We start from the raw sequence: 59,573 nt of genomic DNA, 5'->3' as shown, positions 1-59,573 counted from the left end.
ATTCTATTCGGATTTAAAGATGTTCAAAGATAGTCAGATATTATTTTCGTGCCTCATAATTTTTATCCAAATTTTATATGGTTGGATAGATCTTGAAATTATCTTTCCAATGATATATTATAATAATAAATCCGAGCTATAACGAAATAGATATGAAAGATATACGAAACTCTATCCAAAACTGACACCCTTTCACTATTTCGTCCATATCTTTTTATATACAAAATATTTTAATCTGATTTCAATTGCATTAAAAATTAGAGTTCAAGAGCTTTCCAACGACATATTATATGACTTATTTGGACTTCTAGATCAAAAGATATGATAAAAACAAAATCCGTAAAAACTGTCTCTGTCGCCAAACGACAGGCTTGTCGCCTCGCGACAGACTCTGTCGCCTGGCGACAGGATAAATTTCTGGCGACAAGTTCGGTTTGTTAGCGACAGAGTGGAGTTTTATTCCTTATCAAATTCTATGATTTTCCGGACTGTTTCATTATAAATAGGGTCTCGAACCTCTGTTTTTCATCATCAATTCTCTCGATCAATTCTCATTAACTCTTCCTCAATTCTCTCTTTTCTCTCTTGAGCAATATAGCTTATTCTTCCTCTCTATTTCTAAACTAGCTTTTTACATACAATATTCCGCATTCACAAGATCTTGAATCACTTAGCCAAGTTCGAAGTTGCCTTCGCCCTAGACGTGAAAGGTTGATAATTTCTGAGGGTTTGGTCCAAAACTAGTCAAAACTTTATTTAATTTGATTTCAATTTAATTCTTTAATTCTTTATTACTTTCATTGAAGTTACTAACTTGTGTATTTTGTTATTAGAAAGAGGTACGAGGCTTCAAAGTATGTAATCTTATTACTCTCTTTCAATGTAGAAAGCATGTTTAGATTTGCTTATTATTGTTTTATATTCCTAGTATCATGTTAGGATGTTATTTTATGCTTCCTAGTATCATGTTTAGGGTGCCTTTATCCTTTCTAATATCATGTTAGTACCATGTTAGGTTTAAAGCTTTGATCTTTATTGTTTAGTGACATGCTAGGGTTTGTTATTAATCTTGTTAGTATCATGCCTAGGATCTTGCTATTTTATTTAAGCTTTATTATGCCTTATCATGCTATTATCATTATTGTTATTGATTTATTATTATGTTGCTTGATATTTTTTATTGTTATTGCTTGATCACACCTTTTATGATTGTTAAAGGGAATTGGTACTTGAAATCACGCTTAATAAGATAATTATTAATTTGGTTTAGGCTAATGTGATTTTAACTCAAGTGATCGCCAATAATAGTATTATTTGTGCATTAATATTCAACCAACATAGATAAACAGGGTAGGTTCAATATAATGTTTGTATGTTATTCGAAAAGCGCACATGAATACGAGCAGAACAAAGTAGAGGCCTATTTTATAGGGCGGGTCCTTTCTTTTGTAGATTGGATTCGTACCCTCATCCCCGGACCCTATTTGGTTCAAGACCTTATGGAGTAGTTGATGGTCCTTTTGGATTGTCTTTTGGGTTTACAAGTTCCTAAAACTTGTTGGCGACTCTTTTTGCTCTTTTTCTTTCCCTTTGGAACGCCACCGTACTTTAGTGTATGATCACAGTGGGGTTCAAGTTTGGGGTTATCGTAATGCTTGAAATATTCCCTACACTACCTCTCCCAGTTAATGTTAAGGGAGTTAGGAGTTTCTTGGGTCATGCGGGGTTTTATCGCCGTTTTATGAAAGACTTTTCTAAAATTGCTAAACCACTAACTCAACTTTTGCTCAAGGATGCCCCTTTTGTTTTTACTGACGAGTGTCTTGAGGCTTTCAACAGGATTAAGCAGGCTTTGATATCGGCACCCATCATATGTGCACCCGATTGGAATCTTCCTTTCGAAATCATGTGTGATGCAAGTGACTTTGCTTTAGGAGCCATGCTTGGACAAAGGAAGAACAAAGTTTTACATGCTATTTACTATGCGAGTAAAACTCTGGATGAGGCTCAAGTCAATTATGCCACCACCGAGAAGGAGTTTCTTGCTGTTATTTATGCTTTAGAAAAATTTAGATCATATCTCGTTGGTTCTAAAGTTATTGTTTTTACTGACCATGCAGCTTTGAAGTACTTAATAGCCAAGGCGGAATCAAAGCCTAGGATACTCCGATGAGGGTGCAGAGAACGTAGTGGTAGATCACTTGTCACGAATCAGGTATGATGAGGGTAAGGATTCTCTCCCTATAGATGATTCATTCCCCGATGACAACCTGTATGCAGTTGTAGAGCAACACCCCTGGTATGCTGACTTTGCTAATTATTTAGTGGGTGGTACTCTACCTCCTGACTTGTCCTACCAACAAAAAAAGAAATTCCTTTCTGATGTTAAACATTATTTTTGGGATGATCCTTTTTTGTTTCGTGAGTGTGCAGATGGATTATTTCGCAGGTGTGTTCCCGAATGGGAGATTCATGGTGTACTTACTAGCTGTCACACTTCACCATATGGAGGACATCATGGTCCATCCAAAACGGTGGCCAAGATAAATGAGTCAGGATTTTACTGGCCCACCATGTTTAAGGATGCTAACATTTTTGTACAGGCTTGTGACTCTTGCCAGAGGACTGGCAACATCTCGCGGCGGCATGAGATGCCTCAAACTGGATTTTGGAAGTTGAAATTTTCGACGTTTGGGGTGTTGATTACATGGGACCTTTCCCTTCTTCACGGGGGAATCGTTATATACTTGTCGTCGTTGACTATGTATCCAAATGGGTTGAGACCATTGCCACTCCTACCAATGATGCCAAGGTGGTCCATAGGCTTTTCAAGAAGACCATTTTTCCGAGATTTGGAGTACCTAGAGCCATAATTAGTGATGGAGGATCCCACTTTCATGAGCGGAAGTTAGATACCCTTCTCAAAAAGTATGGTGTCTACCATAGGACAGGTTTAGCCTACCATCCCCAAACTAGTGGCCAAGTTGAAGTTTCTAATCGTGAGATCAAGGCCATCCTACAGAAGGTGGTAGCAAAATCGAGGAAAGATTGGAGTAATAAGTTAGATGACACCCTTTGGGCATATAGAACCGCATTTAAGACCCCAATAGACACTACCCCATATAGACTTGTGTACGGTAAAGCATGTCATCTTCCGGTGGAATTAGAGTACAAGGCATATTGGGCTATTAAGGAGCTCAATTTGGATGCTAAGCTAGCGGGAGAAAAGCGGCTATTACAACTTAACCAACTTGATGAGTTTAGGTTGATGGCCTATGATAGTGCGCGTGTCTACAAGGAGAAGACTAAGAGATGGCACGACAAGATAATCCTTCCGAGAGAATTCAAAGAGGGTGACAAGGTGTTGTTGTTCAACTCTAGACTTAAACTTTTCCCAGGAAAGCTAAAGTCAAGGTGGTCGGGTCCTTTCACTGTTAAAAGGGCTAACAAGTTCGGTTCTGTAGAGTTGCTTGATGAGCATGGTAGTGAGTTTAAGGTTAATGGTCAAAGACTCAAGCTATACCATGAGGGGGCTACGATTGGTGCAGTTGAATTACTACACCTAATCAGTTCCAGTTCGCCTTGAAACGCATTATGGCAAGAGGGTCGAGCGGGACCTAGATAAACCGGCGCTTTGCGGGAGGCAACCCGTATTTCTTGCTTTCTAGACTAATTTTTTATTTTTACTTTTTCTTAGAGAGGTGAGGAGAGTGAATTTTACCTTTCATGAGTGTTTTTGTACAGGTTTTAGATCACAAAGTACGGAGGTTTCAAAGAGACGCTTCAGGCCTTGGTACGGGCCCGATCGGGCGAGCTCCGCCCGATCGGGCGCGCACCTAAGGTTAGAAATGCAAAAAACTTCGCCCGATCGGGTAAAGGCGCCCGATCGGGCAAAAGCGCCCGATCGGGCCCGAAATATCGATTTTATCGAAGCTTAATTTCGCCCGATCGGGCGCGCAAGTCAGGGAAGAAATTGAGGAAAATTTCGCCCGATCGGGCAGAATTTTGGAGAAATCGAGTGCCACAAAAAGAAAATTCGGGCGATAAAAGGGCGATTTCCAGGTTCGAGTTCGCGCCCGATCGGGCGGAGGTCGCCCGATCGGGCGCGCCTGTTTAATTCGGGGTTTTAAACCCCTTTCTCCCTTTCTCTTTTCTTTTTCTTCCTTACTTCTTCTTTCTCCTTCACATTTTCTCTCTCTAAAACCTCCATTTTCAAACCTTCAACTACACCTTCAACCCAATATCTCCTCAAACTCACCCATCCAAACCTCAAATTTCTTACATATTCTTAATCCTCACACCTTCCTCTACACTTTCCACCTATTTTCTCCCACTTTCTCTCATACTTCCCTCAAACCCTTAGAGAGAGAAAGCTCCAAATACCCAATTTTCCACATAAAATGGCTTCAAAGCGTTCAAGGACACAAAGGGGTGAAAGTTCAAGGGCACCACAACCATCGGTCAACCCGGACCTTCAAATACCGGGAAGGGAGGAGGTTGTCATCACCTCGGAGGAGCAACGGGCTAGGATGCTAAACCTCATTGATCGACAGGTAATCTCAACCCGTTTTGTTCATCATCCCGCACTAGCTAAATTAGGTCTATATAAATATGTGGAAAAATTGTTCAAAGGTATAGGCATGAGTGGTTTCTTTCAAATGTGCCATGATACGTATGACTATTTAACATTAGAATTTATTTCAAGTTTTAATGTTATTAAAATGAACGCATTAATCACTCATGTACAATTCCGATTATTAAACAACGATGTGAGACTAACTCTTAAAGAATTTGGAAAGTTGTTTGATTTAAAATTGGATAAACCAATTGAACCCTCTCAAGACCACACTGCTGTGGTCTACAAGAGGCTAACCGGGGAGGATTTGGTTAACCTCCAACATGCCAAAGGAACGTGGATTCAACATCCCGTCCCAAAATTTTGGCAAAGATTTGTCGGCCTCACTATTTTTGGGAGGCATGAACCGGCAAATGTGAGGAGAGATGAATTGGAACTATTGGCATCCTATGTAATTCCTAACGCTGAAAAATTGAACATACCCCATAGGATAGCCAATCACTTCCAAAGGGCGGCTAATGCGGCCGAAGCAAGTAGGTCTAAGGCGCCTATTTAGTTTGGGGGGTTAGTGACCCACATTGCAAAAAAAACACCTAGGGTGGAACCCGGATGGGCATAGGAAAGTTGTAGGCTCAAACCTCATGGACCTAGCCTATTTAGGGAGTCTAAACTGGGTGCAACCCGTGGGGGGTGACACTTGGTGGATAGTCCACCGACAATCGGGTAGGAGGGATCAAGCCTTCACCTTCCCCAACCCCGCCTTGACCAAATTTGAGAAGGGGAAGCCTTTTTTATACTTTTGAGTTTAACGGTCAAGGTGAGGTTCAACCACCTCACCCTTCACCACAACCCCACCAATCCCCCCATCACCATTCACCACCTCCACCCTTCACCTATGGCGTACCCACTTCCTCGGTCGACTATAACGTCGACCCCAATGCCCCTTATGACTTTTCGGCTTTTAGGAGCCAATTGGACCGTATTGGGGCACGGGAGAGTTGAGGGTATGATGCAAAACCTAGATTCTAGGTTAAGCACCTTGGATAGTCGGGTAGGACACATAGAGAAGAACCTCGGGAGGGGTCTATATCCCATGTACGATGATTATGCACGCCGAGGGGCTATTCCCCCCGAGGCATTAGTTCCCGATTGGTTCCAATACCCCCAAGGAGGGTATTCTCACCCCGGTGCGTATGGTACTTATGTGGACTACTCTTCAGTCCATGGATATGGGGGTGACGCTCCTTTTGGGGGTATGGGGGGGAATGTGAACCCTAACTACTTTGCAGGTGGTTCGGGTTATGGTGGTGCTGGACTGAGCCAGGGTGGTGCCGGCTCAAGCTATGGAGGAGGATATGAGAGGATGGATGACGATGTGGAGTAGCGTCTCCTAGCTACCCTCCCAAGTCAATGAGGGCATTGCTTGATTTGGCTTGGGGGGAGATTTCTTGTATATATGGTAACTTTCTTTCTCTCTTCTCTATTTATTGCTTTCCTAGTGTAGTTTTTATTGCTTTCCCTTATGAAAAAAAAAATAAAAAATAAAAAAAAATCCAAAAATACGTTCCAATGAATTGTAATTCATGCTTCCCTATGTCCCATACTTAGAAAATATTGTTTTGGTTCTTGGTATATGATAATGAGCTTTGTGAATTTGTTGATCATAATTTGAAGTTTAATTGTTTGGATTCCTAAACATGCGTCAATTTTGCCAACTATTTGTGAATATAGTGCTTGACTAGTTGATTTGGTTAGGAATGTGTGATAGTTCCATAGTTCCTGGTATGTCAATGAATTTGAGTATTGGTTTGCAACTATTAGTAATGTCTATATAGCTCAATATTATGCACATTGAGGAAGACGAAGGCATTTGTTCTCTTAGGAAGCCTTCAGACGATATTAGATACATTTGTTCCCTTCTTGTTACCTATGTTGTTGCTTGTGCCCTTTTATTGTTTATTTAGCCACATTACAAGCCTATATGAGCCCCATTGGTTACTAGTCCCAAGCTTGGCTTGGGGGAGCTATTAGTTGGAGAGGTGAGAGAGTTGTGATGTGCACATTATTTGCACAATGTGGGAATAAAAGAAGAGTGATTGTTCTTTGATTTTATGATTGGAAAATATTAATATGTTGTGTTACAAAGTTGAAATTTCCAATATGAGTTAAAAAGAAAAAAAAAAGAGCGCAAAAGGAAAATTTTTAATGTTCAGATGTTCTATTTGAAGGTTGTTCAAGAAGAAAAAAAAAGGAAAAAAAAAATTCAAGTTTGAAAAGAAAGAAAAAAAAAAAAAAAGAATGAGTCCAAAGTTTGTATTTCACTTAAGTTCTACATTATCATATTTTTATGAGTGAAATTGTAAGTGTTGGGATTGTTTATATTGTTGGAGTTGTATTTAGTGGATTCTTGTTGGAGTTAGTTATGTTGTTGGAGATGTATGATCATCATTTATTTTGATCATGGGTTTATTAGGATTTGGCTCCCTTAATGCATAGCTTTTCTCTCACATATTCCCAAATTTGTCCTACCCTTTACCCTAGCCTTACATACAAGCTTTAAAGACCTTCCGACCTTTGTGCATAGAGTTGTGTGAATGTGAAGGTGTTGTTTATCAATGCAAGTTATGATTTGACATATTTCGAGTCGACTAGTAGGTTGAGTGTTCATTGCTTTAAACACACGAGAGTGTGAGATGGGTGGGCATTGTTCACATTAAAGGGGTTGGGATGGAGAGCGATCGAGTACATCTTTTACTCGCCACATAAATGAGAGTTGAGTGTGTGAGCGCTAGTCTTGAATTCTATATGCTCTTGTGGTTTTCTCTATTTGACAATTGTTGGGGATGAATGATAATTAGATGTATGAGATTGATTGACATTGAGCATATTCATTAGATTTATCTTGAATCGTTTGTGCTTGATTTTGTTTATTGGGATGAGGCATGTTTTATATGTTCATTGATGAGCTCTTTGCTTAGGGACAAGCAAAGGTTTGGCTTGGGGGAGTTTTTATATATCCAATTTATATAGTGTTTTACCCCCGTCCCACGGTCATAATTAGTGGTGTTTTTGGCTCTTTAGAGCCACTTTTATTACTAATTTGTGTTTTCTAGTGTTTGCGTAGTTTTAATTGTATTTTACAGGAAATTGCACTTTTGGAGCATTTTCCCGGATTTTTATGGATCAACTATGGAGGCTAGAAGGACACGGCCACTCTTGAAGCCCAGGATCGGTAGGAGCCGATGATTAAGGGCTCGGTATGAGACACCGGGGCTATTGGATCGATTAATCAAGACCCGATGAGGAAACTTAGATTGGGCCGAGGAATTTAGCCCAATCGAAATCCAAGCCTCGAAGAAGAAAGTCGGGCCCGATCGGGCAAGCATACGCCTGATCGGGCGGCTGCGCGCATAAAGACCCTCAAGGGAGAGACGCGCCCGATCGGGTGAGCGTAAGCTTGATCGGGCGCAGCATACCAGCAGCGGGCAAGGCAAAAAAGGCGGGCCCGATCGGGCGGCCCTTCACCCGATCGGGCGCGTGTTTTTCTCAGAGCTGATTAGATTAGTTTTAATTTTTGTTTTGAGGGATGTTTTAAGTACGAATTATGTACGTAATTTTGGGGACTTTTCTTCTTGAGATTTTCTCCCTCTACTTAGGATATTTCTCTCTCTTAAATTCTCTCTCAACTTTTGTTCTCAATTACTTTCATTAATCCGGATTTCTTTTGGTAACAATTTCTTCTCTTTTAATTTCAGCTATTTTATTTACTTCTTTGATTATGCTTTGCTTTATTCATTTGATTAGTTTGGCTATTATGTGTGAGTAGTTCTATTTCTAGGGTTCGTGGGGATCCATAAATAATATGAAGGGGTAAATTATTGTTGTTAATTATCAATGCTAGATTAATTTCCTATTGATTGATTTAATGCTCTGTGACTAGATTAGGCCTGATCTTTTATGCATGAGTTTGACAATATTGATTCGAGATTCGACAGATGAGAATTAATGTTTAGGTCTAGTTTCAATAGGCAGGTTAATTTATAAATGGTTAAGTCGAGATTCGAAAGATGAGATTTAATACCGGTAAATTAATTGTGTGATTATAATACGTAGCGAAAGCCCTTTATGATCTGCTTAATTATGCATTGATGAATGATTATTATATTCAACCCTGGAATATTATTTATTGGTGAACCTATGCCCTAGGTCTTTTATTATTTGATTTCCTCCTACTTTTATTCCTTCCCACTTTCACTCTTAGTAGTTTAGTTCCCTTTTATAATAACAAATTGGTTACTTGATAATTTAGATTATAATAATTAATTAGGAATAGAAAGACTCGTTTCCCTGTGGATTCGACCCTTCTTCCCTATCGACATAGTTAGTGGATTTAGGTATTATTTTTGATTAGGTGATTACGACTTTAACCTGTCACGTCACACCAAATTACTCCGCGTTGCACCAAATTATACCGTGTCACGGCATATTTTGCCGTGTCGCGGCAACATGCTGACGTGTTGCGGCAACCTTTTTTAGGGTTTTTATCTTTTTAGGGTTCTGTGTGTTCCCTAAGCTCATTTTCTCAATAAATACCCCTCTCCTTTCTACAATTCGGGGCATCAAATCATTCTCTCTTCCTCTCTTCTACACCAAAAATCATTCTCTTCTCTCTCTCATATTCTAAACCTTAAACCTGTATTTCTAATTATATTATTCCTTTCCTTAAGCACTCCAAGGAGTCTATACTTAACCCGAGATTTCGTCCTTAAACCAAAGCGTGAAAGGTAGAATTGACTGAGGGTTTGGACCAAATCAACTCTACTTTTAATTTAATTTAATTTCAATTTGATTTATATTCTTATTGAAGTTACTAACAATTTATTCATGATGTAGCAATTTTAAAGGAACGCGCGTAATGTGAGTAATTAATTATTTTAATTACCTATTTTATTTTTATATTGCTAGTATCATGATTAGGTTAATTTATATTTGATTTGACTAACGTTATTATGGTTAAATTGCTTCCAATATTAATGTTTATTCTATTATTATATTTATTGATCACCATATTGCATGTTTAAAGGGAATATGTAATTGAAAATCACGCCTAATAAGATAATTTGGACGACCGGTTTAGGTTCCTTTTTAATCTTGTTATTAATTCAAGTGATCACTAAATATTTTAGAATTATATGTGGCATTAATATTCAACCAATTTAGCTTAATAATAGTTTGGAGCAAATTGAGTCTTTGTTTGCATGCCTTTGAGATTGCAGGAATCACTTTTCATTATAAGAATCGAGTAGAGGCCAATACGGGCTAATGTGACTCCATGACTCACTTCGTACCATCATCCCCAATCCTCCTTTCGTGGTTCCGAACCATATGGAGTTAGTAATCTCATGGATTATGAATGGGGTGTAACCTTCACGGGTCACTCGTTGTTGCCTATCGTTGTCCCTTTATCGTGGTTGCCTTTTATGATCCGTAAACGGTTTACAAGTTCCTTAAAAACTTGTTGGCGGCTCCCTACTTTATTTGTCCCTAATCGTATACGTCAATTCCCACTTCCTATGAGTGCCCAACATATTCACAACATGCTTTAATGTAGGTGCACTTCAAACGACGCTTACAATTAAGTATCTTTGTAACCCCTATATGTCATTAGTTCACATTGTAACCCCTTTCATGAATGGACTCTTCATTGTCCATATAGATTATATTGTTCACATCATGTATATATATAGATGGCCCATGAAATGGATGAATATATACAATATAATTACCTATCTACATCTCTATCTATAATATTTACTCTTTCCCCTTATTTTATAACACTTTATCAGCACCACGCTCTACCCAATTGCATTAGAAGTCTTGATGTTCGATTAAGTGATACTACATACCTTTGAATCATAATACTACATTATCGTCAATCGACACTATGTAAGTATCTTAAATAATTATGAGTTGAATAATCATGTTAATATTCTGGATGAATAGTTATGTTTGACTTGTGTGCACTAATAATCTGATTATTTGTATACATTGTGAATAAGGCATTTTATTCATGAATTTAGCAATAAAAGGTTCTGATTATTAATGCATCATATGCAGTCGTAATATATTCATGAATCATATAGTATTAATTACAATGAATTTGGAATTTTGGAGGATATGCGTAAACAAGTTTTATTATATACAATAGTATTTTATTTCTTATTTCATGTTTTTATACTTATTTTAAGTATTATCCTTATTTTATTTGTATACACTTTTATTATCAACCATTATGTTTTGATATATATATGTTTGATATTTTATGAGATCTAATTTTGAATATTATTTTATATAGTGAAAAATGTCGAACCTTGCCAAGCTTGAATTTGTGGCCCTTGATATTACCGAAAAGAATTATCTATCATGGTGTTAGATGCTGAAATACACCTAGATGCTAAAGGGCTTGGTGAAACCATTAAGGAGGGTAACAAAGCAACACTACAAGATAAGGCAAAGGCATGATATTCCTTCGCCATCACCTCCATGAAGGATTCAAAAATAAAAATATTTAACTGTGAAAGACCCACAAATCCTTTGGAGTAATCTAAAGGAAAGGTATGACCACCAAAAAGCAGTGATACTACCTAGAGCTCATCATGATTGGTTGAATTTGTGATTGCAAGATTTTAAATTTGTTAGTGAATATAACTCAGCTATGTTTAAAATAACTTCTCAATTGAAATTATGTGGAGAAAATATAACTGATGCAGAAATGCTTAAAAAGACATACTCCACTTTCCATGCTAATAATATTGCCCTGCAGACACAATATAGAGAAAAAAGATTTCAAAAATATTCTGAATTAATATCTTGTCTTCTTGTGCCTGAGCAAAATAACGAGCTATTAATGAAAAATCATGAATCACGTCCTACTATTTCTACTCCATTCCCTGAAGCGAATGTGACAACCATAACGGGAAAGAAACTAAAAACAGAGACCATTCCAACAGTAGTGGTCGAGGTAGAGGTCGCGGTCGTGGCCAACGGCGTGGCCGGGGTTGTGGACGTGGATATGGTAGAGGCCGTGGTGGTCATTTCACAAACTCACATTCCCACCAGAAGTGGGAACATAGGGATGATAAAGAGAAAGTTGAGACCAATATATGTTACCGTTGTGGAGGAAAAGGCCATTGATCTCGGGTTTGTAGAACTCCAAAGCATCTTGTTGAACTTTACCAAGAATCATTGAAGAAAGGAAAGAAAGTTGAGGCAAACCTTGTTCTTGAAGATGGTGAAGGTGATTTTGATTTTGGCAATGCAAATCATTTAGAAGTTGGTAATTTTCTTATTTCCTCGGAAGGGAATAATTTTGATTTAGCAATACAACTCATTTAGAAGTTGCTGATTTCTTCATTGCCCCGGAAAGGAATAATTAAATTTATATTATTTTATGTCAGCTTTAAGTATTAGACTTTATCTAGTTATTTACTTATGTTAATTTCTATGGTTGTAATAAGGACTTTTGCTTTATGAATTTATGAACTATTTGGGTGTTTTTATTGATTTATCTAATTTAACATCATTATTTTTATGCTTAATATTTTGACATGTATTTTATTTCGTGAAGAATATGGATTCTACTCAAGTACAATTTGCTATGAATGGTGAAAAATTATATCTTGCTGATAGTGCAACTAATCATACCATACTTAAAAATAAAAAATATTTCTCTCATTTGATGATGAAAAGGATTAATGTGAGTACCATATCGGGTAGTACAAATATCATTGAAGGCTCCGAAAGAGCCAACATAAAATTGCCTTGGGGAACTAAAATTAAAATAATTGATGCTTTATACTCTCCATTGTCTCAAAGAAATTTATTAAGTTTTAAGGATATTCACAACAATGGTTATCATATTGAGACAATCAATGAAGAAAATAACGAATTCCTTCAAATCACGAATATAACTCAAGGCACAAAACATGTTTTGGAGAAACTCCCTACATTCTCCAGTGGTTTGTACTACACAAAAATCAATACTATTGAAACTCATGCTATACTAAACCAGAAGTTTACTTATAATTTTGTTGGTTGGCATGATCGGTTAGGCCATCCCGCTTCAATAATGATGCGAAAAATAATTACGAATTCATGTGGACATTCTTTGAAGAGCCAGCTGATTCTTCATAATAATTTTTCATGTGCTGCTTGTTCATAAGGCAAGTTGATAATTTGCCCATCACCAGCTAAAATTAATTTTGAATCAATTAGTTTTCTAGAACGCATACAAGGAGATATTTGTGGGTCCATACATCCTCCATGTGGACCATTTAGATATTTTATGGTTTTAATTGATGCATCAACTAGATGGTCACATGTGTCCTTGTTATCAACTCGTAACCTGGCGTTTGCGAGATTACTTACCCAATTGATTAAGTTACGGGCACATTTTCCAGATACTTCTATTAAGACTATTCGGCTTGATAATGTTGGTGAATTTACATCTCAAGCTTTCAATGATTATTGCATGTCCATTGGGATAAATGTTGAACATCCTGTAGCACATGTTCATACACAAAACGGTTTGGCAGAGTCATTAATTAAACGTCTTCAGTTAATTGGTAGATGGTAGACCATTGCTTATGAAATCCAATCTCCCAATTTCTGCTTGGGGACATGCTATATTACATGCAGCAGCACTAATTCGCATTAGGCCAACAAGTTGTCACAAGTTCTCCTCATTACAATTGTTTTATGGTCAGAAACCAAATATTTCCCATCTAAGAATTTTTGGATGTGCGGTTTATGTTCCAATAGCTCCACCACAACGCTCTAAGATGGGTCCTCAAAGGAGGTTGGGAATATATGTTGGGTTTGAATACCCGTCAATAACTAAATATCTTGAGCCTATAACAGGGGATTTATTTACAGCTCATTTTGCAGATTGTCATTTTAATGAGTCACTTTTCCCAACATTAGGGGGAGAAAAGAGAGAGTTGGAAAAGGAAATTAAATGGAATGAATTATCATTATCCTATCTTGATCCTCGAACTAAACAATGTGAACTAGAATTTCAAAAGATAATTCATTTACAAAGTTTAGCAAATCAATTGCCAGACTCGTTTGTTGACCCAAAAAGAGTGACCAAGTCACACATTCCAGCTGTAAATGCTCCATTTAAAATAGATTTCCTGGAAGGACAAAATAAATTTTCTAATGAGTTTAAACCACGTCAGAAACGTGGAAGACCAATAGGTTCCAGAGATAAGAATCCTCGGAAAAGAAAAGGAGCAATGATTGATGATAGTCAAGTTGAGGAAACAATTTCCGATGGAACTCCAGAAGAGACTTTAGACATGATACAAGAAGAAATTTAGGCACCTGATAATGAAGAAATTTCAACAAATTATATCATGTTTGGAATTACATGGAACCGAAATCAAATCGACGTCGATGATGTTTTTGCATGCAATGTAGCATTAGATGTTATGGATAATAACGAGGATCATGAACCAAAATCCATTGAAGAATGTAGACAAAGAAGTGATTGGCTAAAATGGAAAGAATCAATTGAAGCTGAATTAAAATCTCCTGGAAAAAGAGAGTATTCAGACTTGTAGTCCGTACACCTGAAGGTGTAAAGCCAGTGGGATATAAATAGGTCTTTGAGCGAAAGAGAAATGAAAAGGGTGAAGTTGTAAGATATAAGGCACGATTAGTTGCACAAGGATTCTCACAAAGACCCGTTATTGATTATGAGGAGACATATTCTCCTGTGGTGGATGCAACTACTTTTACATTTTTGATTAGTCTGGCAATAAGAGAAGGACTTGACTTACGTTTGATGGATGTAGTCACAACTTACTTATATGGCCCACTGGATAATGACATTTACATGAAGCTCCCAGAAGGATTTAAGCTGCCATAAGTAGTAAAATCTAGTTCTCGAGAACATTTCTGTGTTAAATTGAAAAAATCTCTTTATGGATTGAAACAATCTGGGCGTATGTAATATAACCGTCTAAGTGAATATTTGTTAAAAGAAGGTTATAAGAATGATCCTATCAGCCCATGTGTTTTTATTAAGAAATTTGGATCAGGATTTGTAATAATTGCGGTGTATGTTGATGATTTGAATATCATTGGAACTCCCGAACATATTTCAGTGACTGTCAATTATTTAAAGAAAGAGTTTGAAATGAAAGATCTTGGAAAGACAAAATTTTGCTTGGGGTTACAAATAGAGCACCTAGAGAATGGAATCCTTGTGCATCAATCAACATACATAGGAAAAGTTCTTAAAAGATTTTCTATGGATATAGCACATCCATTGAGCAGCCCTATGGTTGTAAGATCCCTTGATGTAGAGAAGGATCCCTTCCGACCTCGGAAAAAATGATGAAGAAATTCTTGGTCCTAAAGTACCATACCTTAGTGCAATTGGAGCACTAATGTACCTTGCAAGTCATACACGACCCGACATATCATTTTCAGTTAATTTATTAGCAAGGTTTAGTTCATGTCCAACCCGAAGGCATTGGAATGGGATTAAACATTTACTTCGTTATCTTCAAGGTACGAAGGATATGGGTTTATTTTTCCCAAAGTTGTCCAAAGAAAATTTGATTGGTTTTGCAGATGCAGGTTATTTATATGATCCTCTTAACGGTCGGTCACAAATTGGATATGTGTTCACATATGGTGGTACTGCAATTTGTTGGCGTTCCATGAAACAAACCATTGCAGCTACTTCTTCCAATCATTATGAGATTTTAGCAATTCATGAGGCTAGTCGTGAATGTGTATGGTTAAGGTCGGTAATACAACATATAAAAGAAGTTTGTGGTTTATCATCTGGGAAAGAGGCAACGACAACTCTAAATGAGGATAATGCAACTTGTATTGCTCAACTTAAGGAAGGATACATCAAAGGTGACAGAACAAATCACATCTTACCCAAATTTTTCTTCACTCATGATCTTCAAAAGAATGGAGATATAAATATATTGCAAATTCGTTCAAGTGAGAATTTAGCAGACCTATTCACTAAGGCCTTCCAACCACAACATTTAAAAAGTTAGTTTATCATATTGGATTGCGTCGTCTCAAAGACCTTTAGTGATATAATAATGAGGAGGAGTAATTGCGCGCTGCACTCTTTTTCCCTTATCCATGGTTTTTTTTCCACAGGGTTTTTCCCGAAAAGGTTTTTAATGAGGCAGCATAAATGCGCATTAAATCTATTTTAGATAATGCCCATCCAAGGGGGAGTGTTATAAAGTATTATTGTGGATGGTCATTATAGCTTGTAATGACTATCTTAAGTATCTTTGTAACCCCTATATGTCATTAGTTCACATTGTAACCCCTTTTATAAATGGACTCTTCATTGTCCATATAGGTTACATTGTTCACATCATGTATATATATAGATGGCCCATGAAATGGATGAATATAGACAATACAATTACCTATCTACATCTCTCTTTATAATATTCTCTCTTTTCCCCTTATTTTATAACATATCTTATTTTATTATTTGAATATTATGATTTGATTTTACATGTTAACTATATTTTATTTTTGCCGTATTTTTGTACGAAATATATGACAAAATATTATGTTTGACTAATTTATGTAAATCATTATTTATATAGATGCTTGTATCATGTTACCATAATATTTCTAGACTTTACAAATAAGATATGAAATTGCATTTTACTAATTAAGGTATTAGTAATTAAGGAAGTGTATATATACACGACAGCACGAGTCCTATGTTACCATAATATTACTAACAGAATTAAGGAAGTAAACTTTTAACAGAATTAAGAAATATGTTTACTATAATAAGTGGCATAGTAGTTTACTAATTAAGGAAGTATATTTATGCATGGGTGCTATGCTACCATAATATTACTAACAAAATTATGCTCTAACCATTTACCATTATCACTAAGCTAGAATTTACTAATTAAATATGATATTACATTTTTTTTTCCATAATATTTAATGTGGTCATTTAGAATAAGATACTTAGAATATTCTTGTTTTTATATGGAAGCATAAACGTTAAAAAAATAATAAAAAAAATAATAATATAAAATAGCGAATCATATAGGCAATTGTGAGGCTCACATTGAAGCGCTTCTTTTTTAGTATAGTAATATAGATAGAAAAAAAAAAAAAAAAAAAAAAAAAAAAAAAAAAAAAAAAAACTTTGATGTTGTTTGGGGAAGATGGGTAGAATTTTCTTTTCTTTTGTGGCTTAAAATCTGATTTTGGGTTGACATTTGGATGGGCTTGCAAAGATAACAAGGTGGGCTTGAGTGAGATATATTGACCCAACAATTATGACCATGGTTTGGAAAATGATTAGGCTTGTTAAATTAATACTCCGTATCATTTTAAAAATATAAATAATAGTTTGGGTTCGTTTGTTACTATTTTTCTTTTCCAAAATCCTTTGCTATATGTTATTAATGAATAAAAAATTGGTCTTACAATAATGATAATTTTGAAAATGGATGGAGTAATGTATAATTCATAAACATCGATCAAAATAGATCTAATGATTGGTACCAAATTTCCAATGGGGCACTTAAAAAAATAGAGAAAATAGTTTATAATTTGAATATTAACTTTTCACTCTTTTTTATTTGTCCTTATCTTATATACTCCCTACGCCCACGATTATCTGCAACATTTACTATAAATGGGTGATTTCTATTATCTACAACAAAAATTTTTCTTTCCATTTTTAGTAAAGAGTAAAATGACCATCTTACCCTTACTTTATTTTTTTTTTAGCTTTGTTTAACATCTTATAATTACATTTACTTACCAACTACTTACCACCTTACCCAGCCACTTCGCCGCCCCTACCACAAACTCAGACCACCGAAACCCACCGCGACTAGACCCCAGATCGCCGCGCCATTCTCCGACCAGACCCACCATGGATCGCCGCGTCATTTTTCGTCACCACTAATCAACCACAACCACTTATCTGAGTTCGTGGATGTCAGTGGTTTGAGTTTGTGGGTTTCTTGGTGGGTTTCGATTCCAGGTTTGGGACTGTTGGGTTTCGTGATGGGTTTCGGTGGTCTGAGTTTGTGGGTTATGGTGGTCTGAGTTTGTGGATCTGAGTGGGTTTCGTGGGTGTTGGTGGTCTGAGTTCGTGGATGTAAGTGGGTTTCATGGTGGGTTGCGTGGGTGTTGGTGGTCTGAGTTCGTGGATGTGAGTGGGGGTTTCGTGTTTGTCTAAGTTCTGCGTCCGTGAGTGGGGTTTCGTGGTGGTATGAGTTCCTGCGCCCGTGAGTGGTGGATTGCGTGGTTATTGGTGGTTCGTGGGATGGCTTGGTGGTTAAGCGCTGTCGTGAGTGGTGGTGGTTCTCCTCTGCTTAATTGTGTTTTTTTTTTTAATAATTTGAGCGCTGTCGTGAGTGGTAGTGGTTCTCCTCTGCTTAATTGTTTTTTTTATTTTTTTTTTTTTTTATTTTTATAATTTGGACTAATTATCCCTACTCTCTTCCCTTAATTTTCAATAATCTTATTTCAGAAATTTTACCTAGGAGTCTGCAAAAAGGACGTTTGGTGCAGATAATCGTGGACGGTGAGATTAATAGAGATAAAATATTCGTATATTAGAATAAATAAAAAAAACTAATTAATAATGCCATACCACTTGAACTTTGGTGATAATAAAACAAATAAAAGCTGAGATCTTTAGTACATTGAACTTATTCTACTCACGTATTTACGTGTTCAATTTTTAATAATTAGTCATTTAATTTTTATATAATAATACTCTCTTCGTTATTTTAATTTACGTGTTACACTAATTAAATACGATTTTTTCAGTGTTAGTCTTATTTTTGAAAAGAGAGAGTACATTTTAATATTACATCGCTCTCTTCTCATAGTTCAATTCCCACTCAAATCGACTACAGTTTTACCAAGTATTATAGTTTTTTGTAATTATTTAACTCCCTCTCATATACTTTACTTTTCAATAAAATAATGTCTCTGTTATTTCATTATTAAAATTTCCTCCACTTCTTTATATTTGACTAACCTTTCTAAAATAGAATAATAAGGCCATGTTTGGAAGAAAGCTTATTGGGGGTATATTAGCTTATTTGACTAACTTTAGCTGATTGACTAGTCAAACAAGCTAATACAAGTGTTTGGTAGTAAGCTAATTGAAAGAGCTTATTCCACTAAATAAACTCTTTTTGAAAAAGCTCATTTTAGGAGCTTTTTCAATTAGCTTATTCATTAATTATTGTGAAATGACACTTATAACCTCATTTAATTTAAAATCCTATCTAAACTACCTACCCTACAATTAGCTTATTGGTCATTTCATATACTCTAACACCTTTAAGCTATCAGCTATTTACCAAACACTTTTATATAATCAGTTAATACAATAAGTTAGTCAAATCAGTTAATAAAATCAGCTAGTCAAAATCAGCTAACTCAATCAGCTTCAGCTTTCAGCTTTCTCCCAAACAGGGCCTAAGTCTTGTATACAACGGGTGTACATTAATTTTATTGTAAAAAGGTGAGCATAACTTTAACTATTTTTATTGTAACTTTAACCATTTGAAGGGTAACTTTTAATATGTCGTTGGTTTGAATTTTTATTTTAATGTATAGTTTTTTATAGATACATGATTACATACTATAAAGACTAATATGATTAATCAAATACATTATAAGTTTTTTGTAAAATAAAATCTATTAATAGAAGAATAACAATTTTTGCAACATAAAAGGTAACTTTAAGTACTTTTGATATAAGTTTAACCAGTTTTACAATAAATTAACGTACACCCGTCTTTTTAGTGAATTTGTGAAAATAGAATTGTCATATTACTTTTTTCTTTTTCTTTCTTTTTTTTTTTTTCAAGAAATTGTCATTTTACTTGAACAACTATATTTGGTAATAGTTTGCTGGACAAATTCTATAAATTACCCTCATAAAGTGAGGGTGGAGACAACTTTTAGGAGTAATAAAATAAAACTGACCGCCAAGGGTCACCAACACCAATTATACTTTTATTGATATGGAAGATATAATATAAAATATTGTGCCAAACGCTATAAGTCAAGTAAATTGAACACATAAGGTATAATTTTCTAATACTCCAAAAAGTCCAAATACCCCACACTTATCTTATGTTAAGTTAATTAAATTGTCTAAAATAAGTAGGTATATAGTTGTGGCCATATTTGCTTAAAAGAGTATCTTTATTGATAATACTTTCATTGTTTTTTAATACATTTGTTCAACTAACACGTAATTTGAATAAATAAGATTTGAATACAATCTATAATCATGTACATTATATAGGTCGAGTCATGATACATTATGAGGAAGCCCCAATTAATCTCCGTAATTTGTTTATCACATGACATATTGGTAAATAAATCAACAACTTTATCCACTTATCATCACTGTAAGGGCCGCTTTTATTGAAAAAGTTATTTATTTATTTAAAAAATACCATATGATAGACAAATTTTGTGTATATCAAAAATTAACTTATATTTACCTCTACATTATTGTCTCCATAAAAGGGAAATCAAAAATCAAGTTTTCGGGTTAGTTTTGACAATTACACAAAACACGACAAACATGGATATAGTAACGTTAAGTTTCACCATATAAAATAGTATTTGGCGGCTAGGAAGGAAGGAAGGACCCCTCCCAATCCCCCCTTTTAGCCGCTAGTTTTGGCTGGCAGAAGATCACTCTGACCATCTAACATAACCAAACATTCATAAAAAATGACCCTTACTCATGTCCAAGAGTCCCTTTAACTTGTGCTTATTTACTAGTACTAGTTGCCACACTCCTCTCTTTCTTTGTCCTTCTCTCTCTTCAATCCCCAATTCCATCATCTTCCATAAATTACACAATCAATAATCAATTATTATCACATTCATCTTTTGTTAGTTATTGTAGTACAAGAGAGAAAGAAAAATGGCATTACTTCCTGTTAACAAGATCATACCACCAACATTAGTTTCATCTAGGAGAAATACTAGCCTATCATCGTCGACAACGTTATCGTCGAGTGTGATAAGATGCCACCAGATTAGACCCCAGAAAGCTGGTGCTGTTTCTCCTGCGGCCGAGACGGCACCGGCTTCGTCTGTTGATGCAGCGAGGCTGGAGCCGAGAGTAGAGGAGAGAGATGGGTTTTGGGTTTTGAAGGAGAAGTTTAGAGATGGGATTAATCCTGCTGAGAAAGTTAAGATTGAAAAAGACCCAATGAAATTGTTTGTTGAAGATGGGATTAATGATCTTGCTACTTTATCAATGGAAGAGATTGATAAAGCTAAGCATAATAAGGATGATATTGATGTTAGACTTAAGTGGCTTGGTCTTTTCCATCGTCGTAAACATCATTGTAAGTTTTTTTTATCAACTTTTTGTTTAATTTTTCATTTGAAATTAGATCCATTTTTATAAATTATTTAGTTTCCGTTTTCAGTGGTTGATTACTTATTTTGGCAATTGTTTCTGATTTGATTGTTAAGTCAACGAATATTTGTCGCAATTTGGTATGATTAGATCTTACACTCGAGAACATGAGCAGAACGTAATAAGTTCAAATTATATGCAAACTAGAACTAATTCATAGTGAAAGAACATAAAAAATATTCGGATTCCCGGAATCAGATTGACTAATGAATATCAATGTGTTGGGTTAGTATATGTTGTAGATTGATACACAGTAAAACCATAACCTGTTGACTTTGGTGATAAAAGATTGTATATATGATAATGGAGTTGATAGGTGTAAAAGTCTGAGGAATGATGTAGAATATGGTAATGTTATTAGATGGGAGATTCATGATGAGATTGAAGCTGCCGAATGGGGTAACAACGAGTGAGCAGACGCGGTACCTAGCAAGCGTGATCAAGAAGTATGGGGAAGATGGTTGCGCGGATGTGACAACAAGGCAAAACTGGCAGATTAGAGGGGTTGTTCTGTCTGATGTGCCGGAAATCATCAAGGGTCTGGAAGCTGTTGGTCTTACCAGCCTACAGAGTGGAATGGACAATGTAAGGAATCCTGTTGGAAACCCTCTTGCAGGGATTGACCCTCATGAGATTGTTGACACTCGCCCTTTTACCAACCTGATTTCGCAATTTGTCACTGCCAATTCGCGTGGAAACCTTTCTATTACCAATCTGTAAGTCTGTTTGAGACCCCTTGAAGTAAAATAGTCGAGTTGATTAGCTATTCCTTGGTTCTTATTTTTGGTTGTTTGTTTTGAACATTGGTACAGGCCAAGGAAGTGGAATCCATGTGTTATTGGTTCCCATGATCTTTATGAGCATCCTCACATCAATGACCTTGCTTACATGCCTGCAACAAAGAATGGAAAATTCGGATTTAATTTGTTGGTTGGAGGATTCTTCAGCATTAAAAGATGTGAAGAGGCGATCCCTCTAGATGCTTGGGTTTCAGCAGAAGATGTGGTTCCTGTCTGCAAAGCTATGCTTGAAGCTTTCAGGGATCTCGGCTTTAGAGGAAACAGGCAGAAGTGCAGAATGATGTGGCTAATTGACGAGCTAGTGAGTACTCATAATCGATCCTACTACTGTTTATTACACCTATTACTATGTACTTACGAAGAAATTCGTTCTGCTTTTTTCTTGATTATCTGTTTGGGCCATTTGATCAAATACTAAGCTGAATATGACCTCACTAACCTTTTTAACATATCTAACCATCTAACTGATATACCAATTGACCTTGGGATACAGCTTTGTAGACAGTGATATGTGTCCACTAAGTCCCAATATAATGCAAAGATATTCTAACTCTACTGCTCTTTTTTTCTACCTAATGATAGGGTATGGAAGGATTCAGGGCTGAGGTGGAAAAGAGAATGCCTAACCAAGTCCTCGAAAGAGCATCCTCTGAAGAACTGGTTCAAAAACAATGGGAGAGGAGAGAATACTTAGGAGTTCACCCTCAGAAACAAGAAGGCTTTAGCTTTGTGGGCCTTCACATTCCTGTTGGACGTCTCCAGGCCGATGAGATGGATGATTTAGCTCGTATAGCTGATGAATATGGTTCCGGTGAGCTCCGTCTGACAGTGGAGCAAAACATTATCATCCCAAATGTTGAAAACTCCAAAGTAGATGCACTACTAAACGAGCCTCTCTTAAAAGAGCGGTTCTCCCCTGAGCCACCCATCTTGATGAAGGGGCTTGTGGCCTGCACTGGGAGCCAATTCTGTGGCCAAGCTATCATCGAGACCAAAGCAAGGGCACTCAAGGTGACAGAGGAGGTTCAACGACTAGTGTCTGTGACTCGACCTGTTAGGATGCATTGGACAGGATGTCCTAACAGTTGTGGGCAAGTACAGGTTGCTGATATTGGATTTATGGGCTGTATGGCTAGAGACGAGAACGGTAAACCTTGTGAAGGAGCTGATGTGTTTGTAGGAGGACGTATTGGCAGTGACTCGCATCTAGGTGAAATATACAAAAAGCAAGTTCCATGTAAAGATTTGGTGCCTATTGTTGCTGAGCTTTTGATCAACCAATTTGGCGCCATTCCCAGGGAAAGGGAAGAAGCAGAGCAATAAACTGCTTTAGGTGCCTGTTCTTGACAACTGGTTACGCGTACCCACATGTACTATCTGCTTTGTTTTTTAAGCTTATAAACTGCATAAGATCCCATGTATGTCTGCATAACAAGATGCTCGAGTTATGCTGTTGGGAGCTGAAATTAGATTAATTTGTTTCTTTTACAGGCATTTTTAAATGTCAATAGCAGACCTGCTTTTGTTTATAGGCTTTGTGAAAGGCGAAAGTTCATTATTATTCATTCTATCAATTTCCACTAATATCTTGCCTTTTCTTTTCTATTGCAAGAGCTGTCAAACTTTAGGTCCTTTTCTCCCCATAAAAATCTTACATGTATTCGATCACACTCGAACTTAATGTTTTAAAAGGCATATAATGACTACTCATGCTACAAAAGGTACATGAGATATCTAAAAGTTGGATGTAAGTGTACCACCCTAGCAATAACATACTTGCTTATATTCCCAACCTTCAAGATTGTTTAAAGTTGTTCATCCAACTTGTTCAAGTGTACTACTAGTATTCACATGCCACTCATTGGAGCATGATGTTTATTTGTAATGGTTTAAAATGTGCTATACGGATTTTTATTTTTATAATATATTAGGTTTTGTTTGGTTCGCATCAATATATCAACTGAGTTAGGAGGAAAAATTCAAATCATATTTTAGGGATGAAAAATCTTAAAATATACCGTATATAATAATATAATCATTATCAATTAGGGAAATAAAAGTCACATCAAGCTAATTTCGGGAAATTTTTAATAGTATCCTTACACTTTTGGTTTTTGTTATTGCTACTCTAATGCAAGTTTACTTTAAATTAAGTTCCAAGTCTGTAAAATCTGAGCTTGGCAAGCCTGAGCTCATAATGTAGTTAGCATGAACCTAGCGAAGCTATTCTTAGTTCAAAAGTCAATCTAATGGACTTGTTCATCTTATCATCTGGAATATCTAAATATTGGCATGTCGCAGCTAAGATACATCAGCATTCAAATGTTATGTATAAAATGCCGTATTAGTCCAACAGACCTTTTGATTTAACTTGAAAACTCCTGTATTTATGCGTTATTATGAGCAAAAGATGCAAGTACATAAAAAGAATTATTTCTAAAATGCCAGAGTTTTTATATAGATCAAAAGATACACTCAATAACTGAACTCAGATTTTGAATCACAGAAAACCCTACTCCTTATCATCTATACATGGCATTCCATCTCCTTTGAATCTTTACTATAACAAGCTCCAAAAACAGGCTTCTTTAGTGCCTTGAAAACCCCTCAGTCGTTCGATAAACATGTACATAAGAATGAATGTAAAGCTCAAATATACCAAGCAAAAAGAGAAGTATAAAGTGTAGATACATAAGATAACCATGTACAGCATATAAACTGTTGATGCCGCTTCAGAAGAGGACTTTACGGAAAGAGGGAAGAAGAATACAGCAGCTGCCAATGACAAAGCACTGATCCAGGAGCTTATGATGTCTTCTGATTGTGAGAAGATTTTCTCTTAGTAAAGAACATAAGGATCCTTGGAAACAAAAACCTACGCTTTTTCTTCAACGTGTTACTCAGCCCAAACATACCCTTTGGACTTTTTAAGTTTTCCTTAGGACTTCCTGGGATGGGGGAAGTGCTACTGGTAGCTTTAGACTGGGCTAGCTGCTCTACATTCTTCAGACCAAGTCCTTGCCCATACTGGAAAGGAGGTGATGACGAATCAACTACCTTCTCTATTTTGATTCCCTTCAATTCTGGTCCATCCTCGACACTCTTCCTAGGGCTATTAGCTGCACCGTGGCCTAATTCACCAGCTTTACGCCTTTGTTCACTCTCAGACCTCCATTTCCTTAACTCCTGTTCTACACCCAATTTCCCTTCCTTGGCCTTTTCAGCTCTCTCCAAAGCAATTCTCAGAGCTTCCTTTCTTTCTTCTACCTCTTGATTTGCTTCTTCCAATTGGGCCAAGGATTTCAACTCAGATTCTTTGGCTACCTCAATTTGAGACATTGCAGCAGCTACCTTCAAGTTGGCTTGCTCCTCTGCCTCATGAGCCCGTTTGCTCAAGTCATAGTACTCTTCTACAGAAAGTGTTACCCCATTAGGTGAGTCATTGTCTTCAGCATTAGTTTTGGTTGATTCACTCTCTTGGAGAGCCTTGATTGCTGCAAGGGCTAACTCCTCTGAAGCTTTGGAAGCCTCCATCTCCTTCCGAGCAGCAAGCAATCGGCTCTCCATGGTATTAGCTCCAGCTTTAGCTTGGTCAGCATCCTCCTTTGCTCTCTTCAATTCTTCACGAGCCAAACTAAGTGCGGATTTAGCCACATCTGCCTCTTCAGAAGCATGCTGCAATTGCTTGGGCAACTCTGCCATTTTCTCTCTAGCTTCCTTCTCTCTCATCTGAACCACAGCTATTTCTGACTTGATTTTCTCCAACTCAGCCTCAAGAGATGCAACTGCAATTGAAGCCATACCTTCTCTCTGTCTTAGATTGGCTAGTTCCAACTTTTCTTTCTCAAGCTCTGACTTTAATGAAGTGGCTGCCACCTTAAGGCAGTTTACTTCATCATTTGCTTTTTCAATATTGAGCTTTACATCTTCAAGTTCCTTAGTTGCTGCAGCAACTGCTACTTGCATATCGGCATGAGTTTTGTTCACTTGAGCTGGTGTATTGTCACCATCACTAATTTCTTGACTTACTTTTGACTCCATGTACGCTGCTAGTTCAGCTTTTAAATCAGCAAGAAGTTTGGATGCTGAGTTCAGGTTAGTTTTCAGTTCCTTAGCCGACTCAATTTGCTGGTTTAGTTTCTCCAGATCTTCTTCTGCCTGTTTCAATTCTTTGTCCCAAGTGAGACTATCTTGGTCCTTGGCCATAGCTGCTCCAATCCTTTGTTCCTCCGCCTCCAGATGAGCAGCATGTGCAGACTCTAGGGTTTCCTTCGTAGTAATCAGCTCTATGGTATACTCCTCCACAGTCTTCTCAATCTCTTTAGATGCAGAGACAGCCTCTTCAGCTTTCTTCACAGCTTCTTCTTTCTCAGTCAATAAAGAAGCATGCTCTTTTTGCAGCGATTGCAGCTCTTCCTTTACGGATTTAAGGTCAGCAATTGCAGCAGCATGTCGAGCTTTAGCCACCTCAAGCTGTTGCCTGGCGGCCACACTAGCTTCGTGGGCAATACCTTGTTCCATCTCTACAACTCTGAGCTGGGCAAGTTCAGAATCTTGCTTCGCCTGACACTCTTCTGTCTGTGCCCTTTCCAGATTCAACTTAAGTTCCTCAACAAGTCTCTTAATGTTTTCCAAGTCCTTCAGTATCTGGATCTTTGACTTTTCAGCCATCTCAGACTGCTCCTTGTACAGGGGGATCTCTTGCTGTACCTTTGTAAGTTCTTGTTCTATGATTTTGCGCCTCTGCACATCCACAAGCAGAACTTCTAAATAGCTAGAAACCAATTTTTTTAAAACAAAATCTCATGCTCAGGACTTAAGGCAAAATAATGGCCTTCAAAGTACTAAACCAAACTAAAAGCAGAAAATCAGCTATATTAACCTCCACAGTCTGAACTTTATGAGCTTTCCAGTCAACAATGCCTCCAAACTTGGAAACTGCTTCTTTCACAGATTCAAATGGTGCTGCTGTGTCAATAAGAATTCTGTTTAAGTCATACTCAGCAGTAACGTTGGAGGGACTGACAGGAGTTCCACCTCCAACTGCAGCCCCAGCAACCTTGCCATTTGTGGCAACATCTCCAACAGAAGGAGCCTGAATGTCTTGTGCAGAATCATTGACAGAAGCAAGTTCTGGAGAATCTGAAAAGACACAAGTAAATGGTGTTGAAAACAGAATGAAATGAAACAGATGATAACAAAGCAATCTGTTCTGATATGTGGTTTCCAAAAAAAAAGCAAATCTAAAAATCACATTTTATTATGAGATCTAAAGTATATGATATTCACAATCCTAGGTACTTTGACTAGTTTGACATATCAGCTCAAATTGACCTCAACAGTTCCTACTTCAAAGCTTAATATGCTCTATAGTTTGATTGAAACCAATATTTTTATACCAAGAATAGTACAAAGTATGAGAATTAATTGTCACCAGCTTTCACAGTGCTTTTTTGTTTTGCTGTTAAGTACCCGATTTTTATTTTTTTTATCCCCCTTAAAATCACCCAAAAATGTATCCTATGTTATTACAGGAAATTAGCAAGACCTAGATCAATTACTTTCACTATTTACATCACATACAACAAACAATGATGCATTATGAAACCAATGCACTATGGAAACAGTGCTACAGAAAATAAAAGAAAAAATATCAGAAAAATGGATCCTCTCGGCCCTCCCTATTTTAATTCTCTATTAATATGTAGCAGAAACTCCCCCATTCCCAGAGAGAGAAAAACATAGAAGCAAAAGAGAAAAAAAAAGGAAGATGGCAATATATTCTTTCTAAAGCTATATATTTAACTTCTGCACATTTAGAATGCACAGATGGGGAAAACTGAAATCCATCTTCCAACTAGGGAGAAAGCATACCCGAAAATAAAAGTCATCTAGATTCCTTACTTCACATGTCATTTTCTATAAATTAACCAATTTGAAGTAGTGGTAAAATGAAACTAACACTAAATTTCTAACAAACAAAGAGGGCAAGTAATCTAAAGCTTGTTCCACAAGAAAATCCTTTGTTCTGATTAAAAGGGATAAGCAGCAGACCAATCATGTAGAGACAAATAATCTTATGCTCATGGACAAGCACTAACATCGCAGAAATATTCCCCTTTTTCATCAAATTAATAAATCACTGCAACATTATCAACTGATCTCCCACAAACTATTACTCCAACTCAAGAAAACATAAGATTCTGCTTATTTTGGGCTACTGTTCTGACTTCTGAGCACAACTTTATTGTTCCAAGAAACCACCTACGCTTTTGTATTCCAGTATAAAAATCTAACTGAAAGTAGTACAACAAAGAAGTGCAAGTGCAAGTGCGCAACAGATCTCATGTGCAATTGAGAATTGACGTATAATAATCAAGTTCAAAGCACTAACTGCACCTGAACCCAAGTATCCTTTTGTCCATTCAATTGACCCCTTGACCCATTAATAACACAGGAGGATTATACATATCCCCACAACTAGTACATATTAGCCACTTAGCTACAGGCATGAGGTGGCAAACCGATCATATACAGCAGTACAGACATGAGTTATATTCTTGTCAAGGATGATTACTAACAATCACACACCATCCAAGCTTCAGGCCATCAACTTTTCACATCAACCACGAAATCGATCATCAGTCTCGCACATGACACATGACATATGACATATAGTCACTGTTGGCCCTTCCTCAAACTACTAGACCATCAATATAATGATACATAATTTATTTTCTAGCTCACCCTACATGCCTCCTTACCTACAATTCTTCAAAGAAACTACATATGTCCCCATATAACCCAGAATACCCACCATTCTCCCTATATACAACTACTAACTAGTACTAAAAATATGTGGAACACACAAATTTAATAATCAAATTCAAAGCACAAATTATACCTGAATCCAAATTATTCTCTAGTTGTCCATTCAATGGACCATCTGACCCATCAATACCGCCCGAATTATTATCCACAGCCCCATCAACCGGTACCGATGACCCGGTACTTTCATCCAATTTTTGCGGAGAAGGATCTTCCCCAGATTTTGCATTGTCTTGTATGCCATTAGACAATTCCATATTTTCACTAATTCATAAATAATCACAATATCAATAATTAAGCATATACTACATGAAACCAATACTAAAATAGGAAAGAAATTAATAAAAAGGAAGTTGAATTAATACAAGATGGATCATAAATTACCTTGAAGATTTTGTGCTGACCTGTTCTTCCTCAGACTGAGCCAATGAAATCTGTGGATTTTCTTCAATTTTTGTATCCATTTTCCTATTAAAAAAAAAAAAACTTGTTTTCACATAACAAAATTTAACCTTAATCAAACTTCCAGCAGCAAAAACTCTCTAAAATTTAAGCTGGGTACTCAGAAAAAATTATAAAAGTGATTAAAAAAAAGCTTGAACAGAAATTACCCAGATAAAATTCAACCCAAATTTCAATAATCCAGCTCAGAAAATTTCAATATTAAAACCCCACCAAAAAAATTGGAACTTTTTTATTTTTGGGAAATTATTTGGAATCCAAGAAATTGGGTTTTGATTAATCAATGAAAAGAAGGGTAAAGCTGAAAATTAAGGAGGAAACTAAGCAGAAAAAGAGAAGAGAAAGTTTGAAAGGATATGATCAATTAATAGAAACTTTTCCTTCTACTTTACCTAATTTTTATCTTTAAGATTTTATTATGATAAAATTATGATGTTGATTGGAGGGAGAAATTTTTGGGGAGAGCTAGGAAAAAAAAAAAAAAAAAAAAGACCAGAGATTTTGATGGTAGAAATTTTTAGTTCTAATCAAACCGGAAAACAAGGTCAACCTTTCTTTTTTGTGATGTTGATTTGTAGCTCACACTAATTTAGATTGAGTTTTATTACCCAAAAAAAAAAAAAAAAAAAAATTACTGTAGAATGCAAATCTTACGAGTAGTAATTTCTCTCTCCTCCATTGTCCTTGACTCCGTGCATGCAACGGGATTTCTTGATTGGTTTTTTTCTTTTTTCTTTTTTTTTTTTTAATTTTTTTTTTTTTAATTTTGCTATTATTAGTTGGACTATTTGGATTTTGGAGTACCTCACTGGGCTCACTGTTACATTTATGTTGGATTATGACAAATTGACAACTATGTTAGAACAAAAGTAACAACTATTTATTCATCCAAAAAAATAAAATACAAATACTATTATACTTTCTCCGTTTTTTTTTAATGAACCAAAAATTGTGTACGTTTGATTTATTGGATAGTTAATTTATTTTTTTAGATAGTGGGTTAAAATATTTTATGTAAAAGGTAAAGGATAATAAAATGAAGGAGATGTACAATATAATTAAACAGTGTTGTAGATTTCCGTTAAAGGATGTGTTTCATTTTTAAAAAATGGTTGCATTAGTAAAGTGTTACATTAAAAAAATAAATAAATAAGCTGGCGAATTTTATAAGGTTCAGAAGTTGTGTGATTTGTAAGAAATTAAATAATTAAAATATATGATTAGAGAAATAACAAAGCCTTAGAGGTAGCTGATAAATTGCGTAGACGGTAAACATCAGCATGTTGCAATAGATCAGATTCAGCAGTAGTAGTTTGGAAAATGCCTATAAAAATTCTTAATATGGTTTCTTTGAAACAAAGGGGAGATTTTTCCATGGTGACACTGTTTTTCAGCTTGTACATTAGCATTTTCGCCGATTCAGCTACCTTGACGCTAGTCGTCTCTTCCTGTTTAACTCAGTTCCCTTGTCCCATATACAGCAATCATGTGGACTAAGAATGTCTAAATTTGAACTAAAGAGTAACAAATCTATACTATTATTTTAAAACAAGAAGTTGGAAGGACACGTGTCATCTTCTTGTTTTTCCTGATTAAAAAAATTATTTAACAAAAAAAAAACAAAAAAATCTCATGCCTTTACAAATACCTTATTTATCAAACTAACTTCATACATGAAAATTGATAATGCCTTTTCCAAAAAAAAAAAAAAAAAAAAAAAAAAAAAAAAAAAACCTTTATCATGCCTTTACAAAACAAAACTAACTTTTTTCAAACTAATTGTAAATTTAAGTTTAACCGTTATTTATATAAAAAAGTAAACAAAAAAAGTCTTCACAAACTTACAAAGATGTCGTTTGTTTTAAAAATATAAATATAGGGATGCTAACTAGGGATGTTAGTGGGGCGGGGATGGGTCTCGGTTTGGCGGGTGGTAGGGCGGGGATGAGGATAAAAATCATACCCGTCATGGGTGATGGAGCGGGGGTGGATTTTAAGTTTTACCCGCCCCATCCCCACCTCATACCCACATCTATATATCTTTAAAAACAAAATTATATACGTTTATACTATTTTATAAAATAATTACGTGAAAATCAAATATTAATTATAAATACTTTGTACTATAATTATATTATAAACAAAAATGTGTGAAATATTAAGAATTTTTTTTATTATTATTAACGTATTAATTATGTAGGACTGTGTATTTGAGAGACAGAGATTAGACGGGTCTTGGGTGGGGATTAGGTAGGTCTTTGGTAGGGATGGATATCCAAGTGAAGGTGGGCGGGATGGTTTTGGAGTTGCACCCGCCGGGACGGGGATGGGGATGAATATTGGACCCGCCGCAGGGATGGGGATGGGAAGGCCAACATCCGCCCCTCTCCGCCCCATTGACATCCCTAATGCTAACCCCAAAATTATTATTATTATTTTTTTGTTTTTTTTTATAAGAAAGATAATGTTTTTTATACGAGAAAGTCATTTGCTCATAGACCCATCCTATTGAAACTAGTAAGTTCCTTTCTATTTTTCATTCCATTATATATGTATTCATATTTTAAGTTTCATTTATGTTATTATGTATGATCACTTTGTTTTCCAAATTTAACAAAATTGTTATTTTAAATTTGCATGAAGGTGATTGTGGGTCAACGGTGAAAGTGAAGATTAAAGCGGGCTTCAAATTATGTTTAGGTGAACCCGTTTCTTTAATTTGGTGTATAATACAATTTTAATAACTTGGAAAATTTTAACCCTCTTATTATGTATATTGTACAAGTGAATATATGATTTTTTTTTTTTACCATGGCTGATACTGTATATCTATGGCAAAAGAATGGTATAGTCTCAAAACTTATTTACCCTTACAATATTGCATATGGCAGGAGAAAAAGAAAGTTAAAGAAACCTTACATGTGTGCAATGCTTATTATAGAATATTAATAATAAGAGAAAGTTAAAGAATATTAATTTTGAAAAATGAAATTTGCAAGTTCGACTAAACAGTTAGAAGATGCAGTTTTCATAATATGACGTACGTTTAAAATTTTTAATTTTTGTAAAATTTTGATCGACTTTCTATTTTGTTTTACTTTTAAAATACTTTTTTAGTAATACATTTAAATATAGAGTACTATTCTTATATGAAATTAAAATAATAATTATAAGAAGAAAAAAAACAATACAAAAACAATTATTATAATACATTAAACAACCGTGCATCGCACGGGTTTAAGACTAGTTCATTTTAGAAGAGGACCAAAAATTGTACAATTTTTAGTTTGGGAGCCTATCAAATGATTAAGGGGAAAGTAAATGCTAATTGCTCCCTAAAACTTACAGCTTTATAAAGTTAAAAACCATCTTCCATCTGAATGGCACTTTGTATGGAGGTGCATGCATCTTGCAAAACTAATTTCAACTTCCATCACTGTTTTGAAGAAGAAAAACTCCAAGCCCTGAACAACACTTCGGAAATATAAAGGAATCAAGAATATGAATAACGAATAAATATTGACAACCATAGGAAAAAATGTATCACTTTACATTTCATTGTGTAACAACTCACTTCCTATCAAAAAAACATGACAACTGCCTCTACCAGGCTACCCTCTTACCAATCCTATGTAAGTATGTATAAAAATGAAACTAGATATTACAACATAAAATCAGCACATGCCATATATATGGCATATTCCCATATTCCTGTGAATGATTTCTGCCCATTAATACTGGATACTACAGAAAATCTGTTAAAATAATCGGCTGCAGTAGGTGTCCAGAGAGGAACAGATGAATAAGAGCCTGTGGTATCTTAGTGGCAGAATCATTAGCATCAAACATATCCATCCAACCTCCTTGGCTTCTCAGGATGAATTGTGCTTCCATGGAAATAGGATTCTCTCGGGATGAATTATGCTTCCATAGGAATAGAATTCTCAACATCATAAAAATTTGGATCGTTTCTTTTCTCTCTTCCTCTCTTTCCTGGATCCATTTTCTTCGTAACCATTCTTACCAGTGCTTCCATTCTCTTTGACCTTCCCAAATGATTTTGATTTCGAAGGCTTCCTCTTCTTACCAGAGGAAGAGGGACTACTACATTCGGCATTGCCACCACGGGGCAGTGGTTCTTCCTCATAATCATTGTCAAATTGCCAATTACATAAGATATCCTGCTTCTCATCATACTGTGAATCCAATGCTTCACCAGCGCCTGGAAGTAAATTGTTGAAAGTCAACTCGCCTTTAGTTCCTCCCTTTCGTTCCAGCAAAACTGGGTCTGGTCTAATAATTGTTCCAAGTATACTTTTATTAGGACCCAAATTCATAATGGTCTTGGTATTTGTAAGTGTCGCATAAGCCATCATGAATGCTGATCTTATCTGAAGAGGGAAACACAACAGTTGAGAATTTAGCAGCAGAGTAAGCAATGACTAAACACTTTGCCAGTACAAAAGATACCAACTATGTTTGAGAGCTCAGCTCCCGATGAAACAGCAAGAGCACTAGAATCAGGGAGTAAAAACGTTCAAGCAATCAAAGTTCCAAATAAACAGTAGACATGCATCTAGATTCAGCTCACGATGAAACAGCAAGAGCACTAGAATCAGAGAGTAAAGACGTTCAAGCAATCAAAGTTCTAAATAAACACTAGACATACATCTAGATTCAGCTCACTATGAAACAGCAAGAGCACTAGAATCAGAGAGTAAAGACGTTCAAGCAATCAAAGTTCCAAATCAAAACTAGATATGAATCTAGTTTCTAGAGCACCTGTAAGAGCAAAGTTAAGAACAAAACAGAACTACATAATAAATTTTACGATCCTAAAAAAAGAGTGCAATTATACATGAAACAGATGATTCACCAAAATTAATCTAGTTAATTACAAGTTTACAACCACCATAGCAATAATAGAAGTATACCATGTAACAGAATCTCTCAATAGTGCTTAATCTGGCTTCTTTGGTTACAATTTCATATTTTACCTGTGCCCACTTTCGGTCTATATGGCCATTGTTCAACTCTAAAACTTCTAAAAACATTTAAACCAAATTAACAATTAAAATTTCTTCGGTTTGCATTCTTATCATTCAACACAAGCTAAGACACTTTAAATGGTTACAAATTTGTTATAAGCTTGGAGAAAATCACTAGAAGGGTCAAGCTCTTACTTTCTATGTGAAGGCATCACAGGAGAAAAAGCCCCCGAATAGCATCTAATGGGTTCTTTGTCTCACTCTTGAGTCTTAGGTATTGTTTGGTTGAAAAAAAAATTAGGGAATTAGAAAATCATGTGAATTTGAAAATGAGAGGTTTGTTTGGTTAGCTAAAAAAAAGGGGAAATGTAGGAATTGCAAATTCATGGGAATTTTCCATTCCCGCAAAACATGAGAATTTAATTACCAAGCCCAACGCGCCACCCCCCCCCCCCCCCCTGTTAACTCAAAATTCCCATGATTTGCAAATGGCTTAGTTACAACCAAACATGTTTAGTTAATTCCTAGGAAAATTGATATAGGAATTTAATTCCAATGAAATGTGAATGTCCATGAAATTTATTTCCCACATCAACCAAACATTACCTTAAAATATGTAGGAGAAGATATTACTTAGAGAGATAATGCAAGGGGATATATCATACTTGTCTGGTTCATATTATGTGCAACATTTGCTAAAAATGGATGTTACACACTGTGCAACAAATGTTTTCTTTCCTTTTAAGTTATCATTTCTCTCCATCTCTCTCCTCATCACATACATTTCTACCTTACTCACTCCATTTAACACTCACAAACGTATTTTGCCTAAGAGTCTATGACAAGGCCTTTGTTGCACATAATATGAAGTAGAGGTTGTACAAGGATCTCAAAAACTGCCAAAAAGTAGCATCCGTCTTAGCCACCAAATAATTTCCCTTAAGCTGGAAATCATAACATTAAAACAGAACAGAAAATATGGAAGGAGCATAATTCAATACCCATGAAATATGAGCCAAAAGTTAGAATGATCGAAATTCCTTTGCTAGGAATTTCGGAAATCAAGAGCTACATGACATGATAACACTCTCACCACCTATAAAGCTTGGACTAAAACAAGTATCCAACTTGGGTATGGATCTGAGAGTTGGGCATGAAAAATTCTAAAATAGAATATATCAGGACACCTAAGAAGTCTCCAAATTCAGATATGATAACTGTAATGCCAATTTTTGTTCTTACAATTGATATTCATGTGGTCAAAGTAAATAAATTTGACTATAATTTATGATTTGCATACAAGAAAAAAAAAATTATATCATGTATGATTTCATTAGATTCATTTAATGTGTATCTTTAAAATATAATTTTTTTCATAATGTCACTGGTGTGCAATTAAAGATATTGATGTCCAAAGATGTGCATTGGAGACCGCATACAATGCAAGCGAGTAAAGCAAAATGACAAGTATTAAATAAAAATTGGCACTAAAGTAAAATCTTCTAAGAAAAGGAATAAAGGGTTGAAGGGAGGAAAAAGTTGAAAAAAGGCTGCATAGGAAACTCAAGGGTTATCATCCTGGATAGATTAAAGAGCTGGATGTGCTTATGCCATGCAATACAAGACAGGCTGTCATCGACATTATTTTTACTCCAATGCCTTAAAAATTTGTATCATTATAATACAAAAGCCAAAAAAACCAGTGAGCTCTCCACTCAAAATGAGCAGGAAGATACAGAGAAGAAGGTGGCTTAAGGGGAGATATGAAGACAAAACAAACCCAAAATAAAGTCACTAAGTCAGGATAATTTTCCTTTCTCTACAAAGCACTTTAACGTAATGGTGCCTACAGGATCCTACCTCAATATTTAAAGCATCTGTTTATTAGTTATAATTACCCAAATCCTCTCAAGGCATGTATAATAATGCAAGATTAGAAAAGGAATTCGCATGCAGACAATGAACCCTTATTTGAGTATAAAACTTTCACTGCAGAGAATTCAATGATCACAAACTACCAGCAAATTAAACAAATCTGACTAATTCAAAAAAGTGAACGGAGAGAAGAACAGAGTTGTTCAGGAAAAAAATATACCTGAAAGTAGTTAAAAGAGTTCTTCCCTATGTCATTTCCAGGTGTCTGCACACAAACAAAAGAAGTGTCTACTGAGTAAAAGGAAAATTCAACTTTCTAAGGAAACTAAGAGAGCTAGCAAACCATTTTTAACCTAAGAGTATAATGCTAAAAAGCAAATTTCTCAAGTGTCGCCAGAACCAAAAAATTAAATATGAAGAACAGCAGAAGTAAATTTGAGAGAAAAAGGCGTAAGTTTGACCTGCGGATCTTCTATTGATATAAGAAATGGGCGTCCCTTAGTTTGGAACCTGGAATGCAAACAGAGAATGACAGGTTGTGTAAAGTATGGAAAACCATCATCACGAAAGTTTAAACCATCAATCTGTCAAATGGCCAAAACTACATAGCAAAACATGATTCTTCAAAAAGACAAGAGTTTCAAGCAAAGAAAGAAACATACCCCTTGCGACTCTTTAAATAAAAGGTTCCTGTTCCATTGCAGGACACACCAACATCCCAAGTGTTTAATCTATGAGCATAGAACTCAAAAAATTTAACCTGTTTGCAAAAGAAAAAACTGCTTATAGCATATGTAGTCATGTAGAGAGGCATGCAAATTAACAGTAATAGCTATGACTCACATGCTTCACAATGTCCTTTAAAATTGATTAGGGGAAAAAAAAAATAACAAAAAAGAGAGCAAATTCAATCCCAATTCACAATGCTATCCCAAAGTTAAGATATTGTACAAAAAATACATCTAATCAGTATTCCCCAATAAACAAACCATGCATATTTTCCAATAGATATAAGATACGATGAGTGTAGTATTACCTTTTCACACTTAACCGATTTGCAAAAAATAAATTAATTACTTCCTCTGTTTTTTTTATAAATGCAACATACCTTAGCACACTTTTGAGGAGTTAATAAGTGTAGGAAAACGTGCGGCTTTATCAAAATAATTTGAATACCAAGATTAGACAAGGGTTAGGTATTACATGTATAAATTATTCTGATTAATTTGTCCATTTACAATGCTTAATCCTACTTCAAAGTGCGTGCCAAGGTGTGTTAAATCTAAAAGAAAACGGAAAAGTATTAAATAAAAACCTATATCCAGCAGCAGCATCCATCTCTCCTCTCCCCTCTACTCTAAATAAGCCTTTGAAAAACATAAAAATTAATAATTTCAATTCTATATGAGTCCCTTTACTTCTCCCTTCTTTAATAACATATCTGACTAAAAACAGTATAAGTCTATAATTTCAAAAAGCTATGCTTCAAATAGAAATTTTTATGGAACATCAGTGGAACGCGCTAAAAACAACACATCAAAAGGCTTTCAATCCTCAACTTGAACTCCAAAGTTAAAAATTTACAATTTTTAACAAGTCCAAAATCCTCTATCTTACACTACCTACATCTTTAAACAATAAGCCAACATTTCCCTAAATTACCGTCTACTTCAAGACTCACCAGAGCATATAGCTTTGAGCTCGAAATGCACATTTAAAGACTAAAATAAATGCAATTTTTCTTGTCAAAGTCATCAGCCAACTCCAAGCAATTCCTTGATTTTCTTGTGAGAACAATTTGAATCAGTAACTGTTAGTCTTGGATTGAAACTTCAAAGCAATAATTGAGTATTTATGTACAATCAAATATCTCATATAACTGAGATCAACCCCCCACTTTCTTCCTCCTTTTTAATTGAGTACAGAGATAATTCTGCTTACATGGAAAGTAAGAAAAATGAGACAAATAGAGGGTTAAAAAAATTGAAAAATTGTATTTTTATTTTACAGCTGCCCTTTATCATCTCTCCTCTCCTTAAAAACTGTGCAACAGCAACCACCCCCCCCCCCCCCAAGTGGCGGGGTTGTGTTTAATAATAAGTATAAAACTGGAGACAAAATGCTACTTAGGCCCTAATCTCTTCACCTTAAAAAAAATAATAGTCGGTAAAAATAATTTAAGTTTAGTAAAATTTATTTCAATTCAATAAAATAATTCAGTTCATTTAAAATAAATAATTTATAATCTAAGAAAATTAATAACTTTAAAGGACTGATAGAGAATCAATAAAAGTAATCTGCAAAAATAATTTCAATACACTAAAATTAGTTTCAGTTCAATAAAAATAATTTTAAGTTAGGCAAAAATAATTTCATTTCCGCAAATATGAGGTGATGAAAACAAGGCCAAATTTAATTTTATCTAGGGTGGCATTAATGTAATTTCCTTAATTTTCATCAGAAGAAAAGGATGAAAAATTTCATCATTAGCTCCTTTTGAATAACCATCATGATTCAATCTTTGATGGTCAAATAAAATGCCAATACAACCTCACTACAGAAGAAAATCGCTTTGACAAACTTCAAAATGATAAAAGAAAAGAGCTTGCACGAAGCGGCCTCAAAAAATTACCATCAATACCATGTGTCTCAACGTTCAGAGAAAAACACATGATCCTCATCATTTCAGACTTGTAGCAATTCCTAGTAAATTTTACACCCTCCGTTCCCTTTTGTTTTTGATGTTTGGAATTATGCGTGGTTATTAAGAAATTGCGTAAAATTGAGGTATACGACATAAACTCAATCATTAAAAGTACAATTTTAGTTAAAAAAAAAAAAAAAAAAAAAAAAAAAAAAAGGAATATTGTACATGTGGGGTAGAGTAGGAAGAAAATAGAAGATAGATGAGAGAAAGTAATAATGAGTATTCAAAACACATAAAAATATTATTAATGGTACCATTGCAAATGAAAAGTGGAGAGTAATTGAGTATTTAAATTTTAAAGCAAGGGTAATTTGGTCAAAAATTAATGACTTGAAAAGGAAAGATCCTAAATGTAAAAAATTAAAAGGAACATCCTAAATGGAAACATAAAAAACAATAGGGAACGGAGGGAGTAGTTTATTAAATATAGAAAATATTGTAAGAAAAACAAACTGTAATAAGGTAAATGATAGATATGGAAATCCTGTGACTCCCATTCCCTGTAAACAACGAAGTGAGAGAGAAAATTGAGATTTCTTATCGTCGTAACATACCAATAATATTCCCAAGTTCTGCTCTGGAGACCTTTGGCAGTCATTCACACTCTGTATACAATTAAAAGAGGTTACAAAGTCAATACAAACCATTACAGAAAATTGCAGGTTCAGTAACACAAAAGGCGCTAACTTATAATAGGCTAATAAGTACAAAGAGAAGAAAGATAGTCTTACAGAAATTACTACCTATGTTTCATATTATTTGCAACTATTTGACATAAAGTGTGAGTAGAAAGTGTCTAATCAACAAATGATATGAAACGGAGGTGGTGAATAAACAAGCTAAATTTCTTCTTTGGAGTCATGAGCCATAAAAGAGCAATAATAATGAAACTTTCACGGCATTCCCACATACTGTGCTAACAGGTTTCAAGAGACAAAACAGATTCCCAAGCATAAGATGGCAATCTCTCTATTTACACTTAAATAATCATATCACATACATGAGAAATAATTCATTTTTATGATCCAGTGGAGCAGAAATTAAGAACGAATTTGGTGAGCTATTCCTGAAGATGCCTCATTTCGAAATAAATAATGAAAAGTAATTATTAAAAACCAATATAATAGATATCTTGTTGGTAACACTAATACCAAATTAACAAATATGTAGAGTACATTAGGTTTTAAATATCAATTTTCAATCCCTCCCCTGCATCTCAAAGGATAAATCTGATGAGTTATTCGACAGATCAATAGTATACACTAAGAATGAGGAGGAAACTACAAGCAAACAGAAGGAACAAAGCGCCTTCTCTTTCCGTCTTTCATTCTTGTGATTTTTTCTTACAATACCCGCGGGGGGTGGGCACAAGAAAATATGAAATATATACTTATTTAAAGGAGTTCTTCATTTCTTCAGAGATAATATGTCAAAAGGAGAATGAGGGAAAAAGCTACATCAAGGAATCAAATTGGTTCGTTGCTCCACATATTTACAATGGAATCGCTATGGTCTCTCGCACAAAAACAATACAATAAATCCTCCTATTCACCAACTCTAAAGATTAAAGTTTAACTTACTCGCAACATAGCAATCAGCATGGCAAGCAGTGCATAAGACCCAACTCCTCCAGAGTAAACCTATAATTGAGCAGAGACCATGAAGTCAAATGGAACTTCAACTCCCAAGCATATGAAAAGAAGTAGACATCACATGGATGCATAGGTTAAAGTGCAATAATGTACCTCGTTCAACTCTCTCTGCTGCAGGAAAACCTTAAGAATCAAACAGAGAGGCCGCAAGGGAGGCAACCTTGATATTGCATCCTGGGAAATATATTACAAATATATTATTGAGCTATTCCATATTACACATTAAAAATAATAAATATAGCCAAATCAGTAAAGCAAGAAAAAAAATTAAAATCTATGGTAGTAAACGTTGAAAAACCCATCATTTCAAGAGCGGAATAGTGTTCAAGATCTATATCCAATACAAGGTATGAGGAAAACTTCAAGTTATTAATACTTATTATGGTGTGAAATAATAGCCATGCATCAATTAAATCTTGATCCAAATCCCAATCCCTGAAAGTAAAGAGATACATGGATTCTACAAGGCGGGGAACCAAATGGAATGAGAAACAGAGAAATATTGGGTTTATCTATACATTTGTTCCATCCAGGTTGGAAGCTCCCATATTGAACAACTGTCTTTGGTGCCTAAGGCTGCCTCCAAACACATCTACTTGCTTCACCCACAAGGATAAAGGAAGGACATAATCCATATATCTTCTACATTATCCATATATCACCACAAGTCTGGACAGCTGAAGCAACTTATGTAAAAAATAAATCAAATTCTAGCCAAACAGAAACCCAATAATGTCACATCAGCCAATTATCATATAAAAAACTCTTTGGTAACAGCCAGCCATTGAAAGGCTCCAAACATTAAGATCACCATTGCAGTCTGTAGCTTCAAATTGTGCAATTTATCAAACAGGGAATGTACGTCCCAAACTACCTATTTCACAGAACAGTGATACAATCTGAGCAGACAGATTAAATATTTAAATATTTTAATCATAAAAATGGAGGCAGCTACTTACATCCAAAAGGTTCAGAGCTCATCAGATTGAATCATCTACTTTTAAGACATGCTATTCACTTCTCCAAAAATAAAAAAGGTAATTCAGAACAAACTACCTATTAGTTATCGAGGTTTGAAACAACTGCCTAATAAGTGTTTTTATTTAAACAACTACCATTTATCAAGTCTTGACTTGAGCAAAACTACCAAAAGACAAATTTCGTTAGCAGCTTCCATCAATAAACCCTGCTTAAGAAAATTTCCTTCCCATTTCAAAATCTTCTTCTCTTCACAATTCCGACAAACTACATCGAAATTCTAAAGCTTTTACTCAAGATCCACCATCTTTCAAAATTTAAGCAGCAAATTGAAAAAAACTTGGCAATTTTCATTTTCCAACATAATAAAATTAAAAATCTATGAGTTTCAAATCGGGGTTTATAATTGTTGAGAATCTTGAGATAGTTATTCAATTCTTTAGATTAAGATTGTCAATTGATAGTAATAGTTCTATTCTTTGGATTAATCATTGGGAGAAACTGTTCAATTAACCCATTACAATTTACAATTACTGCAAAAATTGTAAACTTTTGTTCATTACTTCTGGAATTCAATGGAAAGAGGATTGAAGAAAAAAGAAAAGAGAGTAATTACGTAGGAGATTTGAATAGTGAATATAAGTTTTAACCAATAACAAGGACTGATAGGTAGTTGTAACGGATGATTGCCTTAATATAATAGTTAAAAACTGCAAACATTATGACTTTTTAGAAGAATAGCTACATAATAGAATAGCTCTATGGGAAATAGGATTCACCAACCTGGATATACTCAGCAGCTTTGGGACCATTGTCAACATCAAAACTACAACAGCAAAAATCCATTAGATTCCAAAGCAAATGAAGAAATGATCAAGTAAACAATTATAATTTAAATTTTAATAATCAATTCATTTTCACATCCAGAATATTAGGATCACATTGTACTTCATTGAAGTGGCCGGCACATTTTAGTATTTTACTTTATTGCATACACCTTGACCATCTTTTCTTCTCGTGTTTTTTTACTATTTCCCAATCAAGCTATTCACCAACTCTATTTTACTGCATAATCGAATAACTTTTTTTAAGAGAAGTAGACTGATGACCTGATATTTCAGATGGTTACAGGGGAATGGCTCGAGTGGTGAAGGTTTAATTTCCAAACACCACCCCTAATTTTACTTCCTATTAAACTATTGGAAGTCATTTGGGTAGCCTCAAACGGAATGTTTTGATCATTCCAGCCCACATTTTTATTTTAATTGGTAAAACAGAATAGTACCTAAAGCTACCAAGAAGGTATTAACTTTAAACAAAAGGAGGGTTAAAATAAAAAATAAAAAAATAAAATAAAAAAACATCATGCCAGTAACTCAATGCATCACTTAGAAGTCTCCTAAAAGGAAATATGAGTAGACGAAAACTCAATTCCAGTATCCCACAATCCATACACAGGACCATCACCACAAAGTCAAGATATAATTGATCCACAAGTCCAAACCAAAACCAGGATAATAAGAGGAGCTCATACACTTCCTTATGATGATCCACTGATTCCTTTACATAAATGCCATGTTACTCGGACGCACCAAAAAGTGTCAAACTCACAAGATGTTCTTTCACTCTGATACATCTAGTTTTCCAAAAAAATTCTGCTATTCTTCAAAGTATCACACCCATGTCCAACACGAATGCAGCAAGTTTGATGAAATATCCGTGTAAAATAGCATCCACAAGTAAAATAATTATCTTCACCAACATAATCAGCAAGAAGCAGATTGTTTCCAATATTTATTAACACCACAAGCAACCTCAAAATTTCTAATACATCAAAATCAACATTACCAAAAAATTCCCTAAACAGCTACCATGCCTACCACGCATAGGTGATTGGATGTAAGATTTCTTTCGAACCATATTCAGAAAAGCAATATCATTTATGACTCCATAACAAACATAAAATACAGACAACATCAAGAGCCTTTGTGATAATATCCAAAGTCAAAGGCTAGTCATTTTGTAAAGTTTGTATCCAAGCAGAGGAAACTGAGGAATCAAATTAAGAAAGCAAAAAGAAGGCTTTCAAACAGAACAATGCATCCCTCTGCAGAAATAACCTTGTCAAAAAAAAAAATTTGAAAAAAAAAAAAAAAAAGGCACATGATATAGAGTAGAAACCAGAACAAAATAACTGAAGAATATTCTCTTAATTCATAGGTGCATGATACTCCCAAAACCCAATTGAAGACCAAGGCTAGTACTATAGAGCACATCATCTGATACCCACCAAAAAGACGACAGAATATCCATATTCTACAGGGCAAAACCACAACCAACCAACCACAAACCAGGAATCTCGAAAAAACAGCAGTCAGCCAGAAGCTCTAGAGTTTTATATTTATTCCCTCTATAGTACCCTACACAAAAATGGAAACAATGCTGCAAAAGCCTTAGATAGCTTCCAGGAAAAAGAAAGTTATAAAATTAATAAGAGATGAATATTTCTTTCCCTTTTTCATTAACTCAACTCCTGAAGCAAAATCAGCCAAGGCATAATGTGCTGTGCTATTTGGAATCCTCGAAGGTGCCAAAATTGTTAAAAATATTTGGCAGATCAGAGTTCTTTTGTATGTTTTTCGATTATAATCCAAGAATCATATCCAAGCACACACAGGTAGCAAATAAAGGCCATTCAGTTACAGTCCTTACAGAAGAAGATGAGATAATTTTATCACAGTAGAGGAAATATTCTTCTCTTCCGAAATTCCCAACAACAACATGTCATTCCATAACAAGTGACTGCCATTAAAAGCTGTTAAGATAAAAGCAGCCACAAAATCTTTTGATAAACTAATTACGTGAATAAAAACTATTGAACTTCCATCATAAATAAAACTGTCTTATTTTAGTCACTAAATTTCAAAAGCCTTATATTGCATTACAAACAAGTAAAGAAACCAGGCAAAGTTTTGTGTAACAGATGATCAGGGGTGGTAGGCAAATGAATTTAGAAAAAGATATTCAAGTCTTAGAATTAAAAGGTCCAGGCGCCAACAATACAGAAATGGCTTGATTCACATATACAATAATGCCAAAGTCAAACTCTTGGTTGGTAGTAGTGATTTGTATCATAAGAATCTGTGTTGGGAATATTGAGCAAGTATCAACCATATAAGGCAAGCCAGAGCCAAACACAACATAAAAAAACACTATGTTCTGCCAAACAGCACCCCTGCCCCCTGTCAGAAATACATCTAGTAATTGGTTCATACTCCTTTTCACATCAAACTGCATAGACACACACACACAAACACTTTGACATACCTGATCCAAAACTCCCAACAGTAGAATACAACCAAGCATTACACAAACCAGTTCACACACTCCCAACATTAGAGGCCAACTAAGCAATAGGACAGCACAAAGAGCAGAAAATACTGCTTCAAAACTAGCTTTCACATTCTAGTCTGCCTACAACCAATTGCTTCTCACGAAAAAGCAACACATGAGCAAGAAATAGAAGACCACTCAAGAGAAGATAAGTAATTAACCAAAAGGGTAAAGAAAAAAAAAAAACAGAAATTGGGAAGAAACCAGTAAAAACAAGTAAGGTACACAGGAAAAGATTTACCCACAAAACTTACAGTATTACTGCCAAAGCAGTATCATACTTTCCATTCATTTAATTGAGAGGTAAGTCTAAATGCAAGATTAGGTTCAAGACATAGAATGTCTGCAACAAAAAGTAACTTAAAACTTATAAATAAAGACAAGAGAGGTGTTATAAAGAGATATTGACCCCACCTAATGTCAAATGCAACATCGGTCACCTTCTCCAGAAATTTAATAATCGGCACCCTCGCTTTACCAATCACCTGAAAATCCACTCACAACATGTTAAATACTGTGTGTCAACGAAATTACAAATTGACAAAGCAAATTCCATTTATAAGAGGTACTCTAGTTAATGAAATAAAATGGAAAATAAAATTGTTAACGAAATTTCAGAAAGCACAATTCCACAAAACGATTTCCTTTTTGAATCGGAGAATAAAATAATACTTCCCCCGTCCTTTGATAATTTGTTAGTATATAACAAAAGTAAATGTTAGTATATAATAATTTGTTGGATTACACGAAAGTAGTTGACCCAAGGAGTGAAGAAGAGTCCCTGTGAACTACAGACTACAGAAAATTATCCAGCACCTTGACAGAGAGAATCACAGAGTAAAGTGAGGTGATGAGTGGACCTGTCATACGGTAGGATTTGATAGGGTATCACCATGTTTGGGCCAAATTTTGGCCAGTAACTTCGGGGAAGGATCAAATGTTTGTTTATAACAAAGCATTTATATCCAGGTTTGACCAGCCAGAGGACCGATAATAAGACGCCCATTCTATTCCTTTCTTTGAGTAGGACAGATGTAACCATGGCATTGTAATATGGAGAATGCGTCTCACAAAATCATGTCATAATAAAGATTCATAGCCAAATCCAATCATATAAATGATAAATGAGTCCAATGAAAATCAGGCTAGATCCATGGATACAAATAGCTCATGATGACTTGTATAGGAACATTCTCATGATCTCATTTCTTTGCCTTTCAAGCAACGTTTTCATGTAAAGTATAAGACGAGTCAGGATGTATCAAGTAAATAGTGCAGAGGACAAACCCACTTTTCTCAAATCAATTTCATTCTGGGTTGGTTTATGGCAGGTCTACTTAGTGGTGAGTAATACTTCCTCTGTTCCACAAATATTGCAACAAGGATGAAATTACGCATCCCAAAGTACATTTTATATGTTAAATATCTATAATTATATACGAGTAAAAATTATAAAAAAGTTGATATTGTGAAAGTATTTTACGAGACAAATCTAAGAAAATCCCACATGACTATATTTTACTTTACGTATAAATCATGATAAGTGGTCAAATAAGTGGTGATGAATAGTGCAAAAGTCCAATTGTTGCAATATTACTAATGGAGGAAGTATAGTTTGATGGCAAGAAACAACAAGGCATTGGTTAGAAGTTCAGCACCAGTGACCAGTGTGTTAGGGATGAGAGGGCAGATTAACAGGAAATTCAAAAGAAGCGAGACTTGGGTCATCTATGTTCAAAAATAGAACCATGTATCTCATGCACATATTAAAACACTAAGCCAGAATCATTCTTGGATATGTATTTATCCTGATAGTAGTTACATCCATAAGTTCACTCTAATCAATCAATCAATCAATCAATCAAAGCCTTAATCCCAAAAGTGGGGTCGGCTAACATGAACCAAATTTGATTATTCCGTGTAGTCATCAACATAAATCTTTCTCCTCCATCCCTTACGATCCAAAACTTCATCCTCACGTAAATCCATGCACTTCATATCCTTCCTCACTCCTTCCAACCAAGTCATCTTTGGTCTCCCTCTTCCTCGTTTAATCCCTCCATGGTCCCACTCTTCCACTCTTCGCACCGGTGCACCCTCGGGTCTCCGTCTTACATGTCCAAACCAACGCAGACGATTTTCCCTTAATTTATCTACAATGCCCGCCACACCTACTTTCTTGCGAATAACCTCATTTCTGATTCTATCTCTTAAAGTGTTTCCACACATCCACCTTAACATGCGCATTTCCGTAACCTCCATCTTTTTAATATGCTCTTTCTTAGAAGCCCAACATTCTGTACCATAGAGCAACACTGGTCTTATGGCAGTCCTGTAGAATTTTCCCTTCAACTTTAAGGGAATGCTGCGGTCGCATAGCACTCCCGTGGCCGCTCTCCATTTAAGCCACCCTGACTTAATCCTGTGGGTCACGTCTTGATCAATGTCACCATTCTTCTGGATGATCGACCCTAGGTACTTAAAACATTCACTCATGGTCAAATCCTTTCCATCCAAACTCACCACTTCATTGCTTGTCCCCCTCTGAGTGCCAAAACGACATACCAAATATTCAGTCTTACTCCGACTTAGCTTAAACCCTCTAGATTCCAACCTTTGCCTCCATTGCTCCAACTTGACATTAACCCCATCCTTAGTCTCATCCACCAAAACGATATCATCTGCGAACAGCATACACCATGGAACCTCATCTTGAATTGGTCTAGTTAATTCGTCTAGAACCGTTGCAAAAAGAAAAGGGCTTAATGCAGACCCTTGATGCAATCCGATTGTAATAGGGAAATCTTTTGTCAACCCTCCGCATGTCCTCACATTTGTTGACACATCCCGATACATATCCTTAACTAGGTCTACATACCTTCGTGGGATACCTTTCTTCAACATTGCCCACCAAAGTATCTCTCTTGGCACCTTGTCATATGCCTTCTCTAAATCAATAAAGACCATATGAAGATCTTTCTTCTTTACCCTATAAAACTCCATCATTTGTCTTATCAAATGGATTGCCTCCATAGTAGATCTCCCAGGCATAAAACCAAATTGGTTATCTGAAATGCTTGTGCATGCCCTCAACCTTTGTTCAATCACCCTTTCCCACAACTTCATAGTATGGCTCATAAGCTTAATTCCTCGATAGTTAGAACAATCTTGAGCGTCTCCTTTGTTTTTATAAACCGGGACCAAGGTGCTCTTCCTCCAATCTTGTGGGATCCTTGTAGCCGTCCATATCTTGTTGAAAAGGTTTGTTAACCAATCAATACCAATCTTACCCAAACACCTCCACACCTCTATCGGTACCCCATCAGGGCCAACCGCCTTCTTAGGTTTCATCTTCCTCAGTGCAATCTCCACCTCTACTCTCCTAATCCTTCGCACATACTCCATGTTGATTTCTTCATCACTCATAGAGGTATCTCCTATCACAACTCCATTACTTCCATTAAATAATTCATCGAAGTACCCCTTCCACCTGTCCTTGATGCCCTCCTCTTGCACTAGGACCATTTGGTTCTTATCTTTGACACACTTCACCATGCCAATATCCTTCCTTGCCTCTTGTCTTCTCTTTGCCATCTTATAAATGATCCTTTCTCCCTCCTTGGAATCAAGCTTTTCATAAACCTCCTGATATGCCTTTTCTTTTGCTTGGCGAACAGCTGCCTTTGCCTTACTCTTAGCCTCCTTATACGCTGCAAAGGTTTCATCACTCCTACATTTTCCTAAGGCTTGATAGCATTCCCTTTTTTGCTTAATTACTGCTTTCACCTCTTCATTCCACCACGAAGTATCTCTCTGTACCGAAGTTCTTCCCCTTACTTCCCCTAAGACCTCTTTGGCCACTCTTAGGAAACAGTTCTTCATTCGTAACCAGGTCATGTCCGGATCCACCTCTCCATCCCAATCCGCTTCTTCAATTACCTTTTCTGTAAAAACCTTAGCTTTTGCATCCCTTAGGGTCCACCATCTTATCCTTGGTTCTTCTTGTCTAACTTTTTTCTTCGCCTTCTCTTTCAGACGAATAGTCATTACCAATAGCCGGTGTTGGGTGACCACACTCTCCCCTGGGATAACCTTACAGTTTATGCAACTTTGTCTATCTATGCTCCTTGTGAGCAGGAAGTCTATTTGAGTTGCATTTGCTCCATTCCGAAAAGTTATCAAGTGTGAATCCCTCTTCTTAAACCAAGTATTAGCCAAAATTAAATCATATGATTGGGCAAAATCCATAATAGCTTCACCACCGGCGTCCCTCTGCCCATACCCAAAGCCTCCATGGACACTCTCATAGCCATCTCGGCTCGCCCCAACGTGCCCATTTAGATCCCCTCCAATATATAACTTCTCTGAGTGGTGGACACCCTGCACCACCTCGTCTAGGTCCTCCCAAAATTGTCGTTTCTCTTCTGCATCTAAACCCACTTGGGGAGCATAAGCACTGATAACATTCACAATCTCCTTGCCACATAGCAACTTCAGCCTTATCAACCTATCGTTCTTCCGATAGACCTCGATCACCTCTTTTGCCAACCTCTCATCGAGAACCACACCAACTCCGTTCCTAGCTCCACCATTCCTTGTTCTGTGGCTCGTTTCTTGCCCAACATACCATACCTTATACCCCAAAACCAAGCCTCGAGCTCCTTCTCCTGTCCATCTAAAAAATATATAAAAGCATGTGAACCTTTTTCATGTTTCATAAAAGGCTAGCGCATAGGAGAAACTTGTTATCATCCATTGGCCACCAAAACCTATGGGAAGCTTATACCAATCACTCTTCCACTCTCTCTAGCAACTCAGCTCCCAATATTCATCCTCAATTAGAAATCCCAAGATAATAACTTGAAAAAACTAAGAATAGACGAACTTAAAAGGCAAATGTGCCATGTAAGACTTCAGTGACTACAAATCCTGAAATCCATTCTCTAGATATAATGATACTGACTCAAAATCCTTGCTCCTTTACAAGTTAGCTTATTGAGTGTTTTCCAAATATTAATGGTGATCTCAGATAACAGTAAAACAATACCACGGCTACTCATACTAACTACATTTGTGCTAAATTCTTGAAATGGCATATACCTGCATCTTTTTCGCAATACCCTTTTGTGACAATGCCCTAGACAGAGCTTGTAAGCCAATTTGTGGAGTTTTGATATTTGATTCGAGAATCACAACCTGCAATTAACAGCAAAACTTGTGTTAGACATACATAACAAAATTTTAACGCATCAGTCATACAGCATAAATTTAAAAAATAAAAAAAATAAAAATAAATAAAAATAAAATGGATCCTATTAAACAGGCACGATTTTTTTTTTTTTTTTTTTTTTTTGTTTATCCAGCAATAAGTATGAATTCATATATTCCTGGCCCCTTGTGGAGTTATAGCTTATGTAAGGCCAAATAATATTCATAGAAAAATCCCGTAATTATCTTTTAAAATTTGCAATATTTCCTCCAAGCTTTCATATATTAGATGGGATACAGCTGTGAGGGGGATAAGAGGAAAAAAAAAAAAAACAAACACAAAACAAGTCAAAGGCAGCAGTATTTTTGTAAGATTTTACTGCTACCTTTAAGAAGAGCAAAAACAAACACAAAAAATACTGCTGCCTGTAGCCCTGTTGCTTTTATTCTTACCACAAGAATAAAAGCAACAGGACTACAAATTACATTGAAAACAAATCTTAATACCAAACAAAAACAATAACAGAACACTTATGTCATTTAACAGACAGAAATGCAAGTTAAGCAAGGAAAAAAATGATAAGAAACCTAAAAATCAGTAAAACACTTTGAAGGCATAAAAACATACAGAATCAGTACACTTAACAAGCATTAGAAAACAAACACCCATTCAGACCAAAGAAATTCGCAACACCGCACACACCCTTAGATTAACCCACTCCTTCAACCCCCCCCCCCCCCCCCCAAAAAAAAAAAAAAAAAAAAAAAAAAAAAAACACACGCATGACCCACCCACCCCCACCCCCAAATAAAAAATAAAATAATTAAATAAAATGAAACTGGAACGCTTGAGTGATTTAGATAGGTAGGAAATAGATAGGGGATGGATCTGAAGAAAACAGTAAACAGCAACATGGAATACATCACAGCTCTAGTGTTAGTCTGTTATATAAATTGTTTTGAATGATCCACAAAAATAGGCTTTACTCAAGCATACAGACGTACATCTTATCTCATAGGCAAACATACTAAGAGTAAGAGCTCTTACATTACATAATATCACATGACTACTCATTCATTGCCCAAAAAGCACATGTTAGTAAGAATGCTTCACTAGATTAGCTAAATAATAAAATGTTAAATTAAAACAGCAAAATAAAATAAACTAACAAACTGAATGGCTAAAGGAACTAAGCCTGAAAAAAGGAGGCAACATACATACATCAATGTCACTTGATGGCAGATAGAGCCCTGTTCTATATGACCCGAAAACCTCTACCTGAAAACCAATAGAAATAATGAACCACACTTAGAAGATCTGTAGGTGCAACAAAATAAATAAATAAATAAATAAAAAGGAGGCAAAGCAATGTATGAGAATCAAAAATACCCTGCAATAGGGCCATATATATTTGATAACATCAGATACACGTTCAATGGCTGCATTGCGTGCTGCAGCTTCTTCAGGAGTTGGGGAGAGAAAATCACAGAAGTCCAGGATCTCTGCGAGGCCAAGTCAAAGAACATATTATAAGCAAATTCTCTATTCCACAAGTTATACAACCATAAAAGTATTTCAAATTTAAAGATGTAGCACAGAACATAGCACTCATACATTCAGAAAGTTAAATCCTTTGTGGGGGAGAAAAGTTTATTGTGTTAGGAGCTTATTTATATTGAAAGAAGAAGCAACAAACCTTGGTCCTTCAATAACAGAGTGGAGGCAAAACAAAAACAAACATATTATCTACATTGCTCATTATCTAAACTGCTAAAAGGATCCTTAACTGCCATTCCTGTTGATAAAGATGTGCCCCAAATATTCTTATTTACAAGAGGTGCATGCCTTAGTTTCTTCTTAGCTCTAGTCCTTCAACAAGTCAACTCGTCTTGTTAAATCTAGGACTAGGTCCAGGAAAGCAGCAGACAATCAACTGGCAACAGCAATTGCAGCAAACAAGTCCAAAATTTTAATCCCATCAAATAAACTACACAAAATTCACAAGTGCCTAGAAGAAGACGCAATGTCATTACACCAATTTCAGCAAAATTTTCTTGACCCTCATATTGGCTATAGGCTCAATAGCAAGTTCACTGACCCTTCCCGCCTATTTAGCAAGGAAAACAGAGAATGAATAAAAGGTTGCAGCGTAGTTTTGCCTTCATCAGCCATCAGCATTCATCAGCTATTTATAAATTCACCACCATAGTAATTTACCTACATAGCCTTATTGTGGAAAAACGTGGCCAACAAAGGCCAGGAAAAAGCATGCAAGAGGCCCCTATATCTTTGTCATTGTGGGTAGAGATCTCTTTCAAGAAGGCAATTGATTTCTCGGAGTATGACATGGAACAAATTTGATTCCAAAATCGGTACATTTCCTTTTCAGTAATCATCACTCTAAAGATTTCTATACAAGTACACACTTAATCCAGCCTGTTTTCTTAAATTTTTTTTACTTTTTTTGGAAAGCAAAACAGCAGAGGTATAGACAAGCCATAATCTTCTAAAACCTTGAGCTCATATTCTGCCCACAATAGTCAACCAAACACATACGGTTCGAGGTAAAATAAAAGGGAAAATCATTAAAGTAGACAAGGATTACTGCAGATTCAACATTACTTGGAGAAGATAATAAAAACACATGCATCCAAATATTCTATAACCTTCACTAATCTATTGACTACTGAGTATTGCCTTCCAACAATAATACACTCTCCATTTCTGTTTCATTAAACATTTTCGCTCTTCGAAAATGTCACATTAGTTGCAATCATGTCAAATTTAGTAATTTTGCTTTGATAAAATACCAGTTGAACAAGTAACTAAACACTTGGGGGATGTTTGGTTATCTATAAGATATGGGTTTTGTATGGGATTAGAATTACTAAAACCCATACTCCTTGTTTGGTTAATAATTATTACAGCTTTCATACCTGTGGAGCCCACCATCTAAATCCCCCCAACGTATCGGTTCTCATACTGCAGAAGGGGTGAGGAGGAGGGTTTGGAGGAAACCCATCCTTAGAATTGGCCAAATTACATGAAATTAATTTATTTATTTTTTTAAATCCAACTGCTAATTACACTTTTTCAGCATCTAGCCCTCAACAATTTCACAGTCACTAGCCATCCAGATCACTTACACTTTAATTCTGAAAACTTGCCAACATAACCTCCACCACTACCAAATTAGAATCACATGAGGGAGGTAGATTTGGAGGAAACCCATCCTTAGAATTGGACAATTCTAGGGGAAAAAAATTCAAAAAAAAAAAAAACTACCAATTAATCTTTTTCTAAGCATCTAGCCCTCACAATCTCACGCCATCACTAGCCATCTACATTACATACACTTCAACTTGATGAAAACTAAGCAACATAACCCCCACCACTATAAAAAATCAGAACCACACAAGGGAGGTGGAGTAGGAGAAAACCCATCCTTTGAATCGGCCAAATTCTAGGGAAAACTTTTTTTACAAAAAAATAAACGAAAAGAAAAACAACTGCTAATTACAATTTTTCTTAGCATCCAGCCCTCAACAATTTCACAACATCCCTAGCCATCTACATCTCATGCACTTTAACTCCATGAAAACTAGCTAACATAACCTCCACCATCCCCAAAGCAAATGACCATTGCCAACACATCTATTTTCTAAACCTTTGTGTGGCCATTTATAATCACCAAAGTTTAGATCTAGAATGGTGAAAAACAGCCATTAAAAGTAAACTTTTTTCACCTTATTCTACTATCAAGGCATCTAGTCAGAGGAGAGGGCATGACATAGCACATAGGCAACAAGATAAAGGATGAAGAGGATGGAGAGTTAGGCATTAATGGAATCACAGATGTCTGATTCTTTTACAAAATACGGGGAGGGGAAGGAGGGAGGATAAAGCTGGAATCAGTAGGCATACATGAATCTGGAGAGGATAAAGGATAGCTAAAATGAGAATTCAATTCTTGACGTTTTGAGTTTTATATAAACAAGATCAAAAAAATGGAATTAGGAATGGATTTCTAGGTATCATCCATTTTAAACCCAAGAATTTGAAACCAAACCCAATATCGATATCATATGTCGAACCAAATGCCCCCTCATATACCTAACCCCTCATGCTTTTACTCTCTATCATCAATATGGGAACTAAGCAGGTAAATGAATTGCGGATTACCAATATGAGATATGGGTTTGGAATGGTTGAAACCCATAGCAAGAGTTTTATTTTTGGCGTATGAAAATTATATGCATTAATGAACTACACCAAAAACATGGTCATAGACATCAAGCTCCGACCCAAATAACACCTAGTTTCATTCTTAATTCCAAATCTATATCACTTTGCCAGCCAATCACCCTCTTAATTTAGCAAATCCCATACCCTTCTCACTTCCTCTCTCCTCTTTCAATGCTTGTGTGCCATTTGAATTGTTTGCAACTAAATAGAACCCAAGTAATTCCCAGTAGTACACTAGGCTCAACATTACATTGACAGGGCATAAAATCTTCAGAGTTCTTTATAGCACGCAAAAGAAAACTAAAAGATGTTAGAAAGACAAACAGTTCTTGCAAATTCACTACAGTTATGGTGCCTTACTTCATAAACAACATAGCCTTACATGCTAAAATGATAATGCCTTCCAGTGAATATTCATAGAGCCCAACAACAACCAACTTCTCAAACATCTCAGATGCTTGAACATTCACATCACATAAATGACCAAATATAGAGTTGAGCTAACACTTTGTTTGGATAGAAAGAAATGGAAGGAAAAGAAGAGAAGAGATAGGGAGGGGGACAAATTCTTTTGTTTGGGTAAAGGATCGGGGGAAGGATGGGGAAGAAGAGAAAGGATCAATTTTCCCTCTCTTTTTAAAAAGCATAATCCCTCCAAAATTGGAGAGATTTGGAGGGAAAATGCAGCTCACCTCCCCCTCCCTTTCTTTTCCCTTCCCTTCCTCCTTTTCCCCTCCCCTTCCTTTCCTTCCTTCTTTGCTATCCAAACAAAGCGTGAGATCTGATAACACTACCATACAGCATTAAATTCATGACAAGTTTTCTGCGGACAGAGACTCATATATACATATATACAGAATAGTAATCTTATCACAATACAGACCACATATACGAATGTATCCCATGTTATTCAAGGAAGAGAAGAAGGGCTAGCACTATGTTTTGATAGAGTAAAATGGAGGGAAAGAAAAAGAAGAGAAGAGGCGAAAATAAAGGATGTATCATCCTTTGTTTGGATATCTAATGCAAGGAGGGAAGGGGAGGGAATCGGAAGGATCCTTCTTCCTTACCTTTTAATAAACCAAATCCCTCCCCTCACCTCGCTTTCCTTTCCCTCTTTTTCCTTCCCCTCCCTTTCCCTTCACTATTGTCATCCAAACATAGTATAGTTCTTGTTTATGTTGTTTCTTCAAATTGATGAAAAAAACAATATAGTAAAGTTTAAAACAACACTAATAAGGCACCCATAAGAAAGTCACGCCTTACACTAACGGTGTGTTTGGTTAAAGAAATGGGAAAGAAAAGAAGGGGAGAGAGGTGAAGGGGAGGAAGGTGAAAGGGAGGGAAGGGAAGAAAGATAAGTTTCCACATCTCTCCACCAGTGGAGAGATCAATTTCTCACATTTTAATCCTTCCATTTCTCTTCCCTCCAATTCCCTTCCTCCCTCATTTCTTATCCAAATGAAAGATAGTTCATCCCTTCATTTCCCTTCCCTTCCCTTCCTTTCCCTCCATTTCCTTCAATCCAAACAAAGTGTAAATGATTTGTGATGATTGATGAGTGAAATATTACTTTTCAAAATCAAACACCCTCGTACTTGCTATACGTTGCTTTTACTAAAATTGCAGGCAACATATCAGCAAGCAATGTTTGAAAATCTTCCACCCCTTACTCCTCATCAAAAATTCAACACAGATTGCTATTGCTTATTCTCATATACCCGTTGCTTATACAAAACAAGGTCACGTATGCTTCCATTCAAATATGGCAAATATGAGTAAAACAAGCCCAAAAGACGGGCTACTGGTCTTCTATTTATCATGTAAGAATGGGGAGAATAAACCCAACAGAATGCATCACTCATAGTTTAATACTCAGTACCATGCACCCACAAACTATCAAAAAATTCACTTTCTCCCAAAAACTCCCGTTCCCATGAAACTTCTAACAACATTCATAGCAACCCACATAATGAAATATTTGCATGCCTCGAAACTCGAGTAAATTTTTTAATCCACAAAATCACAATTGATGCCCAAGGCAAAGAAAATTAGTCCCTAACAGTCCATACCCAATAATGTCCACACCAATATACAATCTTCTACTTCATAACAATCCAAAAAAGGGCTATACTCCAAAATTATAATCACTCATAACACCAAAACAAATAACATACATATATTTGCTATACATAAAATAAAACTACAATCTTTGATACAAATTACACAAATTAAACTAATCATAATATTATCCAAAATTACCTTTATGAAGCTGAAGCATAGGACTCTTGAACCGACAATCGGCCCGAAACCAACCACTCTCGAGCGTCCACTCCGGCGTCCGATCAGCATCATTTTCTCTCTCCTCCGCAGCAACCACCTCAGGCGGAGGAGTTGGATCAATTACTTCATCCGAAGCATCATCGACGTCAAGGGAGAAGTAATCGGTTGCGGCGGCGTCAGTGGAGGCGGGCTCCAATGACGAAAGGGAGATTTCATTGCGGAACACAACGCAGTCGCCGGCGTCTCCGCCGCCGGCAATGGAGGTTTCGACGGCGGCGGAGGGAGGAAGGAAAGGGCTTAGGGTTTCATAGGAGTACTCGCCAACCGCCATTGCAATTGATTCGAAGCTTCTTTGCTTCTTCAGTTTCATACAGTACTGAATACAGTGAAAAAGATTTCTGTTAATAATGGGAAAAAAAAAACTAGGGTTTTTCTTTTGCTTTGATTTTTTCCAGGGAGAGTCATTATATGTGAAAACTTCATTATCTACTCGGGTGTATTGTAAAATGTGCATAAAAAAGAAAAATTTGTCGAAAATAAGTACTAGTAAATCTTCATCTAGTCTTCTCAAATATAAGGTTGTATGCTTACGGGTGGCTCCACGAGTTTGTGGTGAAATCAAACCTGACTCCATGACTTGGTGAATCTAGATGAACCGTTGTTGTCATGAGCATTTTCCGGTTGGTAAAATATAAATCCTCAAGGCTAGCCACATACATAGAACGCGTACTATTGTGGCAAGATAGGTAACCTAAAATGCATATGTATATGTGACAATGCCATTTAAATCGCAAGAATACAATTCGGGAATCTTTCAAGTCTCATCCACTCATCTCAATTTAATATCAATCACTCAAATCGATAAAAAACCAAGAATCCTCCCCAGTAGAGTCACCAAGTTGTAGGTGTCGATTGAATCGCATCTAATTAAGCATGCTGTGAATATGCTTGACTATTCTAAATTAAACTAAAAATCATTTCAATTCTAACAATTGATCCCGAAAGATCTAATCCGTAGTTTTTCAATCGAATTTTTTATACACATATGTAAATTGATACAAACTCTGAAATAAAAAAGTAAAGCATAAATGTGATTACGATTAAATATTAATCTTATTGATTCCATATGTAATTTGGTAATTTTTGGATAAATAATGAAAATTGGAGGTTGAAGATGGAGTGCCCCATTAAAATAGATTAAAAATTAGGTGCGCCATTGAAGATGGATGAAGCTATCAAAATGGGGGTGAAGGTATGCAAATGAATTTTGTCGTCAATCATTTATTTTGGATGATTTTCTTCAATTTTATAACTTTGAATGATTATTTATAAATTATAATGTTATAACTTGAAAAAAAAAAAATTACTCTCTAAAAGTAATAAACCAAACAACCCTTTGCTGACTGGTCGTTGAGTGGTCGCTGAGTTGTCATGACTAAAATGATGTGTAACTTAAAAAAATTTCGAAAGCTAAGATTAGGCAATAAAAAACATCAACGGTTGAGATTTAGTCTCTTACTAGTATAATACCCGTGCAATTGCACGGTATAATCAGTTTATATTAGATATGGGTTATTGGGTAGGGTAGCCCAATGATAGTAGGCTCAAGGCAAACTTAAAGGGCTTTTAATGGACATGGCATTTAACGGATGATCCTTTATTGGGTAGGGTCAATATAGGGCCAAAAATGTTTTTCCAATTTAATAGACTAACAAAATAATAATGTAAATGTAATTACATAAATAAATTTGTATTAATATATACTTAATAATGGTTTTGTTTAATATTTATATTAGTGATGATGTGAATCGAGTCCCCTTTCTTATAACTATCTTTATTGTTTTATTTAGGTGCTCTCTTGGTTTTACCTTACTCTTAAAGTGGGGGTTTTACAAGTGAGTTTTTAATAATGTTTTTATTATTTTCTTAGTAGTAGTTATGGGGCCTTAGGCTTCTAAAATTGTGTTAATTAGTTAGTGGGCTATCTTGGTTCATTAATTAATTATTAGGAATTTTATCTAGTATTCTTGCAGAGCAAGTAGGATAGATTTATTTTTCCTATATATACTAGTTGTATGTCAATTATTTTGGTAGGATATTTTATAATAAAAAGTTGAATTTATTGAGCTTTTGCTTCAAGAGAACTTTGTCAAGGTTCAAACTAGTTGTTAACTAGGGTTTTGGGATCGTTGCTCCTAAGATCAAACTTAGAAGTCGTTGCCTTCTAAGACTATCCTTCGAATTTCCTTCCATTAAATTAAAATCGTCAAAATACGCATCAAATTAATATTTTATTGGACCGTCCATTATCGATCCACTATTGACCTACGACCTGCATTGGCCCGACTCGCTATTGACCTTATAAAATGTGACCCTTTTTGACCCGACCCGCAATCAACCCACACTAACCCTAACCCAACCCGCCTAATAACTAGGTCTAGTTTATATGTATAATTTACTTGTCAAAGCAATTTTTTAATAATGATGAAGTGGAAACCAAAAGTTACGCTGTAACATATATATAGCTCCTAGAAATATCATAGCATGATTTAACGCTATTATATACATAATTATTGTAATATTATTTTACTTATTAAATTATTTATAGACTTAAAATTAGGAATGACAGGTGGCTATAAAAATGTAAGTCCTGCATATCACCCGTCAGAGTTGGAGCGGGTATGGGTCCAACTTTGACGGGTAAGTAGGCAGGTATGGGTACAAAAGTCATACCCACCGCGGGTAGTGGATAAGCGGCGAATTTGATGTCATACCCCCTATTACCCGCCTATTCGCCAGTTACACGCCTGCCTGCCCAAGCAACCTGTCGACTTATTACTACCACTAATTTTTTAATTAATTCTTTTTGTATTTGTAACAATGAAGGACTACTTTTATACAAATTGATTACTTATATAATATATTATTAAAGTATGTTTACAACAATTTAAAGATAGCATAATGACATGCTGTTCTATAGGAAATTTATCAAACAAATTTTGTTAGGTTAGTGGATAATAGGTAGCCGGGTAATGGATATCAAATTTTACCCATTGCGAGTGCCAGGTAGGTCACA

The 59,573-nt window shown here is 35.7% G+C and overlaps 3 protein-coding genes across 3 annotated transcripts; 1 reads left to right on the top strand and 2 right to left on the bottom strand.

Annotated features, from left to right (window-relative positions):
• The first annotated feature begins 20,379 nt into the window (after positions 1 to 20,379).
• Positions 20,380 to 23,461, top strand: LOC145574856 (ferredoxin--nitrite reductase, chloroplastic-like). The gene is made up of 4 exons (XM_081632715.1): positions 20,380 to 21,003; positions 21,439 to 21,793; positions 21,890 to 22,178; positions 22,460 to 23,461. Exons 1-4 carry the CDS (start codon positions 20,574 to 20,576, stop codon positions 23,198 to 23,200), a joined length of 1,815 nt encoding a protein of 604 aa, XP_081488841.1. The 5' UTR covers positions 20,380 to 20,573; the 3' UTR covers positions 23,201 to 23,461.
• Positions 23,462 to 24,294: 833 nt separating this feature from the next.
• On the bottom strand, positions 24,295 to 29,577 carry LOC145574855 (protein WEAK CHLOROPLAST MOVEMENT UNDER BLUE LIGHT 1-like). The gene is made up of 5 exons (XM_081632714.1): positions 29,317 to 29,577; positions 29,090 to 29,173; positions 28,782 to 28,969; positions 26,760 to 27,019; positions 24,295 to 26,620 (listed from the first exon to the last, which is right to left on the bottom strand). The coding sequence occupies exons 2-5, from the start codon at positions 29,167 to 29,169 to the stop codon at positions 24,683 to 24,685; spliced, it is 2,466 nt and encodes an 821-aa protein (XP_081488840.1). The 5' UTR covers positions 29,170 to 29,173; positions 29,317 to 29,577; the 3' UTR covers positions 24,295 to 24,682.
• A 3,121-nt stretch (positions 29,578 to 32,698) lies between these two features.
• LOC145576767 (uncharacterized) lies at positions 32,699 to 57,010 on the bottom strand. The gene is made up of 13 exons (XM_081634477.1): positions 56,477 to 57,010; positions 51,359 to 51,471; positions 51,191 to 51,247; positions 49,861 to 49,956; positions 45,175 to 45,245; positions 42,151 to 42,193; positions 40,483 to 40,563; positions 40,318 to 40,377; positions 39,292 to 39,342; positions 36,693 to 36,790; positions 36,492 to 36,540; positions 36,251 to 36,295; positions 32,699 to 33,558 (listed from the first exon to the last, which is right to left on the bottom strand). The coding sequence occupies exons 1-13, from the start codon at positions 56,865 to 56,867 to the stop codon at positions 33,118 to 33,120; spliced, it is 1,596 nt and encodes a 531-aa protein (XP_081490603.1). The 5' UTR covers positions 56,868 to 57,010; the 3' UTR covers positions 32,699 to 33,117.
• Positions 57,011 to 59,573: the final 2,563 nt, after the last annotated feature.

Source organism: Chenopodium album, chromosome 13, assembly GCF_948465745.1.
Source record: "Chenopodium album chromosome 13, dcCheAlbu1.1, whole genome shotgun sequence".
NCBI lineage: Eukaryota > Viridiplantae > Streptophyta > Magnoliopsida > Caryophyllales > Amaranthaceae > Chenopodium > Chenopodium album.
This window is presented reverse-complemented; position numbering and strand designations above follow the sequence as displayed.

Excerpts from the sequence above, each read along its gene's own strand:
- LOC145574856 (XM_081632715.1), top strand. The coding sequence starts at position 20,574 with ATGGCATTACTTCCTGTTAACAAGATCATACCACCAACATTAGTTTCA. Across the intron at positions 21,004-21,438 it reads CCATCGTCGTAAACATCATT|ATGGGAGATTCATGATGAGA; the intron begins GTAAGTTTTTTT and ends TAATGTTATTAG. Across the intron at positions 21,794-21,889 it reads AACCTTTCTATTACCAATCT|GCCAAGGAAGTGGAATCCAT; the intron begins GTAAGTCTGTTT and ends ACATTGGTACAG.
- LOC145574855 (XM_081632714.1), bottom strand. The coding sequence starts at position 29,169 with ATGGATACAAAAATTGAAGAAAATCCACAGATTTCATTGGCTCAGTCT. Across the intron at positions 28,970-29,089 it reads GTCAGCACAAAATCTTCAAG|TGAAAATATGGAATTGTCTA; the intron begins GTAATTTATGAT and ends TTTATGAATTAG. Across the intron at positions 26,621-26,759 it reads ATAAAGTTCAGACTGTGGAG|AGGCGCAAAATCATAGAACA; the intron begins GTTAATATAGCT and ends GTGGATGTGCAG.
- LOC145576767 (XM_081634477.1), bottom strand. The coding sequence starts at position 56,867 with ATGAAACTGAAGAAGCAAAGAAGCTTCGAATCAATTGCAATGGCGGTT. Across the intron at positions 42,194-45,174 it reads GATGTTGCATTTGACATTAG|TTTTGATGTTGACAATGGTC; the intron begins GTGGGGTCAATA and ends TTGCTGTTGTAG. Across the intron at positions 33,559-36,250 it reads ACTCTTTTAACTACTTTCAG|ATAAGATCAGCATTCATGAT; the intron begins GTATATTTTTTT and ends TTCCCTCTTCAG.